At 41.1% G+C, this 56527-nt stretch overlaps 1 protein-coding gene across 1 annotated transcript; it reads right to left on the minus strand.

Annotated features, from left to right (window-relative positions):
* Positions 1–4035: 4035 nt before the first annotated feature.
* On the minus strand, positions 4036–34526 carry LOC148039931 (putative serine/threonine-protein kinase WNK3). The gene is made up of 8 exons (XM_087695338.1): positions 34280–34526; positions 33946–34163; positions 7510–7547; positions 7187–7414; positions 6879–7102; positions 6647–6804; positions 5979–6390; positions 4036–5830 (listed from the first exon to the last, which is right to left on the minus strand). Exons 2-8 carry the CDS (start codon positions 34060–34062, stop codon positions 4962–4964), a joined length of 2046 nt encoding a protein of 681 aa, XP_087551464.1. The 5' UTR covers positions 34063–34163; positions 34280–34526; the 3' UTR covers positions 4036–4961.
* Between the last annotated feature and the right edge of the window lie 22001 nt (positions 34527–56527).

The following is a 56527-nucleotide window of genomic DNA, read 5'->3' on the forward strand; positions in this document are numbered from 1 at the left end:
GCCTTTCAAAACCAATGAAAGACCTCTTCATTAGGTACCAAGTTCTATTGTCAACTTTACCCCATAACATATTAGGCCTAACTTTATCCTTGGAGCATACATTTGGTAGCCTCTACTAATACCCTATTCTTCCTCTTAGCTTCACCATAAGGTTTTCTAATGTAAGCTACTTGTCTCTTAGTTCTATTATCCAACAAAAAAGCACCAAACTTCTTAAAAAGCACACACCACCTCTATCAAACCTAAGAATTTTGATTCTTCTCCTTGTTTCATTCTCAACCATGAATTTGAGTTTCAAGAAAGTAGAGAAATTTTCATTACTTTGTTTGAGAAAGTATATCCTAGTATATTTTGAATAGTCATCAATGAAGGTAACAAAATGGATTGAACCATTCAATCAAGGGGTTTAAGAAGGACCCCATACATTATTATGAATGACATCTAAGACTATAGAGCCCTTGTGAAGATTCTATTGAATCTTTGTCTTGCTTGCTTGAATAGAAATAAGCTTCACATATACAAAGGTGACTGTGTAAAGTTGAATTCCTATTGCCATAGATCTCAAGGTCAACAAGATTTTGAAGTTCAAATGGCTATATCTTTTGTACAATAGCTCTATCAAGAAGAGCAAGTGCATATTTTGTATGGATATGATGGAATACTTGGGATATATTTTACCAAAGAAAATTTGGCTGAGCCTATGAAAGTGAAGGCATCCTAGATCAGATGGTACCAAGGACAATCAAAGAAATTGGAGGATTATTGGGACTAACAAGATGGCATCAAACCTTTATAAAAGACTATTCTCTTATAGAAGTATCCTTATCAAATCATTTAAAGAAAATCACTCCAATTATATGTGTAGTTAAGCACCAAGAAAGCTTTGATAAAATCAAGGAATGTATAACTACAATCATAGTGCCCTAACTTCACCTAAGAATTTGAAATGATCACCGATGCAAGTGAACTTGTGATTGTAGGAGTGTTGGTGCAAGAAGAAAAACCTATTGCTATGGCTTAGACTTCATGGAAGTTGAAACCTTGTGAATCCTTGTGAGGTCTACTACTATGTCTTGTCTCTCTCTCCATGATGAGGGTCTAAAGTACTACAATCAAGATGGTTCGTCACATTTTTTGCTTACTTCCTCTGAGGGTTCACTAGCTTATAGCCACTAAGCCATCCCTAATCTTTGGTGGAAATTCAGTGCATCATTTTGCAAATTGTTGACTACACTAGTCTCACATGACAATGCTATTGAGTAGGAAATTCTACTTGTCTTATTGAGCTTTTCTATGCTTGCATTATTCTCATAACACTCATCCAAGTTGTATCTCAACTTTGTGGACTATTATGACTCTCATTTTGACATCTACATTTTGAAAGTGTTCTAGTCACATATAATAGTAAAACAATGATGGAGGGGAGAGAGAGAGAGAGAGAGAGAGAGAGAGAGAGAGAGAGAGAGAGAGAGAGAGAGAGAGAGAGATGATATGGTAGCCACAATAAAGAAGAAGAACCAAAGAAATACTGCAACCTTTGTGTTCTTGTAGGACATGCATTGAACACTTCTTTGCCTTCCCTTGAAAATAAGAGTATTGTTGTTGTTGGAGATTACGTATCTATTAGGAGGGATTTTGTTAATGGTGTGGAGAATTCCCATGTATGTTGATACATGATTACATGATGAGGGTTAGGAGTGCTAAGAGGCAATATGCCAAGAAGGATATGGCAATGTTGTGGAATCAAAATTCATATTTTTGGACCTTCCTTTTGGTGGCATCCTTCATAAAGGCAATCCTTGTCCCCCATGTGATATAGATTGTCAGACGATCATGTGTGATATAGGATTGCCCTTGCTACCTCCACCTTGGCAGATTATGGTTGGTTATTGCCTTTTTGGTATTCAAAAAGTATTGTGTATTAGAATTAGAATATATTGAAATATGTGACAATTTCTCTTGTACCATCTGTCTTGCAAGATAGAGGGAGAGATACACACACATTTTTTATTTGGAGATATGCTGTTAAGTGGTGGTTGAGCATGTGCCCCCTTTTGGGTGTTTTGACATTGGTGGTGCTCAAGTCGAGGTTCATTGACTAGATTTCTTAAGTTTTTCCTTTTGTGTTTATATGATCTTTTATGTCTTGAATTCTTATGTTATCATGCCTTAGGGATTTATGCTCTCATACACCTTGTTTTGTTGTAGTGTGCTTTGTCAATGTTGTCCATGATATGATGCCACGGAATGGAATCTCATTTGTTTCTCTCAAAGAGCATTCCACTCTTCCAGATACTACACATGCATCCTAATGAATATGTTGCACACCACTATTTGCCCATTACCATGGCAAGGGCCAAGAAAAGATGGGATAAAATGGTGCATATGCATGGAGAGGAGCCATACCTTAATGGCATGCTTCTTGGAGCTATTGTGCCCTAAAGGAAGTATATGCCTCAAGATGGGTTGTGACACCACACCCATTGTGGATCCTTAGACGTGGATGATGACCTCATTTCCTCTTGGATGCAACCAATGTTAGCACAAGCCAGGCAAGGAGGGAATGTGGAGGTCACTTCTTCTAACACTAGTGATCAAGTGGATGAGAGAGGGGGTAAAAACCCATATGATTAGTGAGCCTCTAGTCCTCTTATTTCATGTGACAATTTCTATAATGTCTCTTTGGATTGCCATGCAACTTACTTAGTCATGTCATTGGGCCATAATTAAGGTAATAATATTGTATGTTTAACTTGATTAATACAGCCATTATGCTTAGCATGAAAGGGAGCATGATATACAAGTTATTGTAGGGCTTGTCATTATTTGTTAGAATTTTTTTTGGAAATTTAAGATTTTGAATTAGTGTCTTTAGTTTTAGAAATACAACTCTTTTCCTTAGTTTCTTTTTTTGAAAGAAATTCTCCTTAGGATTGATTTTGGTAGCTATGGAAATTGCTTATTATATGCTTTCTTTCTGCTTTTCCAGAAGTGTGCTACCTATATTTATGGAAGCAAAGGTAAGAATGGTGGACGAGCCATGTTTTGATCTAGACTACCCAAAGCCTCAAAGAAGGCATAGTATGTTTACCGATGATGAGTGCAAGTTTGCATGGACTAGATGAAGAGGTCATAATCAATGTCACATTCTTTGGTTTGGAGGTCATCTAGAAAATTTGAAGCAAATACATTTTATACTATTCTTGTAGCACTTACCAAAAATGAAGTTTGCTATGAAAGCACTTTGATACTTTTCTTTTGGAATATGCATTCACCAAATCCTTTGATAGTGTGTGTGCACTAAATACTTTGCATTGTGATGCTAGTTTTCTAATAAGAGTATCGACTTGCAAATTTTAAGTTGTGTTAAGATGTTTTCAATATTGAGCATAAAAAGCATATTATTATTATGGTGCAATATTGTTATTGTTATGTTATGGACAATGAATAATATTGTTATGGTATTTTAGACAATGTTAACCCAATGTTTAACATCTTGAAACAATAGCAACAATATTGTTGTGGTGCACTATTGTTATTGTTTGTTATGGACAAGCAGTAATATAGTTATGGTATTTTAAGTGATGTTATGCTATTGTTTTATGGTGACTTGAAGTTTGTGGTACATTGTTAAGCCTATGAGACATTCCTTGCCACGTGTCGCTCGGTTTTCTCATCTTGCTCAAAAAAGTTCTCATTGCTATTCATCTTGCTCAAAAAAGTTCTCATTGACCCTATAGCAGTTGCAATTGAGAGAGAGAGAGAGACACCCCCCATATAACTCAACGTTAACAAACACACAAAGATATGGCGATATGTGAAGTCTTAACGGTATTTTCATTTCAGTAATTTAATGCTATTTTCCTATTTTATGTGCTAAGGAAAATTGACGCCCAAACTGTTCACTACAGCATTGGGTAAGCCAAAAAATTTACACTCTCTCCCAATCTAGTACCTTCCAAAGTTAAACATTGCTCCTTGAGCAACACTAACAAACCTAAATACATGCTACAAGTTGCTAGTCCATGTCCTTGGCCATCAAATGGACAACAAACCTTGAGTTGTATCGTTCACACAAGATTCTAGGTGTGAGGTGCAACTTCTTAAAACAAGATTCTAGGTGTGAGATGTAACTTCTTAAAAAAATTTCATGTTGACATATAATCATGGTTGCAACTTGCTAGTGAAGTACAAAGATTTCCACGTTGAAGGTTGCAAAGGGGGCGCTGAGATACTGGATTCAAAAAGCAAAACGTGAGAAACAGTGCATTTTCCTCTTTGCTCCCTGGCGTACTAAAAACAAGGCCAGGACATCGGAGAGATGATGTTACAGAACTGCCAGAAGAGAAAAATACTATACCTAGTAGTCAGCACTAGAAAATCAGAACTGTCCTTGGCTGTCTCATTGATACAGGGCTTCTTACAAGGTCCACCATGTAAGACCTCAGCCTGATGCCATCGTGCGCTTCACCAGGCGGTCTGAACTGGTCGGCTTGAAGAGCACTCCAGTTCTGTCAGCTTGCACACTCAATAGTCCTATCTTCTGATCCATGCAAGTCTGGTTTGTAACACTTAGCATGTAGCTCAAGCTTGCACTGAAGAGCCATGGATCGAGCAAAACGAGACATGCTGGCTATCTTTTCTCAAAATACCAAACTCCATTTTTGCAGGTTGTATCTGCTGTGAAGTTCCCTTTGTAAAATACATCACTCACATGGTCAGAGACTCCATTGTGACATCAGAAATCTTGAAAAGGACAAGACTTGGTAAGTGCCCTCTCAGAACAGTGATCTACTCCATGACATAATGGCTTTCAGCAGCAGTGAATACCTCTACCAATGCTTTGCCAGCTGTTGAAACTGTCTTCTACAGACTGTTCATCACTCCTTAATTATACTGGTAGAATGTGGATAGGTGTTCAGAAAGTCCTTAATAGTGTCCTTCCCCTTCCATGGACCGCTCTATCGTTCGTCATACTGCTGGATTTCAAAATAAAGGACATCCCCCTTTTCTTGCCATCGTTTTCGCCATGCAAGAAAAGCAGTTTCATATTTGCATTGTAATTCTTTTAGCTCTTGTGCATACTGATGGGCTAATGTCCTCAGTTCCTGCTTCACAAGTTCATTCGAGCCATCTTTACTGACAGCCTTTCTGGAATAAGACATGCATCGAGCAGTTTGATGATTAAGCTCTCTCACAAAGCAATCTATTTGCCTTTTCCTATCCATAATTAGAGCACATAAGTCATCAGCAATCCATCTTTTACCCTTGCATCTTGTCAACCTTATACTCTCTACAGCTCTATTATATACAGAACCTAAAACACCTTGTCCTTGCTCAAGCAAGGCTGAATCCTTGAAGTCAAAACTATTTGTTGAACCAAAGGGGTTCAATTCATCACCTTGTTGCCACTCTCCGAGTCCTATGCCTTGCTCCTCATCTAGATGGATCCTGCACTCAGGTGTATGGGAATGATACATTACTTCTTCAAAACGACCGTGCATCATGTTGTCTGTCTGTGGATGGTAAGAATGATCTGTAAACATGCTTTCTGAGGACACTGTAGATAGATGATCGGAAGGCCATTGGCTGTTTTGAAACTGGTTATTGGTAACCGGTTCATCATTTAACTCTTTGCTTTCAACACCTTCATCAATGGCAACGCCCGGCTTCCATTCAGGCACCATGGCCAGGACTGCAGCATCTATCATTTCTGCAATTGTAGTGACATCCTGATCTGCAAGTTCTAGTTCTGCAACCATCTCACTAGCAACACACATTGCTGTGTCGCTCTCCACATCAAAAGGGAAATGGATGATTCGAACCTCACCTGAATACAGGAGAGCACTGTATCAAGTCCGAAAGCCTAAATAATGTAATTTTTTATGATGGGCCTTGGCCTTGCAATGCCAACATTTATTTCGCTGCATAGCTAACTTGCATTAAACAACTTTTTGTGGTGCTACACAAACTTTTACCTTCAGAATCTGCAATACGGAGGCGCAGGTGCACTTTGTCATTCTCTCTCTTTTTACCCTTCACCCTAAAATCCATGCTTCGGCTCTTCTTTTCCTTGAAATCAGCAACATCTGGCATGTTAAGAGATCTGGAATGCTGAGTTGCTAAGTCATTCGCTCCAACTAATAAGGGAGCACTATAATTTCTCTTTCCCATGAGAGCTTCAGCAACATTCATGTCACCCACAGTTACCATGCTTTTACTGAAACCAAGAAATGGCTCATGCAGATCTTGATCATTATTATACTGGAGGAATGGGTCCATGAGAAGTTCTCTAGCAGATAACCGCCGCGACGCAGAAGCAAGACATTTCTCCACAAATTGACGGAGATAAGGATCCTTAACCTTCTTCAATGCAGCGGGTTTTCCCCCCTATTAATTCCCAAAAACAAACCATGGAATAAAAACAAAAAAGGTGAAATGGCGCATTGTTTAATCATCCTAGTGTAAACTGACAATAGTCTGGAGGAAAAAGACTGACAAAGCCCTGACCCCTTGAGGCACACACCACCCTAGTGTAAACTGACACTAGTCTGTAGCAAAAAGACCGACAAAGCCCTGACCCCTCGAGGCACACACCATCCTATCCAAACTAGCTTGGAAAGTTTATTTGCAATAAGAACTTTACCGAAGTGACTTTCTTGTATATCTGAGCAGCATTGGTGCATTCACTATATGGATACTCAAATGTAGCCATCTCCAGCAAGCACATCCCAAAAGAATATATGTCAACTAACTCTGTATATTCTTCTTCATAAAATTCTGGAGCCATAAATTCAGGTGTACCTGCACAAAGTTACAAACTCGCTTTAACATTGTGTGATCATAACACGTTCATGGAGGTGCACCAGCAATCCTACCAATCACGCTATGAGCTGAATGCGCTTGATGAAGAATTGCTGCTAAACCAAGGTCCCCAATTTTCACTTCCCCTTGATTCCCATTTATGAAAATGTTATCACACTTCAAATCACGGTGTATAATAGGGGGATCATGACTATGCAGATATAAAAGGCCTCGCAAAATCTGACGTGACCAGTTCTTTACTGCCCTGATGTCCATGTGTTTGTGCCTTAGACGATATCTGGTGCAAAATTTAGTCAGACTCTAGAACTTTTCTTGACAGTTAGTAGAAGAGTGTAAAACAGAGAGTAAAACATGTACTTACTGCCTTAAAGTGCCTGATGTAAAAACTTCAGTAATGAAGTTGATGTTTTGAGCATCCATGTCAATCCATGAGTGATAAAACTTAATAATATTTTTGTGCTTCAATGTTTTCAATAAATGAACTTCAGATAGCAGTCGTTCCAGATCCTCTGAGCTGCGTACAACATTTTGCAGCTTGATTTGGTTCCAAGCTACTTCAATGCCATCAATCTCATCAAAAGCCCTGTATCTATTCAGGTTGTCAAGGTAAAACACTAGTTTTCTGTGAACTTTAAATATAAACACTTCATGGAAAATAACTGAGTACAAACACACGCAGGATACACAGTCTTGAATGCCCCCCTTCCAAGAACTTCCTTGTACTGTTGAAAAACAAAGAAAAGTTAGATATGCTTTCTCACTTTTTACACTATCTTTTCCAGTGCCAGAAAAAAGTTGTGTGCAAGTACAGTGTAGGTGCAGTCAGCCTCTGAAAGTATTTACCCTGATAAACGGCTCTTTTCAAACACAGAAAGACCTCAAGCTTCTTACACCCAATCTGCTTGCACTGACTAGGCAGAGACTTGTACATGATCTCATGGCTACATGGTCTCATATATACAGTTCAGCTATCAGGGAACAGAGTCCATACAGCTTCAAGCAAGGTAATTGGACTGTAGAATCCCTTTTTCTACATTAAAAAAGGTGTTGCTAACTATATTACTCAAAAGAAAATACAACAGAGTACATGCACTCAACAGGCTAGCTGGATCTGAAATCCACAGTGCATACAAATCATATCTGTAAAAAGCCTCTCAGTGCAAACTGGGGAGATCAGAGAAAGAAGCCATGGAGGAGTGTAACACCACCAGGGTTTGCATCCTGTAGAGTTAAAACACAGGCTAGGCAACCCTGGTCCCTGGGTTTGCACTGTGCGGGAATGGCTGCCAAAGCTCCCATCATGCCAAGAGTCTCTTTGACGCTGCTTGCAATGGCTCCTGAGGGAGTGAATGATGGATGACCAGAGCTTCATCAAGATAGCATATACCGAAAGGCTCTCTCCACTGACAATCAGCTGGCAGTGGGCCTTCTAAATGTGCCACCTTGTGAAGCTGCCAATTATCTCCCATACCTCTGTTTGCAATGGAGTAGGCTCCAATAACTGTTGGTTGGGCAAAGCCTCTGTGCCCACTACTGCACATGAACCAGTCTTGATAACGATTGTCATGCACCTCAGCCTCATTGAGTAAATAGTGTCCCTGACTGACTTGCTGCCAGCAGAAAGCACCCCAGGTGACACACCAGAGGCCAGGCTCTACTCGACAGAGGATTCTAGAAGTTCCTCTCTAGACCAATAATGCAGCCTCACAAGACCACATGCAATGGTTCTGAGGCTCTAGACCCTGCTATGGCCAATGGGCAAACCCCATCCTGCCACATTTGAGCCAAACAGCTGCCCACTGCTAGAACCCCCATAGGCCTCTAGCCATGAGAAGTATGAGACCATCCTCAGCCACCAGCTATCCCATAGGCACTTCCAAAAAGTTGTCTGAAGGGGTCCATAATACTATGCCCCACCTAGTGTCAGTTATATGTGGGAGCCCAATCCATATCATCCTGCAGTAAAATATGCATGTCAATCCATGTAGTGTAGGCAAAGAAACTCACTCCCGTCCATAACAGAAATGAGGCAGGCCAACTCCACTATCTTAAATCCCAATCCAACTCATCCAGCATTCGGCCCTCTCAAATCCATAGCTACCACTTCTGGATGCCTGACCATGCACTACATGTGTCAAGCTTTCTTCCCTCAGAGAACTGTGGCTGGAATCCCCCCCAAAGGAGGTGGGGAATAGCTAAGTTCTAATGTCAGTTGTCTAGTGCTAACCCACCACCCTCCTGTATGGTGAAGAATATGTCTGTGGGGCGCCTCCAATCCTACTTGCCACCAGCACAAGGGTGTTCAAGGGGCAAAGGCGAAAACTAGGCTGCCCAGCTATAAGGCTCTCCAAGAGGGGGGCAAGCCACTCCTATAGAATTGTTGCATCAATCTCTAGCCATCTAGCTCCTACTGCCCTCCTGCTCAGCACCTCTTGCTGAAGGCTCCCCTGGTCCACAACCCTATAGAAGCCTCTCCAAACTTTGAGAAAATGCAGGTCCAACCTCCCAAATAGCCCACCAGATGTGCATGCACTCACCAAGCCATAACCTATCTGTGTACCCGATCTATGGATTTCAAATGATCCGGCTGTCTGTCAATCTCCTCCTAGCAACATGGGGGCCTCTAGTAGAAAATTCACCTAGATGGTCTCCAAACTCCCCCTAGATGGGGATGACAGTCCTAGAAGCCCTCCTGAAGGAGAAGCTGCCAAGTTCGCCAACCTGGCATGAATCCTCAAACCACTAGCTTTCTCATGCACCTTTGGGGGAGGCTCAACCTCCACCTTACGCACCTTTGGGATATTCCCAGCATGGCATACCTTCCCCTGCTTATCCATGTGTGGACCGATTGATACCACAGTTTGCCACCATGGCAATTCCTAGTGGACCACCTGGTTATGCCATAGAGCGTGGACTGACAATTGCATAAAATTCCCCTACCATTCCCCTTATCCTTCTTTTCAGACACCTCACAGTTCTTCGTCCCTATCAACCAAGCATGCTTTTACTCATAAGACTCATTTTAACAGATCTAAATATACCACTTGGTCAAATCTGCTGAGACATGTTCTTAACTCTCAAAACTTGTGGGACCTTGTCCAGGGGCTGGAACCCCAACAAAACCCACATCTTGTTCCACCAGAGGTTGCCCACTCATGAAAGGCTAGAAATGCCTTCGTTATCGTCGAGCTAATGCAAGGTCTACTCCTTGAATTTCACTCATAACTATAGCATTTTGACCTAGTATCAGAGTGATGGAAACACTTGAATTCTCCACCATAGGGGCTCCTATGTAAGCGTTGGGAAGAATGTGAGAATGACAATATTTTGAATTTAACCAACTCAATCAATTATCACCATGAAATTAGAAGATAGAGAGAGAGAAAGAAAGAAAGATCTATTAATGTCTCTAAAAGGCCACGATGGCCTATGAGACCATAACCAATACAATTGGTATCATCATCTCTCATCAGAGAAGAAAAACAAAATTATGTCTAGATCTACATGATAATCTGAAATGGGAAATGAAAATAAGGAAAGAGTATAGAGTATCTCCCTCTCAGTCTATGGAATGATATAGACGAGTCTATGCGCAAGCTGAGCTGAGAGTGCAGATGCGGAGAGTTGAGAGCAATAGAGAGTGAGAGAGTGAGCACGACACAATTGGTATTTGGTACAATGACAATGTACCACATTTTAGGTTTTGAATATATATAAAGTACAAAGTGTAAGGGTGCGTTCACACCCGAACACAATAAAAGGCACAGTGACCCTTTATTCCCAACAACCTCCCACCTAAAGGCAACGTGCTTGAAGATAGAGGAAAGAATCAGTTAAGTGTATGTATGTACAAAGCTGAAAGACACATATACTATCCAACCCCCAACATCTGGCGGCAATGAGCAAACCGCTCGGTTGGGAGACCTTTCCTGAGAAGGTCTGCAGGATTCTCATCTGTATGTACCTTGACAAGTTCAATGTCTTTGCTATCAAGTACATCCCTGATGAAGTGATACTTCACCTGTATGTGCTTTGCCTTTGCATGAAAGACAAGATTCTGTGCTAGCATGATAGCATTCTAACTGTCACAGTGGAGGATAAGAACCTCTATAATCCCAAGCTCTCTCACCAGATGTGAAAGCCATAAAGCCTCTTTGCATGCCTTTGTGGCAGCCACATATTCTGCCTCTGTGTGGTAGATAGTGCGACACACTTTTGTAGCCTAGGTATCCAAGAGATTGCTCCTCCTGTGAACATAAACACATATCCTAAAGTAGACTTCCTGCAGTTAGGATGGCCAGCATAGTCTGCATCCGTGAAACCAACAATAGATGACTTCTGCTTACCAAAGTAGATACACAAATCATTTGTGCCCTTAAGGTATCTAATGATACCCTTCACTGCTTCCCAATGCTTTTTACCAGGATATGCCATGTATCTGCCAACTACTCCCACCGCAAATGCAATGTTAGGACGTGTAGCAACCATAGCATATATCAAGCTACCAATAGCTAAAGCATAAGGTATCTTGGCCATTTTAGTCTTACCATCATCTGATGTAGAGCTGTCGTCTGTACTAAGTTTCACATATGGAGACAATGGTACACTAATAGCTTTCCTCCCCTCCATATTGAAATGTTGCAAAACTTTCGTTATATACTCTTGCTGTTAAGACTTTTTGATCTGTCTCTGAATATATGCATGCCAAGAATGTGATTTGCCTCGCCAAGATCTTTCATATCAAAGCTATTGTGTAGGCTCTGTTTTAAGGAGTCCAAGGCATGAACATCCTTGCTTGCAATTAGCATGTCATCCACATACAATACCAAGAGAATAAGGCTGTCATCTACTGCCTTCTTGGTATATAAACAGTAATCAACTTGAGAACGATGAAATCCCTGAGATTGCATAAATGTATTAAATTTGTGATATCATTTAAGTGGTGCCTGCTTCAGCCCATATAGACTTTTGTTGAGTTTACATACCATGTGCTCTTTTCCTTTTGCAACAAAACCATCAGGCTGCTGCATATAGATTTCCTCATGCAGATCACCATGTAAGAAGGCGGTTTTTATATCCATCTGCATGAGTTCCATGTTCTCAGATGCAACCAAGCCCAAGATGGTTCGCAAAGTAGTCATTCTGACTATAGGAGAAAAGATTTCATCAAAATCAATTCCATGTTCTTGCTTGTAACCTTTAGCAACCAAGCGTGCCTTGTACTTGGGCAAAGAACCAGAAGTGACTTTCATTTTATAAACCCATTTGTAGGGTAGCACTTTTTGTCCTTTTGGCAAAAGTACCAAATCTCAAGTGCCATTCTTTATGAGAGATTCCATCTCTGATAACATTACTTTTTGCCATTTCTTACTATCTTGTCTGTCCATTGCTTTTTGGAAGCATGACGGTTCACACAATCTCTTAACATGACATAATCAGCCACATAGTTGACTCATTTACAGCATCATTCATTGCATTCTCAAGGACATTTTTAGCAGGTATTTGCTGTTGTCTAACAGGCATTCTTTGCTATCCTATTGGTACATCTTCCTGGAGTATAGCCCTTCAGACCTCCTCTCTTCTTTCGGGCTGTTTGTGCATGCGATCTTCCCGGAAGATGACATCATTGCTGCGTACTACTTTTCTTTTCTCGGGATCCCATAATCTATACCTCATTTCACCTTCATCACCAATATCCTAAGAAAATACATTTACAAGACTTTGGGTGCATACGAAGGTGGCTTGCCCGACCACACTTCTTGGAAAACTCCCCTCTCCCCCCCCCAAAAAAACTTGTTTGGTGTCTGATTAATCAAGTGTACGGTTGTCATAACAGCCTCTGTCCAAAAACCATGGGGTAAAGCAGCGTGTGACAGCGTTGTATGGACCTTGTCATCCATGGTATATACAGTCCTTCAGCTTCTAAGGCCACATCTCAGGCTGCTTCCAAAGTATCAGGCTTTGTTAGCTTGATAGCTCACTGTGCCGTCAGATGTAATCCATGGATAAATTTTCTTATCTCCATATTGGAAGGAACTTCATTAAGAGATGTAAAATTAAGAGAAATAGTTGCAAACCTATTGATATATATTTCAACATTGTCTCCATGGCGTTGCTTCAACTCATCCCATTCTTGTTGCATATCGGCTTTAAAGGATGAAGGCAAAAGCTTCTTGTTGAACATCTCCTTAAATTCTTTCCAAGACTTGGGTTCCTTTCCCTCTTGAACAACTCTGAGCCACCAATTCAAAGGGGCATCCTTTAGATGCATTTTATCCAGTTTAATTCTTTATTTTTCTGTCTAATCTTCACTACCAAAAGCAACATCAAAATCTCTACTAAAAGACACTTTCTAAGAATCTAACTTACCATAAAAAATGTTAAACTTGACGCTCTTCTCTCCACACTTGAAGTTTCTTTTAGCATTGTTTTTCTTTGCTAAAAAGCATCTTTGGAGATTCAACTACCATGAAAATGGCCAATTCTTTGACTTTTTTCTTGCCCTTCTATATGAAGGTATTCTTGGAACAAGAGGAAATAGCTTGTGTACGATGCGACTTTGAAGTCATTGCTTGGATGGATCCTTGAATGATAGGTGATGTCTTACATTTCATAGATTTAATTGCATCAATAACATTGATACCTTTTATTCTAAGATAGGCCTTCACAGCCGTAGTACCATTTATATCAAACGCCTTCTCAGTAAGAAAATCTTTAAAGACCTTCGCTTTAGCTCGTGCTTTAGCCCTTCCCTCCATCAAAGCTTGAATTTTTGGATCGGCTTCTAGCTCCTTATATCTTTGTATCTTCTCATAATCAAAGAAGCATACAAATATAGAGAATTAAGAGCTTTCCACTTGTTCACCAAGATTCTCCTTTTCGCCTCTTGACATGGTGAGAAAGTTAGGCCCAAAGATCGCCACCCAAGAAAAGTTCTTGCAAAGCACAAGTTTTTGCTCTGAAATCAATATAAGTGTGGAAAGATCGTGAGAATGACAATACTTTCGACTTAACTAACTCAATCAATTATCACCATGAAAATTTAAATTTAAAAAAAAAATAAAAAAATAAAAAATAAAAAATAAATATATATATATATATAGAGAGAGAGAGAGAGAGAGGGGTCGACACCACGTTGAGAGGATAAATGGCCCCTCCCCCTTTACAAGAATTTATTGAAACAAAACCACGAGCACGAAGTGCCTGAACCACATACAAAAGGACTAATTTGTTGCAATTCTGATAATTAGGATTTTGAAACACTAGTTTCTGCAAACTAGAGAGAGAGAGAGAGAGAGAGAGAGAGAGAGAGAGAGAGAGAGAGAGGAGTCGACACCACGTTGAGAGGGTAAATGGCCCCTCCCCCTTTACAAGAATTTATTGAAACAAAACCACAAGCACGAAGTGCCTGAACCACATACAAAAGGACTAATTTGTTGCAATTCTGATAATTAGGATTTTGAAACACTAGTTTCTGCAAACTCCGAATAGCAAGCGGATTTTCTTCTTTAGTGCTTGGATTAGATCAATCTAAGTAGAAAGTGCTTCTTGGATGAGAGATAGATAGGAGAGTACAAAGCATGTGGCTGAAATTTCAGCATTGGAGCTTATTCTAAATGAAGAAAGAGACCTCCAATATATAGATGTGGAGATTGAGTGCTCAAAAGTGAAAAGTAGAGGCTATAAATGACAACGTGTTTGCTTGGGTGCTCAAAAGTGAAAAGTAAAGGTTACAAGTGACAAAGTGTTTGCTGAAAATGACAAGTATAGGAACACTTGTGTCTTCAAAATGATACATATCCTATTTTAAATGCCACAGGTCACTTTTCTAAAGAAAGAAGCTTCCAAACCTTGTATTCTAAAAATCTCTCAAATGATTAAGAATTTGAGATAGTTGCTGAAGACAAAATTGTTTGAGATAGTTTCTTGAGTCTCCTTGAAACTCCTCAATTTCAACTACTGAAATTCAAGTCCTAGGCCCTCAATTTTGAGGATGCATCTTAAGGCGGTTGTCAAAACTCTAATTTCTGTTGTAAATTAGGGTTCACAATAGAGATTGACTAAAATCTTTTCCTTTGATAGCCCAAATTGTTGGAAAATGTTGAGATAACTTGAGAGATGGCTAGGAGATGAGAGAGAATGCTATAAAGAGAAATTTTAGAGTCTTATCGCAAGAAATACTAAAAAGCTACTGGTGCCCTACTCAAATAGTCATGAAAGCTATCATCTATAACTTAAGACCACCAAAAGGACTGCTAGCCCCCTCCTATATGCTATTATCTGCACACTACGACCTTGGATTGCTATTACCTGCTACCTGGAGGGCTCCAAACTACTATCACATGTTGTAAGACTGATCCTTGGTAGCTGCAAATCACATAAGCAACCTCTCCTTGCTCTCTAATAGCCACCTTCCTCATAATGGTTGGAATAGACTTTTACTAGCTCCTAAAAACGTTTTTTTCACTTACAAGGGCAAGTTTTGTCGAGTGATAGCCTTCTAATCCCATTTTTCAGCATTATCCAACTTATTAATTTAATTTTTTAAAATATTAATTCTAAAAATTTAATTTAATAATTATTATGGTACTCAAAAAATTAATTTCACCTACTAATAATTGAATTGGTTGGGCCAAATTATCTTCCAAGTATCCCTAGGCAGTTATTAGCCCTTAGACGGGCATTAATTAATTAATTTATGCCTTCTCTCTAACATTGCCACCAACATTATTGGCCAATAAATTGGTCTAGGCCCAAATCGGACACCACCGGGTACCACCTAGTACCTATCACCCATAACTTATTACAACTTTTGCCTTTGACATCAATTGATATTTTAAGGTCTTGGATCCCGATTTCATGAGGATATGTATTTTTGAAACCTCACTTAACATGTGGATTAACTTTTAATCACATGATTAAGTAAATGTTGTACATGTGAGGCGTAATTGGGATTAGAGTAAATTTACGAGCCGGGACTCGAGGAAATCACAGGATGTCAAAGGCAAAAGTTGCTATAAGTTATGCCGCATAAGTACTTAGTGGTATCTGGTGCCACTTGTTGGCCTAGGTCATTTAGTTGGCCATTAGTGTCAGTTTGTGACACTAGGAAAGTGGTGTTTAGTGGTATCTAACGCCAATGGTTAAAGATGACGCAGAGACACTTGGGAATGGAAGTTCCCTAGCCAATTTCATTATTGGTCAGTCAGATTATTTTTCAGGGCACTGAAATAATTATTAGATTAATTTTCAATATTTAAAGACTGAAAATTAATATTTAATTATAGATAATGCTAGAAAAAACATTTGGGAAGGCTGTCACTTGTTGAAAATGCCCATGCAATACCAAAAAACGTCTTTAGAAACTGGAGAGAGGCATTTTTAGTGTATTTAACCTACAAGAGAGAAAGGAGATGCTGTTGGTCTGATTTGCAGCCATTGGAGGATCTTCTGAGGCAGCCAGGGGCTAGAAAAGACCAATCAACAGCAGGTGACAACATCTACAGCCTGTTGAGACATGGCAACAGCAATAAATAACTGATTTTTTTCAGTTCTTTGCATCTACAAGCTGTTGAGATAAGGCAACAGCTGTAAATGACAGATTTTCTTCAGTTCTTCACGAAGAAACTCTAAATTTTCTCTCTCTACATCTTTCTCTCTCATCTCCCAACCATTTCACAGCCTTGCTCAAAGATCTCAGCATTTGGACCCTTGGAGACTGAAAATTTGCAAATTTCTCTGCTATAAACTCTAATTTACAACAGAAATTAGGATTTAGCAACAGCCTCGGGAAGCGTGCCAAAAATTGAAAGCTTCAAGACTTGGATTTTTTAGGATTGAAGATGAATTTCAGCTAAATTCAAGTGGAGGACTAGCCAGCCATTGAATTTGGCGCATTTCCATCGTCTATGAAGTGGATGAAGGCCAATTAAGTGCCCGAATAAAGGGGCAAATTAGAGTGAAGACTTGCTGGTCACTTTGGACAACAAGGGGAGTTTGGATTGTGAAGGGGATCGGGAGAATCCCATTGTAAATCAACTTTTTCTTCAATAAAGCTAAAGAAATACCGAAAGGGACGCCAATTTTGGGGCCAATTGGGTGTGCATTGTCTAAGATCAGTAGGTAAATTTGTATTTTCAGATTTGCATTTATTGTTTGCTGCTGTAATTAAGTTGTAATCAGGGATTTACCACCCTATCCGAGGAGGAAGACTGGTTACATGGTTTCATTGTCAGGATATCATCAAATCCTTTGAATTGGTGGGCCCGTGGTACCTGATTGCAACTTGGGACTATAGCATTATTGCTGAAATTGTTCTCAGCAGTGAATTACTGCAAGCATGTCTTCACATGGTGATACGGGATGAAGTGGAGAGGATACCTCACTCCTTGGTCAATCACGTGGTGAAGGGGGAAATGCAATGACTGATGTTGGGCATGGTTCTCAGCATGGACAGCATGCTGAAAATGTGGGAAATGACCCAAATGTTGGCACTTCAATGCATAAAGAGGCTGATGACCAACAAGGGGCTGAAGAATTTGATGATAGCTTCAAAGATCGAATGCGTACAGTGGTAAATCTTTTTGCTGAATTGGCAAAGGATCCCCAGTTCACTCGATTCTTGAATGCCCCAAAGAAGGACAACAAAGGCAAAGAGAAGAAGACACCTTCTACAGCTTCGGGACAACCACAAGAACCGAAGGAAATGCGTAAGTCTTCTTTAGAAGAGCCCAAAATGCCTGATGAGCACAAACAATTGGTATCCGTGGGACAGCAAGTGCAAATGCATGGCCAACTTGGTAGTGCCAATCCATGGGAACATGGGCAGCAAGGCAATTATGCAATGCAAGCATGGGACAGCAAGGATACTTTGGTGGTAGTACAATTTTTCATGCTATGGTTGGACAGGCATTGCATACAGGAATGTATGGCACAAATCCCTATGGTATACAGCAACCAATGCATGGCTCACAATGCCCAATGTATCCGGGTAATACAAGTGGAATGCCTAATCCCATGTATGGCAGCATAAGCATGATGCTTGAGGCATAAAGCGGGCCATATGGCACTTGGGTCCAGTTCAGGCAAATGTTTGCTTCAAATTGGTTGACAAGTACCTTTGAAGTAGACATTATGACAGCTTGGAATTAGTTGAATTCCAAAGATTGCAAGAACTTGGATCAGTATAATAAGAAGTTTTAGAATGCATTGCTGCCAGTTACTACTTATCGCACAGTACTTCTCCATGAGTAGGTGGAGAAGTATATTTGTGGTTTGCTAAAGAGTATTCGGGATTTTTGCATTAAGTCCACTATTTCCAGCATGTCTTAGCTTATAGAAACTACTACTACATTTGACACATTGTTGCGTGGAGAGGATGCAAGATTCCACGATGATGATGCCAAGTCACATGTCAAAGAGGCACAAGCTGAGAAAAAGGGTAAATCTGAAAATAAAGCTGAAAATCAAGGCAAATCTAAAAATAGGGCTGGAAAGAGGAACAGATCGCAGAGAAAGATGAAGGGCAAAGAGCAATTGTATCCAAAGCTGTCTATGAGATACTATGGGCCGTTTGTAAGTGTTGGAGAGGATCAGTGATGCATGCTATAGATTGAAATTGCCTCCACACTGGCAAATATACAATGTCTTTCATGTGAGCTTGCTTGGACCTTTTCATGGAGATGTGCCGGAGGATATATCTGCTGAAATTCAGCGGGAGGTTGAAGAGCTCGATGAAATACTGGTACCAAAGCAGATTTTGGCACACAAAGAGAGGAAGATCACGAGTAAGGGTTCCAGAAGGTACTTGGTGAAGTTTCAGAATTATTCACACCAATGGATGCCAAATGGATGGAGGAGGATGACTTGGCAAACCATCTTCAGTTGTTGCAGCTTTACCTTGATGCTTTCCAGCTAGAGCCGACTTTAGTTCAGGCTCAATCAGGTTCAACAGAGCAGAGGTCCAGAGTATTACCTGATGCTTGCGAGGAAGCTAGAACCTCCGCTCCTCAGTAATGGACAGCTCTTGTATGTAGTGGATCTCGGATGTATTCAGCATGCATCCAAGGTACTGCACTGACAGTATGTTTGCCATGAGGTCACTACTTAGTGTACTAGTCATGGTGAGATGTATAGAGATGAGTATGCGTTTCACCCGGGCACTAGAAGTATACTTTTGCATCAGCTTATGATCAATTTGGCATGAATTTTGCCTCAATTTTGAGCCAATTTCTGATCAGTTTCAGTTCAGTTTTTGATCAGCTTGAGAACCGTTTATGGTCACTTTTTGTGTCAATTTTTGCAATGAGTTTGTGATCAGTTTAGGGTCACATTTGCAGCAGTTTGTGATCAGTTCTCAAATCAGCAAAAGTGATCAATTTATGATTAGATTATGCTCAGTTTTCAATGGTTTGCATCTAGTTCCATGGACAAGAGTATATGTTAGGATGCCATTGATGTTTTAGCCATGGTTTATGCTTGGTTATGCTATGCTATGTTTTGGTTTTGCCAGATGAGTTGAGCTCATGAGAAATAGATATGTCACATGACAATCTGGCAATGTTTTTGAGATTCTTTGTGAGTCTTATGTTAAGTTATATTGGCTAGTAATTTTCAGCATATGTTGGGCATATGGAATGGTTGAACAACAGTGCGCAATGTTGTGTTGACTATGATGCCCTATGGAAATTCCAGTGTAGTACTTTGCTTTTGATGCATTTGGCAGTGCAATCGAGGACAATTGCAATGATTTCAAGGGGGAGGGTCGTGAGGACATGCATTTTTGAAACCTCACTTAACATGTGGACTAACTTTTAATCATATGATTAATTAAATGTTGCACATGTGAGGTGCAACTAGGGTTAGAGTAAATTTACGAGCCTGGGACCCGAGGAAATCACAGGATGCCAAAGGCAAAAGTTGCTATAGGTTTTGCCACATAGGTACTTGGTGGTATCTGGTACCAGTTGTTGGCCTAGGTCATTCATTTGGCCATTAGTGTTAGTTGTGACACTAGGAAAGTGGTGTTTAATGGTACCTAACACCAATCTAATGGTCAAAGATGGTGCTGAGACACTCGGGAATGGAAATTGCCTAGCCAATTTAATTATTGGCCAGTCAAATTATTTTTCAGGGCACTGAAATAATTATTAGATTAATTTTCAGTATTTAAAGACTGAAAATTAATATTTAATTATGGATAATGCTAGAAAAACCATTTGGGAAGACTGCTACTTGTCAAAAATGTCCATGCAAGACTGAAAAGCGTCTTTAGAGGTTGGAGAGAGGCATTTTTAGTGTATTTAACCTACAAGAGAGGAAGAAGATGCTGTTGGTCTGATTTGCAGCCATTGGAGGACCTTCTGAGGCAGCCACGGGCTAGAGAAGACCAATCAACAGCAGGTGACAGCATCTACAGCCTGTTGAGACAGGGCAACATCAATAAATGACTGATTTTCTTCAGTTCTTTGCATCTACAAGCTGTTGAGACAGGGCAGCAGCCATAAATCACAGATTTTCTTTAGTTCTTTACGAAGAAACTTTGAATTTTCTCTCTTTATAGCTTTCTCTCTCATCTCCTAGCCATTTTACAGCCTCGCTTCGAAGATCTCAGCATTTGGACCCTTGGAGGCTGAGAAATTGCAGATTTCTTTGCTGTAAACCCTAATTTACAGCAGAAATTAGGGTTTAGTAGCAGCCTCAAGAAGCGTGCCAAAAATTGGAAGCTCCAAGACTTGGATTTTTTAGGACTGAAGGTGAATTTCAGCTAAATTCAAGTGGAGGACTAGCCAGCCATTGAATTTGGGGCATTTCCATCGTCTATAAAGTGGGTGAAGGCCAATTAAGTGCCCGAATCAAGGGGCAAATTAGATTGAAGACTTGCTGGTCACTTTGGACAGCAAGGGGAGTTTGGATTGCGAAGGGGATCGAGAGAATCCCATTGTAAATCAACTTTTTCTTCAATAAAGCTAAAGAAATACCGAAAGGGGAGCCAATTTTGGGGCCAATTGGGTGTGCATTGTCTAAGATCAGTAGGTAAATTTGTATTTTCAGATTTGCATTTATTGATTGCTACTATAATTAAGTTGTAATCAAGGATTTACCACGTTGTCCGAGGAGGAAGACTGGTTTGATCCACACTGTGAAATAGTTGAATTGCACCTCACATATACAAGTCATATTAGTAAATTTGATTAACTTTTAATCAAATGCTAAGCAAAGCAATAAAATTATACATCCTCATGACAAACAATCTCCTTCAAATCACTACAATTGTCCTTGATTACATAGTATTGTGCTGCACTGGAGTTTCCATAAGGCATCACAGTCATCAACATTCGCCACTGTTGTCCAACCATGCTATATGTCCCAAATCTCATGAAAATTTCCAGCCACCATATACATAACATAAAACTGAAAACCGGTCTAGAACTATTGCTAGAAACCCATTGGATGCATCCATAACTCATGTTTCTCAATTGTTCTGAATTCATAACCATAGTAATGCATATTCTCAGCATAAACCATGGCTGAAACGATCAATGGCATTTACTAGCATGCTGCTGTCCACGGAACCAGCTGTAAACCATTGAAAACTGAGTATCAACTGACCATAAACTGATCACTTTTTGATCTGAGAACTAATCACAAATTGATTACAAAAACTGGTAAGTAACAAATGCAAAACTGATCCCAAAAGTGACCATAAATGGTTCTCAAATTGATCAAATACTAAGCTAAAACTTATCAGAATTTTAATCTCAAAATTGAGGCAAAAACTCAAGCCAAACTAATCATAAACTGATGCAAGAGTATAGTTTCAGTGCCTGAGTGAAACTCATACACACCTACGTCTCGCAGTGACTAGTATATTGGCAGACATATTGTCAGCACAGTACCTTGGATGCATACTGAATGCATCTAAGATCCACTACATACAAGAGCTGTCCACAATTAGCGGAGTGAAAGTGCTACCTCCTTCTTGAATACGAGGCAATACTTTGAACCCTTTGCTAAACCTAACTGAGCCTAAACTGTAGTCCACTGAAAGGCATCTCAATAAAGTTGCAATAAGTGAGGATGGACTGCCAAGTCATCCTCCTCCATCCACTTTGCATCTATTGGTGAAACAATACTAAAGCTTCACCAAGAAGCATATGGAAACTTTACCTCTAGCTTTACTTGCCTTAAGCCTCCACTAGATTGTAGCCCTTTCTTCCCCTTAAGCATTGCGATGCTTTTTACTTTCACACTACTGCAATTCCAACTTAACTAATATATAACATTGCATCTAGTTGACAAGTCCCTCGTGTGTACCTCACATACTAGAAGCACCAAATGCATTAGGAAACATTCTTGTTTGCATGCTTTGGACCATTGCAATGTGACTGTGCATGGGAATTTGCATACTACTAGCCATACCAAGATACATTTTCCTATACACTGCATGCATTAGTAGCTGCATTTTTCCTCATGACCAACACTATATGGAGCATTTGCATAATCAACATTAATACCATGATTCTGAAACACTGTGGTATTAGAGATATGGTCATCTGGTCATCCCCTGGATAGACATGTGGCCATGCATTTGAGAGCAGTTTATTAGAGTTTATGTACTGCAGTTTGTACAACCTATATAGTCATCACATTTATTGCTTGCGTGCCACATAGCAACATAGGACAATTTCGCACGTATGCCATGTCAGCAGTCGGACAGACCATCTCGACAATCGAATAGACTATTTGCACAATCGCACAATTTTCTTGCACAATCGGCTACATTTAATGCAGTCGTACAATCAACCTGTACCAGATTTTGGGCCTATATATACTTCCAGCATACATTCAGACACTTCTTATCGCATATTACATGTTGGGTTTGGGCAGAGATCATGCTAACTGCTACATACTTCAAGGTATATAGCAGGGTGACATCATCGAGTTGGGGATACACAAACATACAAACTGCACCCGTGTATATATCTGTTTTCCTTATTCAACGTTCTTCATATTGCAGTTCTACGTTATTTTGTCTCTCTCTCTCTCTCTCTCTCTCTCTCTCTCTCTCTCTCTCTCTCCCCTCTTTGTGTTCACTCTCTTTCTTAGTCTCGGTCATACACTTCCACACCGCTACACTCTGACATGGTATCAGAACAGTACAAAGATTGATTGATCGTGGGCAGACCTGAAGAGGAGTTTTCAGCGCGACACAAGGCTGTGTTTCAGCATTCGAGGGTGAGCAGGAGAGCTGCATGCCAAGACAAGGCTGAGACAAGCGTGGACATGCATGAAAGGAGCAAAGTTGCTGATTTTGTTGTGGATTTTTGTTGTTCGGGAAGGAGAAAGGCTGAGTTTTGAGTCTTCAATTACAAATTTTACATTTTCATCGCCTTCGGGGGGTGAAGAAGGTGCCGGACAAGTGGAGAAGAGCCCTAGCATGATGCATTTTATAGTCAAACGAGGTTGCTTTTGTGTTTTTGCAAGCATAGCATGTGAAGATGTCTCCTAAGGCCGACGTGGAGTTTCAAGCTATAATGGATCGGAAGGTGCCCCATCCTATTGGCTCTTGCATCAAATCAAAAGCTTGATGGTGAGAACTACCGCGTCTGGCACGTTATGATGCTTGCCCTCTTGGAGTCCTATGATTTGGTAGAGCTTGTTACGAAGTCCATTGACCGCTTGCATCAAGAGACAAGTCCAAACTTTCTGCAAATGTTCGTGCGGATTTGACAAAGGCTCATGTGCATTAGGACAAACTAAATTTTTGCATCCGCTCATTTCTCTTCCTTTCATGTACTACAGCCATGATTGTCCATATTGAGCACTTGACAGTGGCTAGGGACATATGGGTGGAGCTCGATTAGTTATACAACTAAATGACTGTTATGAAATGGGTATCTTTGGAGGTGCAGATGAGAACGTTGAACCCCAACAAGTCATCTTCTATACAGGAGCATGTGAACAAACTATGGCAACTTCAAATATAGTTCAGAATACAGGGAAGGTGATCACATCCAAAGACATCATGATAACTCTTCTTTCACAGTTATAGACTACGTCTGGTACTTTGTACTCCGCCTTGATTGCTTCAGGGTTAGAGTCAACTCTTCGGTGGAAGAAGTTGGTTCCTATGGTCTTGGACCAAGAGGAACGATTCAAAGGAAAGAATGCTTCCAATACGAAGGCATAGACAGGTCAGTCCTCTCAGAAAGGGGAAGGACAACAAGAAGAAGAAGGACAACAAATCAAAGAAGGACAAAGAGAAGAAATCTACTTGTCACATCTACACCAAGACAAGTCACTGGAAAAAGCATTGCCCTGACAAGGATAAGAAGGACACCAAGAAGGAGAAGGCTTCAAAGGATTCCAGAGTGATGACTGCTCCCTTATCAACTGCTTTCCTCCATTTGGAGGTGGTTCAAGCATCAACCCTGAAGGCTTCTGATACTGCGTTGGCAGCCCCACTCCCCTACAAATGGATTCTTGACAGTGGTGCCTCTTAGCACATGACCTCTTCTTCTATTGGTGTGGCCCATTTGCATCATTTGCATGGGCAAATTCTCATAGGAGATAGCTCTTCTCTTTCCATACAGGGTAGGGGTGACATGCAACTAATTCCAGATGGATAAGGTGGTACTCATACTTCCGAGGTGCTTTATCTGCTAGGCTTTGATTATCATTTGCTTCCATGCACAAGATTTGTGCTATTAGCTTGTTGGTTGAGTTTGATGGAAATTCTTTCAAGATTCTTGATCGTGAATCAAGAAAGGTGCTTTCTACAGGTTATGAGGAGAATGGAGTCTACAAGTTGAGGTCTCCTTCTACCTTGACTTCTCTTCTTCTTACTTCATAGGCACACTCCAAACTTTGGCATGCTCGGTTTGGCCACCTCAATTATGACTACCTTCGGAAGGCGTCTAGCAGCCAACTCATCTTCCTCGAACATAGCGGTGAGCCAGCATAAAAAACAGCATCATGATGCCATTTCCAACAAGGCTCAGAGGCAGTCTTCAGCTCCCTTGGAGATTGTTTATGTAGACCTTTGTGAACCTATGCGGACGGAGTCCCTTAAGGGGAGTTTGTATTTCATGCATATTGTTGACAATTTTAGCATGACGACATGGGCATACAACTTGATATTGAAGTCAAAGGCCTTCTCTAACTTCAAGGATAGTTGGACGCTAGAGAATGTTCCCTTGGAGCTTGTGCCTCTTAGGGATGCTTATTCTTTCAATGAAAATTCTACTTCACCACCAACCTCCCCACTTGAGCCACCGTTGGTGGATGTTCTAGGGACTTCAGCCAATGGAGAGCAATGTGGAGAGATCCAACCTTCTCCTCATTGGGCCTGTGATGCATGCCGTGATACAAGGATTGAGGGGGTCCCTAAGGAGTGGCAGCCGCAAGATGGCTCGCAACATTCTTGGAGGACTCCTTTCCTTCATCTTTTCTTCCTATCCTCTATGATGGCACCTCCCTGTTGTTTAACTAATGATAAGCTTGAAGGTGCTGATTACCTCACTTGGAGTGCCATGATGAAAGCATGGTTTGAGCAAAAGTACATGTGGTATTCTACATCCCCAGATGCTAGATCCTATTCCACCAAATTGGGAGTATGACAACTATGAGGAAGTAGTTCTTATCTTGGGAGAGAAATGATGCCCTCCCTTACTCTACTCTTCTTAGGTGCCTCTCTAAGGTCCTTCCAGTGGTTAACTCCTACGTGGCAGCTTCGAAAGTGTGGGAGAAGTTTTAAATGTTGTATGAAGCTCCATCAGCCATACAAGCTATGACCCTCTATGGTCAACTACAAGCTATGACCCTCTATGGTCAACTACAAACTATGAGGTTCGAGCCTAAGGATACGATTCCATCTTTTCTACTTTGGGTTACACATGTACAAGATTAGCTTCAACAAGTGCAGTTCGCCCTTCCAAAGGCTCATCTTGTAGGGATTGTGTTTTGTATCCCTCCAAAGTTTGATGGAGTAGCCAACACATTACCGGCTCAAACATCGATGGCCCCTGTTAGCTCTACTCATGGTTGTTTTCATACATCATACGGACAGGATCATACCATACCGTACCATATTATACAAATTTGTACCTATTCGTACTTTTGAAAACTGGTCTTTCTACCTCTTTCCTATGGTGACAGTTGCGGCACATTTTGTGGTTGTTTTCTTGATAGTTTTTACCTTTTTCATGTTGGCTCCCTATTTGATGATGATGATAATCTCATTAGTAAGGATGAGCTCAAGAGTATCTCATCATCCATCTCTAATAAGTCATCTTCAGACTCTCTTGATGAGTACTCCCTGATGTAGATGACATTGATGATAATGATGGTAATCTCATCAGTGAGAATGAGTCTGAGAGTCCCTCACCATCCATCTTCAAGGAGTCATCTTCAGACTCTCTTGACAAGCATTCTAATGCAGATGACATTGATGATGATGATGATAGTGATAACTCATCCTAGGCCTCTCTCTCCATCCAGCCTATACTTCTCTTTTTTTGTATGATCATTGATGTGTGATGTATCCACTCCCGTCTATCTAGTTGTTAGTTGTAGTGCATGTTTCGCATGCGACATATGCCATTTGCTACCCTCATGTATTCATTGTATATTCTCTAACGGCCTTGCTATTTTGGCTTTAAACACGTGTCTAACATCTATAGTCCAAAATGATGAAGTTAATTTTTTTCGTACTAATATCATACCGTACCTTATAAAATCTTAAGGTACCATTTAGTCCCGTATTTTAACATACCGTACGGTATCATACCATTTATACACAACAACTATGGCTTTACTCATAGGTCCTCCATGCTGTTTGAGCATTAGGCATCTTTCGCTTATGAGGTTTCCATCTCAATATGGTGGGTCACTGTGGTCAACAAAAAGCTTTTGCAACTTCAAAGAGAGGTGACAAGAAGAAGATGATGATGAAGTTCCATTGTTATCATTGTGGTAAGAAGGACCATCTTCGCAAGGATTGTAAGGAACTAGTGGCATTGCGAAAGAAGAAAAAGAAGAAAAAGCATAATACCAATTCCTCTGCAAGTCATCCTCTTCATCCAACTTTGACTGTGATTCAAACCCTTCAACAAAGTCAAAGAGCACGGTTCAGAAGGGCTCATCTTCTGCAACAAAGGGCCAAGCCATGTCAGCTCCCTCATCTACCTTTTAGTTTAGGTGATGCATTCATCCCTTATGACTCTCCAATGCCAAAGAGGGAGTGTAAGCGGGTGGTGGAAATGAGGTAGTTGAGCCTCATCTATGTGTTCCATACGCATGCAAAGGACCCAAAGAGAAGCTTATGAGAGTGCACAATGAAAGAGAAACATGAACACTGAGAGAAGCAAAGAGAGAGAGAAAGAAAGGAAGCAAAAGATGAAGGAAGAATGCTGCACTAACTCAAGAAGAATGCTAATATAATGGGGATGGACTGATCAGTCCCTGCATGCAGCCCCAAGTGTCAGTGAGGGCACCAAATCAGGCTGATGACAATCGTAGCACCAAGCACAGAGAATCAGAGTGTGAACCTACAAACGGAAGACTGAGGGCTGAAGAGAGTGTGTGTTTGCCAAATGGGGGGTTGCGGCTACTGGCCGACCTGCTCCTACAGGTGCCTCACTCTTGTACTTTAGAAAATAAGGCCACACATAACAACTGAAGTCGATATAATCAGCATCAAATACTTGGCCTTCCCAAGGGAGGCCGTGCCCATAGGTCTACAAAGGTTGGTATGAACCAACTCAAGCGGAGTAGAAGCCCTCCTAATGGCAACCTGGGAATGACGTTGCCTATGCTACTTGCCTCTCAAATAACTAAGGCACAAAGTATAAAGAGAAGGGAAATCAGGAAGTTGCTCCACCATCTTCTTCCAAGAAACCTGTCGAATAAAGTCAAAATTTAGATAACCATCACAAGCATGTCAAAGCAACCCAAGCTCATGGGAACACCTCACAACTAAGGCTATGAGTGTGTAAAGCCCACCCTTAGGAGATCTTGTCTAAAGAATGGCACCTATAGAAGCCTCCTCCATTGTCACCACATAATGTGTAAACACCATGCAGGTACCAAGCCGTGTAAGACCATGAACAAACAAAACATTAAAACCTAAATCTGGTACAAAGAGAACTCTTGCCGAAGAAGACTGCTTGTCCAGCAATAAAAGAATAATCCCCACTCCGCGAACGGGAACGGTAGAATTGTCACCAATGGTGACAGTGCCCCCTTTGGCACTCACGTCCTGAAGCAAATCCTATCTGTATGTCATGTGAGCAGAGGCCCCAATGTTAACGAGCCAAGGCTTCTCCTGAGTGGATGAAGCAAGAGTTGTATCCTCCTCAGCACAGACAAGCATAAAGCCAGACTCTGTCGTCATGGGGGCAGCCTTTGTATCCTTCGAATCCTTCTCCTTTGGCTTCAAATGAGGGGTACTTTTACCAACACTTTTCCTAAGGATGAGTGCCCTTTCCACAATGTGGACACTTGGGCTGCTTCTTCTTCTCATCCTTCTTGTCCTCCTGCTTCTTGTCCTTGGCTTGCATCTTATTCTTCCCTCCACCTATACCTGTAGTAAATGCCTTGGTGGAGCCAGAACCACTAGCCCTGACCTCTCTGAGTCACTCGTCCTTCTCCAAGACAAGCGGTGAAAGCTCCTCCCATAAGAGTGTCTTGCGGTCCTCCATGTGATAATCCTAGTGTAGACGATGAATTGAGGAGATGGCAACTAAATCAAAAGGATCATAGCCATGTCTTCAAAGGATATCATCCGACCAAGAGAGGCAAGCTCACCCCTCATGTCTTCCATCTTTGTGATATGCTCCTTCGTAGGGGAGGAGTCATCAAGACTGAGCATCCGCAACTTCTTCTCAAGGAAAATCTTACGGGAAAATGTCTTGTGCTAATACAAAGATGCAAGCTTCTTCCACACTTCCGCCACGGTCATCAACCTGCAAATATGCATAAGGACAAAATCTTGCAAACTCATAAAGAGAAAGGATCGGGCTCTAAAGTTGAGCCAGTCCCACAAGGCTACTCCATCCATAGAAGTCCCATTTTCTCAATCTTCCTTAGGATGGGATAGAATCGGAAACAAGAGCCCAAAGATCAAAGGTATCGAGTATGCTATCCACCTTGCACAACCACAACCAATAGTTGGAACCATTGAGTTTGTCTTCTTTGGGTAATGAAAGTAAGACAAGCACTTGCACCGAGGGTATCAAGGATGGCACTTGCACTAAGGACAGAGCCTTCTGTGAAAGATGAATAGAAGGGGGATGGGTGCGAATGGGGGACTCCTCTCACCAACTATAACCACGATAATCGCATCTCCACTCAGAAGAGTGTCTGGAAAGAAGCTCCTCCTCTAAGTCATTGAAGCTCGTGAAATGGTAAGATATCTTCGAACCTACAATCACTCAAAAAGCTGCATTTTGATGGACACAGCGCGGAAGATAGAAGGCAGTCAACTGCAGGGAGTGTAGATGCATCGTTTGTCAAGGAAAAGTTGTTGCCTGCTACCAAAAGGCTGTCATCTGCCAAAAAGCTCATGAAATGGTAAGACATCTTCAAACGTGCAATCACTCAAAAAACTGCATTTTGATGGACACACTGCAGGAGGCAATCAGCTATACACGGATTGTAGATGCATTGTTTGTCAAGGAAAAGTTGTCACCTGCCACCAAAAAGCTGACACCTAACTACCAAAAAGCTATTGTCTACCTGTTAGAAAGCAATCGCCTACTATAGGAAATTTTCGTTTTCAGCAAAACGCAAGAAAACAAGGGCCGGTCTAATGCCTGGATGTTGTCACCTAGCTCCTAAGGAAGTCGACTGGCTGCCAAAAGGTCAAACGGGGATTGAATAACCTGAATGAGCACTAAATGCAACAAATGTAGGCTAAAAATCTACGTTTTGAAGATCTCAGCTGCTCCTCCATGATGAAAACCTACTAGTTTGTAAAAAATCTCTAGACTGTCCTCACTTAGGCAATGATATCATGTGAGAGTGTGCAACGAAAAAGAAACACGAACATAGAGAAAAGCAAAGATAGAGAGAGATGTTGAGAAACCACTTCTTCAATTCACACACTTCATTTAGGATTTCGCACTGAAAACCCCAAAAAAAACTGGTGTCCACATTTTGGCCACTTTTTCAGTGGGCGCTCACATAGTGGTGCACCACCCTAGATAGCTTATGTCTATAAATAGGCACTCACTTCATTCATTCTTCACTCCTACCACCACTCTCTTCAATCATTCTTCACCCATGTTCCTCCGTCATCAGAGACCTTTCCCTTCTCTCACCAGCCCCTTCCATTGCTCTCACACCCCTTCAAGAGGACATTGTGGTTCATGGCTCGTGGCTGCCTTTACCCTTCCTCTTTTGCTTCATGCGCCCTGTTCCAACATTAGGCTTTGTGTTTGGAGCATCTTCCACTTGGCATCACTATCATCTACTTGGCATCAACACCCTTTTCCATCACGCTCCATCCTCACTTGTGTTTTTCAGTGTGAAGATCTTCTCCTTGCCTGCGTCATCATCTCCGGCTTGGTGTCAGCATCCAAGCCTCTAGCGATAGTCCCACATGTGCTACTGCCTAATTCAAATAGGACAATGCAATTATCTTTTGAGCTTCAACTCTGTTGTATCAACTTTTCTTCTTATAGTATGATTCGGTGCATCATCACTGTGTTCTTCTTGTGTTTCTGAGTCTCTCTTCTCTCTTAGTGTTTGCCATACACACTCTGTGTTACTCTCCGAAACCCTACTCTCTCTCTACAATGTCGCTTATTTGACATGGTATCAAAGCATACTTGTTATTTTTGACAAGAGAGAGACAGAAAGAGAGGAAGCAAAAGATGAAGGAAGAATACTACACTGATTGAAGAAGAATGCTGATACAATGGGGATGGATTGGTCAGTCCATGCACACAGCCCAAAGCGTTAGAGAGGGCACCAAATCAAGCTGATGAGGATGATGGCAGCACCAAGGATGGCGAGTCAGAGTGTTAGAGTGTGCACCTGCAAACGGAAGACTAAAGACTGAAGAGTGTGTATGTATGCCAAGTGGGGGATTGCCAGAGCTCCTATGTCTCCATCAGAGTCTAACAGGAGCTCACAACCAAAAGATGATAGATTGACATGACCAGCATAGGCAAGCTAACAAGGCTTCCCATATGCATCAACAAAGTCTAACAAGTTTTGAAATCATGGAGCTGAGATTGACTTCCAGGTGTATGTAGACCTATTTCAGTATAGAAAGCAGGTTTGGCTCCCGATTGGAGGTCACATGTGGGGACATTTTGCCGGTCTAGCCAAAGGCATGAAATCCATGGTCACGTATGCTACTACAAAGGCATTATTGATAGGCATAGAGAGCTACTATGACTACTTTCTATTTTAAGGCCGGTATGATCAAAATCAACATCAGGTTACATCCAAGGCATCTTGGTGGTGGCTTGATCACCCACTGCTTGAGTATCCATGGTTCTATCTAAGTATTATTGTTGTATGTATTATGATGGGTTATTATTATTGTATATTGTATTGTACCAAATTACCCATGATCTAAGAGACGGTATTAGAGGATTATTCAGTTCATGAGAGTGAGTTTGTGCACATCTTCGTGGGCAGTGTACTATATTTTCTAGTCATGATGTGGGCTGCCACTTATTTGCACATGTTTTATGCTGGCTGGCACTTCTTGTGCTAACTGACTGCATTTATGAGGCACCAAACTGTTGACCAACCTGATCACATCCTTGACCTATATTTAGGCAGTCACTCCCTCCTACAAATCATTATTTGAGCATACACCATATGTGTAGATCTTGTTGGACAGCAGGAGCTAGTGTCCACAACTGGTGACTCAGTATTGGTTCTTTATTGTATTGTGTTGGTATATGGATTCCAATTCCCAAGCATCTATCTTCTGAGTTCTTTTGCAATGTGCTTTCCTCGCAGTGTTTCTCTTCTATCTTGTCTTTGTGCAATCTATTACAATAGATTCTCACGCTTCCATCACTGCACCCTCTTCTAACATGTCATAGGTTGTGAGGAAGAATGCTTTGATGGTGATAAAATAGACATCTCAAGAGGTGTCCTTGCGTTCTTGAAAGTCAAACTTCATTATTCATGAAGGGAGAGGATCTTTAGCTCTTAGAGCACCTTTGCTTTGATTCCATGTAAAGAAATGGAATGGCAAACATAAGAACGCAAAGTGTACAATAATACATAGAACACAAATCTAGTATGCTGTTAATGAATATTTGTAGATGATACGATTAGAGGGTCTCAAACCTCAGTGTGATCCCCAAATGCAGCAGCACCAGTGTCAATGATGACTGAGTGATCTAGCAGCGATGTAGGCAGCAGATCAGTTGAAACTGCAGATGCTGATGGAGCGATGATGGCGTCAGCAGCTGGATGTCTCTGTCCTGAGTGAAAACACAGCAGCGACAGCTTGGAAGACCTCAAAAACAGCAAAACACAGGGTTGCTGATGCAGGCAACAGCTGTAGGAGTGTCTAGAGCAGCTGGTTGGCCTGCTGTGGCAGTAAATGTAGATCTGGCTGATGCAGAAACAGGTCTCTAGGCAGCTGATCATGTCTAGGAAACAAAGAAAAGGGCCAAATCAGCAGGGCAGGAGCTGAAATCTGAAAGTGCAGCAGACAAATGGCTGGAAATCAGGGTGTCCGCCAGCTGTGGAGGTTCAACAAACTAGCAATGTCCTCACAAAGGGGTGTGGGCAGCAATGGGCAATGAGAGGGCTGAAGGTATGACTAGCTGGAGTGAGGGAAATTAAGGATGCACAAATGCAAAACTTCTATTTATAGAGGATTGGGGTGCATTTGTCCTGCTTTCAAACAATAAGTCATTTATTTTGTATAATTTAGCATTAATCATTGTTAGGAGCTCTTTTAAGGAGACTAAATTGGTAGTGGTTAATGCGCCATGATTATTACTATGTGCAAACCCTAATATTACTGACTTAACAGTCCTTACGTTCACAAAGGGATGCACAGCCTACCACCATAAGCCCTAGACTTGCAACCATGCTTTGTCTAGTCCTTGTTTTTTATCATCTATGTTGTGGGGAAAATAACCTAGTAAATATCATGCAGCCTTCTCTCACATCCTACCTAGACATACCAGCGATGACCATTTCACTGCAATTCATCATCAGAATTTCATATTTTTGGTAAGAAGGTTCAGACAACCCTAATGCGGCATTAAGTCTTCACACAGTGAACTGGCAGTCCTAATAGGCAGTTCACCAGCCTAGTTCCCAATCTGTCCATATCAGGCTATAAGCTGTATAATTTTGTAGAAGGTCAATTGATACAATTTAGGAATCCATACTCTCTACCAGAATAAGCATGGAAAAGAAAACCGAACACAAAGCCAGCAAATGAAAGTGAAGGCAAGAGATGCAAACACAGACACCCACTTGTGCCTTTACCTTGCAGAATGCAGATCTGGAGTCCATACTCTAAAGCCATACAGCCACTCTAGAGACTAGGCATTCAATATTTTGAGAAGCAACAGAGAGAAGAACTTTGAGGGGTGGGAAATTTCTACTGATCTGATTTCCTCTAAGTTGTCTCTTTGATTTGTCGGAATTTTTTTGAGCACAATTAAACAAACCACAACTAGGTAAGCCTGCACGAATTTACATTCTACAGGACAGCCACTCAGTGAGCGCTAAACTGTAAGAGCAGCTCCTCAACCAAATACTATGGGATAGAAGCTCAGTGAGTGAGAAATTGAAAGAACGGCCTCTTATATACCACAGAGGTGGGCTCCTCTGATTACCATCAAAACAACAGCAATTGAGTCGCAGAAAAAGCATTTAGAGATCTCAAACTTTGAGCCTCCTCGTGGATAAAAGTGCCAGCAATCGCCCATCATTACTGGACTCGTAATTGATGCAGGAAGCATTGTATCTTACTCATTAAACATCGACAATGCTGCCAAAAGATAGTCAAGGTACAAGGGCACAATACATTTGACAAACCAGCTTTTCTAATTAACTATCTCCAGCTGGAGAGAACTATCCTGTACATATAGTTTCGGAGAACAGCCTCAAGGGCTTGAAGCTTACACGAACATAGCGGCCTGAGGGATCCGATTCCTCGCATTCGAAATCGTCACCATTGTCCGAGTCCCTGGCTAAGTCATGCAGACAAGTGGCACCTTTGCTGCATCTAGGGGTAGGCATAACTGTTGGAGTTGCTACAATGCAAGTACAGAAGAGCGATTGAATGAAGGTTTCATACAATCCAATGCCAATGGTGTTTTAAGGAGCTTGATGTGCCACTCCTGCATAATCAAAGGAAGCTCAAGTGTAGTCAGTCCCTCCGTCCGGGAGAGTCACAATCAGTGCAAGACTGGACTTGCAATGATAGTGAAATTGCGCACGCCCTCAGATGCTTCACCTGCGAAGACGCGTCTATCCCCGTCTCTCTATGTTGTCTGTTTACTCGAAATTCGGTCGCAGACGGCTGAGAAAGAAACGGAGAGACACGAATCACACGATATGAGAGAGAGAGAGAGAGAGAGAGAGAGAGAGAGAGAAAAGGGGCGAATATTTTTTTTTAAATATATGTTAACAGTTACAGTAATCTTATAGTTTCTCCAAAAAGAAAAACAACGAGACGAAATTAGAATATCATGCTAGCCTAGAGAGAGGGTGTGCCTCGCAAAGAAGAGACGAGGAGAGTGTCAACTTTCAAGTGACCCACAGGCCCGAGGCCAGATTATCAGCAGGCCATGTTGACCTGGTCTACCCTACAGCACCGAGCAGACTGCAGGGATAAATTATGGTAGGAAACGAATTTGCAAATTGCGAACCCTTTTCTAAAACCATGCACGCTTGCAACTTCGCGACTTGCAATACCTTTTGTCCCTCAACGTGCCTTTTCGCCCTTAGGCTTAGAGCCCTTCTGGTCTTAGAGCGGAGTCCCACCAGGGACAAGGGCAACATTAGGATTTGATGGACATCCACCTGTCCAAGGGTCTCCAACCCATCCTATGAATGGCAAAATAATATGGAACTTTCCACTGAACTCGCAACTTAGAAAATTGCCAATCCATACGAAAGTGTAAAGATTTTAGGTAAATGTCTATGGATGGGCAATACCGAGGAATGCCCATCCAAAACTGAAAGCAATTTAGAGCATATAATATCATGTCATGAGAATATGGTACACTACTTATGGTTGCACATGATGTGTTTGTCATGTAATTTGCTTCATATAGTATGTCATAAAGTAGTAGAAACATCAATATAAGACCTATATGCATAAGCAAAAACTTTCAATGATTATCAATGGATTGACAAGGTTTGAATTTGTCATGCCAATGGAAATGGCAAGGTCCAAAATTGAGTATCCTATGAAAAATAGGGTTGCATGAATGCATTGATGGCATGCAATCAGTGAGCGATGAAAGCAAGACTTCGGTGTTATGCCTTCACAAAAAGCAAACTCTATGTCACCCTTCCACTCTATGTTCTTAAAGGCTCCCAAAAATCAATGACTCAAAAAGTGTGTTCACACTCCAGGTCCTACAAATTAGTCTAAGCCACTTGTGGCATTAGATTAATCTATTGTAAAATCATAGAGTGTGTTCTTTTTCTAGAGCACATATACACAAATGCTTTTTCATGGCTCTATCATTAGATGCCCCATTTTTAATTTTTGCGTTTTCCCATGTATGAGATGTTCAAATTAAATTATATTGGCTACACTAGCTAACATTTTATTTTTCTTTAATAGGAACATGAATTTAAAAATGCTTGCACTTTAAATTGAATTGGAATCATTGCCACTTTATTATAGCAAGGGTACTAACTTACCACACAAAGAGAAGCACTGCGTGAACCAACACCATCAAACATGACTAATAAAATGATGGTAGTAGAGAGAGAGAGAGAGAGAGAGAGAGAGAGAGAGAGAGAGAGAGAGAGATGGAACTGTGGTAGCCAATGATCTTAGTGATGATGGTGGGGACTATGCCAAAGGTTGTGATTGATACAATAAACTTGAAGGTGCACTACCAACAACTTCAATGGCCCTCTCAAGCCTATGCAACACTATGGCATGCCTCTAACAAGCCTCAACTACTCACCATTTCATTAGAGCTCTAGAAGTGGGGGACTTTTCACCCAACATCACATCCCTCTCCATCCTCCAATGTTAGGTCTTACAATTTGGGATCAAAGGGGAAAGCCTAGACATCACCTTCATTGCTGCTACAATGGTCCACATGATGATGATGATGATGGAGGGGTCTACTTGATGATGTTGATGTTACTTCTCTAGAGTTGTAAAATTAATAAAAGAGCCAACCTCTAAACCTTCTCATAGAATTCATACAATAGCATCTTGGGGGAGTCTAAGGGGGTGATGAGGATGAGGTTACCATATGGGCACTGCAGTGGAAGGTGTGATGGCTAGACATGCACATGAACTCCATATAAAGAGCTTGGGACATACACTTCAACTCCACCTAGTTGCTCCCACCCTCATATAATCCTATGTTGCTCTTGCAAGCCCCACACACTTGGGGACGTTGAGCTTGTTCTTCTCCATTGCTGCTAGTTCCAGCATTCCACCAAGTTGGGTGTGCATAAGAACTAGTGCATGGGTGCCTAGATCTTACTACACACCCTACACTCAATCTCATATGCTAACATGTTATAGAGACTATAGTTCATGTAGTAGAAGTAGTTGTTGGTGTACATGGCCTTGCCAGTAGGTGCAGTCTGGCTATGGCTGCCACAAGGTGACTGTGAGATTCAAGTGAATAATGGGGGTCATACACTCAAACTGAGCTGGGCTGAGATGAAGAGGAGCTAAGAGGAGTGAAAAGAGAGTTGAGCCATGCTCAACAGAGCTCTGATACCATGTCAAAAACATGGATCTAGAGCATGGCAGAAGCTATGGAGGATAGAAGATGAATATACAACTCATGATGACATAGGCTTAAACTCGACTTAAATAGACTAATTGTTACACAAGTGAATTAGGTTCCAAGATAGATTAGCTCGGACTCATTAACACATTCTTGTGTAAGATGGACAATGACACTGATAGTGACTCGAACTAATAGTTCCATTACCTTGTTATGAGTGTTAACCAAGTACATGCCTTTATAGCTTTTTGGATAGTACCACTCTCCTCACTGTGCAAATGGGATTCTGAACATCTCTTCTTAGAGCACACATCATTTGTCTATCTTTATGGGCAAGCATCCTTTTCTTTTCTCAACAGTCTCCTCTCCTCCCCCATCTCTCAATATTTCCTATTTTTTTAATCCAATTTGGCTCTCATTTTCATGTTACATTAAACTTTAAGCCTCTTCACACTCTACAAGCTCCCTCCCACTTACTTTACTCACTCGTCCTATGTGCGATCTTCAAAAGCCCATTAACACGAATAAACAAGTCCATTTCAATGTCAAAAAAGTTCAAACATGTTTATGAAGACCTGACAATGGCCGAATGGCATTTGAACACGATACTCTTACCCATGTAAAAGATGTAACCAAAGACTTGTTTCCACAACCTCAAAGTGTTGTAGAGATAACATGAAAGAAGTCATCAATGTCAAACTTGTGGGGCTAAAATTGTAATCAAAGACTAGTTTCCATGGCTAACCAAAGACTAGTTTCCATGGCTCCAAAGTGTTGTAGAGATAGCATGCAAGAAGTCGTCAATGGTGAGCTCATGGGGCTGATGTTGTGGCAGTTTCTTAATGGCATCATGGTTTAGGGCACATATCACTTACCGGAATATTGAAAGCTTTGTGCCATTGGAATTATCTTTCATTTTTTATATTTGCTAATCTTTTCGTTTTTTTGTGAGCATTGGTCTTTTGGTAAAATAAATTGTCAGATAAGAGAGATGATGGTACTACAAGATTAGAGTGCTTAGATTTAGTTCATAGTGATTTGTGTGGACCCATGCCCATGATCTCATTTGGTATAGCTTCACACTTTCTCAATTTCATAAATGATGCCCCTAGAAAGTTTAAGGCTTATCCTCTTCGTCAAACGAGTGATGTGTGGATGCATTCCAAAAGTTCTTGTCATCTCTAGAGAGTTAGTCAAAACAAAAGTTTGTATTAAGAATTAACAATTAACAATGGTAGTGATTGTGATTTTGATTCTCTATTCGGATGATTAGAATTAGATCATGGATGTGAATGCACTAAAGAAAATGTACCTTTAATATTATGCATGGTGAATTGCAAGAAGAAGTGTATATGGAGTAGCCACAAGGTTATGAGAGTATGGTTCACCTTGATTATATGTGTAGGCTATGCAAATCCTTGTATGGGGGGCTGAAATAGGCACCAAGAGCATGGCATGACAAGATAGCATAGTATCTTGTCTCTATTGGTTTTCATGTTGAAAATGTAGATCACTCACTTTATGGGTGTCAACGTGATAGGGGCATTGTTGTGGTTACTTTGTATATGGATGATTTGATTGTTGGGGGTGATAATGTGCAAGAGGTGGAGCATGTGAAGAGTCTCTTCGAGTAGAAATTTGACATGAAAGATTTGGAGAGTTGAAGTACTTTCTTGGCATTGAGGTATTAACAACATCTAAGGAGATATGGCTCTCACAAAGTCAATATATCTTGGATATGTTGACAAAGTATGGTATGACTAATTATAAGCCAATCTCAATGCCATTGGATCAAAATATTGAGCTATGTACTGATGTGGGTGACATATATGTATCAAAAGATGGTGGGAAGTTTGATTTTTGCCGCTATCACCAAGCCAGATTGTAACTATAGAGATAGTGATGTGTATGAGATGTCATCAATCGACTCTTAATCCCTTTGCTCTTGCAAAAGTCTTCAAACTTCTTTGAGTTGAACTCACCACCACCAATTCAAACTTCTTTGAGTTGAACTCACCACCACCATGTATTCCAAACTTCTTCACACTTTGCCATATTTCATTCTCAATAAGTTTTAGCCATTCTTTAAACTTATCAAAAACCTTGAACCTTATCACAAAGGAAGTACACCCACATCTTTCTACTATAGTCATCAACAATTGACATAAAATAGTATTCTCCCAAGGCTTGTATAGGCATTTTATAGCACAAGTCACCATGCACCAACTCTAGAGGAGCCTTTGCTCTGTTCTTACTTTCTTGTGGAAATGGCTTTCTTTATTGCTTACCCATCATACAAGCTTCACATGGTTCCTTCATTTCAATTAGTATAAGTAGGTGAGCAACCATACCTTGTTTATGCATCTCCTTTGACACTGCAAAACCAATGTGACCAAATCTTTCATCCCAAACCTGTCTTAGTGAACCTCACCTCATGGCCAAGATTAGTTATAGAAGCAACTTATATTAGATTTCTCTTAATCTTTGGAACATACAACACATTTAAAAGATTTTTGAGTTCACCATTTGCAGCAACAAAGGAAATAATACCTATACTCTTAGTAGGGCATTTTACATCATTTCCAACCATCACAGTGATGGATTCTTGTGGAGGCTTTATAGAACTATATAGACCTTTCTTATTGGTCATGTGATGGGAGGTGCCACTATCCAATACCCATGAGTTAGTGGTAGATATTTCTTGCATCGAGGAACACACTTTGTCATTCCATGGTCGCCATGAATAGCTCCAACTTTGCTTTGGCTATATTGACTATCTCCTTCCCTATAGTTTTCATGGTGCCATTCTTTTCATCTGCCTTCTTGACACATCAATGTGCAATTGCATGTCCTTTATTCTTACAGTAGAAGCACTCTCCTTGAAACTTTTTCTTACCACCCTTCTTCTTCTCGTCACCATTGGTAGAGAAACCATCTTTTGCCTTTCACATTGGCGTAGAGAATGCAACATCTCCACTATTGCTACCTTCTCAAGCTCTAAGCAAAAACTTCTCCTCCATTAGTAAAGCACAAAATTCCTCAAACCTCAAAGCTTGGGGTCTCACTTGAGTATTTAGGGCCTATCAAAATTTGTTGGAAAAATCTGAAGATACCTCTGAGCTAGCTCCTCATTAGTCTTTTGTATCCTAGCACCATCCATTTGGTCATGTAGATTCTTGATCTGACTGATGAATGCTTCAACCGTCTCTTCTTCAACAAACTTCTCTATTGCCAGTTGATTCTCCAAGTTCTAAATCCCTATTTGATTTCGCATTTCTAATAACTCCTCAATATATTCCAAGCCTCTCATGTTGTATGTTGAATTAAGGTTAAAACAATAGCTTGTAAGGTACACAATGCATCTGCATTTCTTCATTTCCAAGCTCATAGAAGATCTGCATTTGAAGGAATCATAATATTCAAATTTAATGTGTTGGGGTTGGATTGTGGTTTTGGGTCAGTCCCTAGCACAGTCTCTAGAAGCTCATAAGAATCAATAGTTGTAATTTTAAACTTCCACGCAAGTGTAGTTTATACTATCTAACTTGCCTTTGCTAAAGGTTGGTGGATGAGTCCTAAGTATTTGAATTGTAACTACAATAGCAACATCACTGAGAATTCACCACATCCTAGAGGGTCCCTTGGGGAATCTAGGTCTCTTTGTGGGCCAACTAGATATGGAAAAAACCTCTATATATAGAGGATCCTGATCGCATTTGTCACTTTTTTAGCTTTAGGGTAAGTCTCTTAGGAAGTGCATCCTTGTTAGGTGAATAACTCTCTTATGGGGCAAAGCCTCAAGAGTACTTATTACATGGAGTGGATGGTTTTGAAAATCTTTCGGTGAGCCAAGTTTCACTCTTTGCATAGTGATACTTAAAGCCAAGGAACCAAAGTGTGTGGTAGACAAGACTAGGTTGCTTGCTCCAACAAGAGCAAAAGGTAATCCTTGATTTTTTGTTAGGCTTGGGTCTTGTTTTTAATAAAACATTGGGGATTACAAAGTGTTGTATATCTTAGATATTTGGTCCTCTTATGGATTGCAGGTATATTAGAGATGATACATTTTGTTAGACAAAAGCAATTAACTGTATGTGATCTTTTTTTGATGGACTGACATCTTAGCTTGGGTAATGTTAGTTCATGGTATGGATTATGTTGTCCTTGATTGGGCAAATTTAGTTCATTAGCTTTTGTTTATTAATAGTTTAAAGACTTGCTTTACTGTTATGCTTATTGCTTGCAAGTACTACTTAATTTCATCATTTTGTTTGTAGAACGCTAGGCCTTGAATTACATTATGTTCAATGCATGTAAATATAATTACTTATGTAAATTGCAATATAAGTATGTATACACAATACATATGCATATGTGTGTGCACATTTGTAAGATATAATAGCTACCAATCTTTATATTATAATTACATGTTTACCTCTGTATTTGATAAGTCTTTCATGTGATATGCATTAAGTATTCGTTAAAATTGGATAAAATATTCAAAAGTAAATCATTATACATTTACAAAAATTGATTGATTACAAATTCTCACTTTAACATAAAAATGAGTTGTGCGTCCATATAGCTGCGGAGATTATATATAGTAATAGCATTCACAAATGAGTATATGTTTATTATTTTTAATTGCACTTAATTTTATATGTTTAGGGCTATAAGTTTAAATGATAGATCGTTCCATGTATTGCTTGTTGGTTTGTTTTATACTATTCTAAGCATTCAATATAGCTCAGTGATCATTGATCACTTGTTATCCATGTGCATTGTAATATTTGAGAATATGAGAGCCTCAATTCCCAAGTTTTCATAAACAACCAATGTATCTTCCTCTAACGAGCATGATGCAAAAAAGAAAATCATTGGTAAGAGTAGAAATTTACCAAAAACTTATTGGGTGGATATATGAATTGGGAATGTAATTTTTATTGCATCATAAAGTTCAATGGTGCATGTCACATTAGGGGAATGCCCATCACGTACGCCATTTGTGGGAGCTCATACTCGGCTGCCAAGACCCACAGGCTGCTTACATTGTTTCAAGCATTTCAAGCCAAGTCCAATGGCTACCTCTCACATAGCCGGCACGTCTTTTGATTTTCTTTCGCTTTCTTTTTTTCACTTTCTTTGTGGTTAACATTACCCCCCTCCTAGCCGAGTGCCAGTCCCATGGTACTTGTTGGTCAGGGCTTGGTGGTGGATGGTTTGCCATGTGGGTCGATGATAGGAGCTCATGCTCGACTGCCAAGACCCACAGGCCGCTTACATTGTTTCAAGCATTTCAAGCCAAGTCCAATGGCTACCTCTCACATAGCCGGCACGTCTTTTGATTTTCTTTCACTTTCTTTTTTTCACTTTCTTTGTGGTTAACATTATCCCCCTCCTAGCGGAGTGCCAGTCCCATGGTACTTGTTAGTCAGGGCTTGGTGGTGGATGGTTTGCCATGTGGATCGATGATGGGGCTTTAGGGAGATTGGCCATGAAAAAGAAGCATAACAAAATGGATGTGAGGTTGTGGAGGCCGAGAAGAGATTGAGTGGGTGACGGGGGGTCTCCGAGGTTGGTGGTTGGTTGTGGGTTATCGAATTTACTTGAAAAGAGGATGTGCACTATCTGGAGATGTGTCTACCTCACCGTGCAGTGTATGATGTCTGTGCCAGTGGAACTATGAGTTGGGTTAAAAGCCTATAGTGTTGTCCCACACTTGAGGATCTAGATCGTGCAAGGGAAGGTGATGTGGGTGTGACTTAGGGAGAGAGGTCTCTAACCATAGATGAGTGTAAACTCCCTAGGCATGTCCTACCCTTGATGTGCCCTAAGTGTGAATTGGGGGAAGGGACTAGGGATATCATTGTCCCTAGATGCAATGTCTATGGCACTTTGATGGTACATGAGAATTCAATTTCATTATTTTCTCATGCTTCATCTTTGTCTTTTCTTTGCTTTTTTTCTTTCTCTTTCCCTCTTTTTTTTAAATAAATATATAATACATTAAGAGGGAGCACGCTAGATATCATCCCAATGCTCTTCAAGAGCTACATTGCGAGGAGGCCTAAGAGACTTGGTAAGAAAGGATCTGCTCTATAAGTAGCCTTTTATGTTAATACGCACGTTTAGGGGTGCCATTGAAAGAAGGGGTGATTGTACTTGGTGAATGGCTGTCATTCATATCTTCAAGGACCACCATACAAAAGAAACGTAGGAGCTTGGCCCTCATCATGAGGTGGGCCATTGTGCAGCTATCGATTCTTGCATTGAGATTAAAAAAAGAGTGGTGGCAATCAATCCTCTTCCACTACGGGCTCTTGCTTGAGTAAAATCTTGAGTACCTTGAGATAATTATAGGTAGTGATGAATTTAGAGTCAGGGTAGGATGAAAACCTGTCAAGGAAGTGCATGATGGATGGGTGGATGTCCCACTCAATGAAGCACATCTGGGTTATAGTCTATCCCTATTCTCCATGGACATGACATGTAGGTGGCATCATTACGCTCCTCCAATATGGTGTTATAGAAGGCCATCCAAGTATCAAGATTAGAGTCCTAGACATATCACCTCCATTTTGGTTGGGCTTCATATCCGCTGACGGTCTTTGGGAACTCCCAAACCTTGTCTTACCAATAGTCTACATGCTCTTTCTGCCACCTTGTATGGTATTTTCCTCTTTCATCTATCCATCAGTTCCCTAGATGTTGTGCGAGCCTGATTACTTCCTCCACCACTCTTAGAGACAGGACCATGTCTAAGGAGCAAGGGTAGTGAAAGGAGAATTCAAAAGGTTGGCATTTGTTCTCCCACTGCTCCTAGACAGCTAGTGCATGGGCTCAGTTTACAGGATAACATTCTTCTCTTTGCAGGATATGGACTTCAAGAACTTGTTGCAATTGGGACTCGAAGCCTCCTCTTCTATGCTTGCTCCACCATCTCTCTTCTCTTCTTTCTTGCTTTCACCATCCTTTCTAGAACTACGCTTCCCTCGAGATCTTTAGGTTGCGTCTCCTGTTGTGGTGGGCTAGGTTCATGTGGTTGATTTTCCTCATCTTTGAAAGGTGAGAAGGATTGTTCTGCACCCTAGACATCCAAGAAACAGCACCTCTAGCATAGGTGAATACATAGCCGGAAGTGGACTTCCTACTATCTTGCCAAGTGTAGCCATATAGCGTGCCACAACACCAACTGCAAAGGCAATATCTGGACGAGTGGTTATCATGGCATACATAAGACTACCCACTGCGGATGCATAGGGAATCTTGGCCATCTCGGCCCTCTGCTCATCTGTCTTTGCGAGCAATCATCTTGTGATACCTTCACATAATAAGGCAATGGACAGCCAATAGGCTTTACGTCCTACATGCGGAAGCGCTCAAGGACTTTATGAATGTACTCCCTCTATGACAAGTAGAGGAGTCCATGATACCTATCGCGTCTAATGCGCATACCAAGTATGTGAGCGGCATGTCCCAGATCTTTCATCTCAAAGCTCTTCTTGAGCTGAGCCTTAAGAGCATCTAGCTCATCATGAGCTTTCCCTGCTATCAGCATATCATCCATATAGAGGACCAAAATCAATAAAGAACCATCACGGGCTTTCTTCATGTAAAGATACGAATCCATAGCACTCCTGATGTAGCCTTGTGACTGCATAAAGACATCAAACTTATGATACCACTCCCTAGGTGCCTGCTTCAAGCCATAAAGACTTTTCTTCAATTTACACATTAGGTGCTTCTTGCCAGGTTTTGCAAAGCCCTTAGGCTGCTCCATATAAATCTCATCATGCAAGTTTCCATGTAAGAAAGCCATCTTGACATCCATGTGGTATAAATCCAAGTCAAGCTGAGCAACCAAAGCCAAGACTAAGCGCAAGGTGGTTATCTTAACCACAAGAGAAAAGACCTCATCAAAGTCCACACCATGCTCCTGCTTAAAACCCTTTGCTACCAATCTAGTCTTGTATGCTGGCTCGGGGTGTCTAGGGGTACTTTTCAGCTTGTACACCCACTTGCATAGCAAAGCCTTCTTGCCCATCGGCAAGGAAACCAAATCCCAAGTGTCATTCTTATGCAAGGAGTTTATCTCAGACTGCATAGCCCTCTCCCAGGAGTGACTGTCACCCCTGCGCATAGCCTCATCATAAGTGAAAGGCTCTCCTGCATTTGTAACCAAGACATAATGCATCGAGGGCTGAAATCTATCAGGTGGACGTTTGTCTCTAGTAAACCGTCTCACAACAGGCTTTGATGTCTGATGTCTGCCCAGCTGCCTGTCCAACACCCTGACCATGAGCATCTGGTGCAGCTGTAGGCTATCCAACTAGCTGTGCGGGAGCTCTCGACTCCTCCTAAAATATGACCCTGCGAATCTCAACAACTCTCTCAGGCTGCCGATGCATCTTGTCTTCATGGAAAACTACATCATGACTGGGATGACTTTTCGCACCTGCGGATCCCAGAGACGGTAGCCCATCTCGTCTGCATCCCTATAACTAAGGAAAATGCATTTGACACTTTTAGGATCGAGCTTACTTCTCTTGTCCCTGGACACATTGCAAAATGCCTCACATCCAAAGACACGGAGATGCACATAAGAGGGAGGTTTTCCAGTCCATACCTCCTCTGCAACCTGGAAATCCAAACCACTAGAAGGTGATCTGTTTATGACATGCACATCTGTACTAACTGCCTCAGCCCAAAAGCTCTCTGGTAGGCCTACATGGCTAAGCATACTGCGTACAAGCTCCTAGATGGTTCTATTCATCCGCTCAGCCAAACCATTTTGGAGGGGGGTGTCAAGAGCGGTCAACTAATGCTTAATACTCCTCTCATCACATAACTGCTCAAAAGCACGTAAGACATACTCACCCCCATTATCTGTCTTTAGGCATTTTAGCCTATACCCAAACTAGTTCTCAACCAATGTAAGCCATCTCTGAAACACAGCCAAGACATCGGATTTCAGCTTAATGGAATAAGCCCAAACTTTTCGTGAAAAATCATCTATGAAAGTAACAAAATACTTGGCACCACCCATAGACTGACAAAGCATGGACCCACAAACATCCGAATGTAACAATGCCAAGGGCTCACTCATGCGTGGCCTACCAGACTTCTTATGCATAGACCTAGTCTGCCTACCATAAAGACAATGCTCACATGAATCAAAACATGCATAATCAAGGGGCGATAAGTACTGCAAATTAGAAAGCATTTTCATTCCCTTCAAAGACATATGGCCCAAACGGGCATGCCAAAGAGATACATGTGGGATAGAACCCAGAGACAAAACATGATCAAGGGAAGAAGCTGATACAATCAAGGGATAGAGGTTGTCAGCCTTAGCACCTCTCGCAATCACAAGTCTGCCACGAGTGATCTTCCATGCAGAGTCTCCAAAACATACATGATATCCTGTGTCATCAAGCTATCCAGCTGACATGAAACTACGTGTCGAAGCAGGTACATGACGTACATCCTGCATAACAAAATTGCTGCCAGAAGGAAACTACAGCCTAACAGCACCAATGCCCACAATATCAAGAGAGCTATCATCACCCAAACGCACAGAGCCCGAAACAGTACGGTATGAATGAAACCACTCTCGGCAAGGTGTCACATGAAAGAACCCAACTGAGTCCAAGAGCCAACACTGTGCATACATAGAGTGGATCTCTGTCCTCTATGAAGCACTAGAAGAAGCTGCAAGGATATAATCATTATCATCAACATTCTCAGGCTGCATAACATTGATCTCTTTAATTTTAACACTGGACTTTGCAAGCACTATGCTGCGATCAAAAGACTTATCCTGCACTTTATCTTTTCCCTTATCTTTGCACCTTTCATTGTGCAGTTCATGGCATTGTGGCCTAATATGGCCCTTTTTTCCACAATGGTGACAAGTAACATCTGCACTCCTGCCACGAGATTTGCTACGTGACTTCCCACGAGACTTGGATCGAAATTTCTGAGAATTCCGTCCACGGCCACTGCCACTGCCATGCTTTTCATATTCATCATTCCTGCCTCTAACTATCATAGCATGCGACACAGGAGATGCATCCAAATTCTTACGATTAACCTCTTCTTGCAGAAGAGCACTCTCAACATCAGATAATTTCAAGGTAGCAGTAGAGGCACATAATGCAATGCGGAATACATCCCATGACTCATTAAGAGTACCAAGCAAGAAAAGAGGAGTGACATCCTCTGCAAAAGTGATGTCCTACGAAGTCAAGTTCTTGAGTATAGTATGGAACTGGCTCAAGTGAGCAGACATGGTCACATTCTCCTTCATGCGCAGATCCATAAGCTGCTTCAACCAATACATTTGGCTCGCTGGACTTTTCTTATCATAGAGATTCTTGCCAATACAATAGTGAACTTGCATAACTCATCAAGCTCAAGCCATTCCTCATCTGGCATAGTTGCAAGCGGATGCCCGCTCAATCTCAAAGGTTTGATATGCAATTTCTTCACCAACACCTGCCAAATCTGGCTCTTCCAATAAGAGTAATTCGTACCATCAAGCTTAGTGATGTTGAAAATAGCATGATCAATGGACGGACTCGCCATAATGCAGATTGAAAGACTGTAGACAGTTTAAAACTGCTCGTTGTTTACTGCAGAAAATGATAAAAAAATCACCAAAATCGAGAGAAAATGGCGAGAAAAGTGTAACCAAAGCTACTACCCACCAAGTACTAGTGAAAGTACATCATTTTAGAATATTTCAACATGAAAAATCCATGCTAGTCCAGAGTTATATGCTTGCTGTAATAAATAACAACAGGATACTGTGAGAGTCAACTCTTTGACCAAATCACTGCACTAAGTCAATAAATGACAGCAAAGACATGACCAGCTATAAATGACCCCCTGTACAATAGGGCAAAGTATACATAACACTGGTAAGACCTGACACTAGTAGGTGTATGCTCACAAGAGTGGAAAGCCCAAGCTCAAGTCAAAAGCAAGTCCAAGACATCAGTGCATGAACCATGCAGTATCCAAGTGTAAGAGATCCCAAAGTCTCAAGTATCTGCAAAATGCTTAAATAGCATAAACTTCCTGCTCAATGTCGATCAACCATACAAGATGCTCCCACTGGCACAAAAGGCGGATAAATGAGCTCAACAGCTCAACCAAACCAAGTCAAAATGCCAAAGACAGGTGACCAAGACAATGCCTCAATAGCATCCCAAGAGCATGGCGACTACAAAGCAAATGTAGGTAGTATCCATGAGTAAAACATACATCCCAATAAACTCTCCGATGTCGGCCCAAAGCATGAAGGAGACATGATTAACCATGGAGTATAAAGCGGAAGCATAGACCACATAAGCATCTTCAAGCTCATAACAACCTGTAATAGCATTTAATCACAGCTAATGTCATAAATGCCAAGCTCGATTTCAGTCCCAAAGTATCCCCAAAGGCATAGTCGAGTACATTCCATTCATGGGAAGCATCAATACATCATGCATAGTATCCAAAGCATAGCCGATAAGCCATAGGCATATGAAATACCTTGAAAATACCTTCAGCCCTGTTGATTCCAATATGTAAAATTTTGTGCAAACTGAGCAAGCAGTGGCTCAATCCAGCCGCAAAATCATAACCAAAAAATGGTGCATCATCCCGAAAGTATCCGAGCACCAAACGAGACCATTCAGGCATCAAATGCCAATGCCACTAAGCCCAAGCAACAAATGCCAATGTTACACTACTGTGTAATGTCTGTGAGCTACTGTAAACAGACTTGGGACTGCAAATCAGACCCAAAACATCACCCAAGTCAAATGCAAGTGTCAATGCTCAATGCCAAGTGTCCGAGGGCTCCAAATGAGTCAAAATCAAGTGTCAAAGGAGGGGCAGAGCTGTTGTTGTGACTGTCAATGCTGAAGATACATATGGGAGGGCTGCGTGATCGCACCAACTCTGCAAAAAATGGTGGCCAAGTTTTGGAGGGGTCCGGTTAAAGCCAAGGAAGGCCTCAAACAAGCTCCAGCAAGGGGAGAGCAGCCCACATATGAAATGAGAGCTGGGAGTGTAATGCCTGCCCTATGTTCTTCCAGATCTGAACTGCCTTTGTGACTGAGCTGAAATGTAGCTCAAGACCAAGCTCAAGAGAGCTCACTGAAGTGAGGGAGTAAAGGACAAAGGGCGGGGAGGAGGGGAACAAGAGTACATACCATTCAAAGATTGAGTTATGGCTGCCATGAAAATCTCTGCTGTAGGTATTCGAAGTAGAGCTGAAGCAAATGTGAGTCGGGTCGAGCTCCACAGATCCAAGAGCTGAGCTCTGATACCAGTTGAAAGGTGAGAAGGATCGAAGCTTGCACTCGAGAGCTATGGCGGGAGAGCAAGAGCAATAAAGAGAGACAATAAATGGGAACTCCAACAGTCACAATGTGTGACCGGACCTTCCTTTATTCAAACTGTCACTAAAAGAATAAAGAATAAAGTGACGGTGACGGACGCCCGCCACCTGCAGTGTGCAGTGGCAGTGACTATCAATGTAGTAATACACAGGCGGCTAGACGGAGACGCCTTTACCCCTAACAATCTTGGTCTTGCTCAAAATTTGGCCCCTTTTCCTGCACTGGCTCTTTTGGATTTTCAGTAGGGCATTGCATCTGTTGTTCCTACTTTCCAAACCATAACTCTAGCTCCTTTTTTGAGAGCCCAACCCACCTCAAGTACTATTGAGACCGTACCCTATGGCTCTTCTTGTAATTTTCAACTTTCTTTTTAGCCCTTCTATTGTGTCCTCACCTTTAGCCTGGGTCACATGCAACATGGTATTAAAAAAGGCTTGCGTTGGGCTTTTATACCTATCTCCAGTGCTTTCACCCTTGCTAGTGCCGTGATTCATTTACTTTCTGCCAAGGAAAGGCATTCAGCAAGGTCCTTGAGCCTTCCAGCACTCTTTTCTTCCCAAGTCTGGGGCTCCTTTCCTTGTCACAAAAGGAGTACATCCAAAAGGTCCTTGAGCGGTTTCATATGCATGATGTTAAGCCTATTGGCTATCCTTTACCTTCTCGTGTGAATATTAGTTAGGTCAATTATCCGCAATTTGATGAGCAAAAGGTTGAGATGGATAAGATACCTTAGGTATCCATAGTTGATAGTTTGATGTATACCATTTGTAGTGGGAGTTGTGGCATGCTATATGGATACACTTGATACGTGGCATTAGGATGTCGTAAAATGTATCATGAGGTACCTTAAGGATACTATAGATATGCACATATGTTATGGTGGCTAGGATACTGGAGTCATAGAGAGAGTACATGTAGACAATAAGAAATCCACCTTTGGCTATGGCTTCAGCTTTGCTGAAGGTGCTATTTTTTGGACATGTAGACAATAAGAAGCCTTCTCCTCCATCTTTTCTATGCCATGAGTCTAGCATTGAGACAATACCATTACCATCGATTCCTACTCCTGCCAGATCTTGAGCATTGTAAATGCCCCGAACAACGTAGTATGCTTAACAATTATGATATTCGCTTGTTTTCAAGATTTAATATAAAAGAGAATGAACACTTAAAGCTGAAAATGAAAATTACTCACAAAAGTATAGCCATGAAAATGTAAAAGTAATGAAGACAAGATTGAGGGTTGAAGATGGGCAACCCCCCTCGAAGGAATGTATTTCTGCTCAACCCAAGTCCCTTAGGGAAGAGCTCAGTTACAATCAACCTGAGAGTGAGAAAAAGGTAATTCTCACTCTCACAAGATCATGCAAAGATGTACAAACACACATGCATTATCTATTATGCAATGATAAGAACTGATTTCTTTACAGTATGAGAGAAGAAAAAGGGGAAATCAGCCTTTCTCCATCGTTGATCAGCAGTACATGGATAGGGCTTGCTTCTTGTTGCTAAAATGGAAGAAAAAGCTCGAGAAGGAGGTGCTGTGATGAATTTACAGGCTTGCTGTCCTGTAAACAGCAGTGATAGAAGAGGGCATATGGAGGAATTTGATAATGGAGAAGTGGGGGATGATGATGGGGATGGATGGGGCCAGTTTCTAGCTATCTGTGGGTGTTGTACATGAGTTTACAGCAAAGAAAAATGATGATCAATGAAGAAAAACGAGCTCTTATTTATAGGAGAGGGGAGAGCTAGTACAAAAGGGGAAAGTGGAGTAGCACAAGACAAGTGTCCAGCCACATGTCATGAGATGTGACAAGTGGTGGGACACTTGGAAACTTGTGTGACAAGTGTCTTGACACTTGTCTCTTCTCTATGGCCTTCCTTTTTGGGTTGAATACTGTCAAGAATAGAAACAACCAAATTTAGTAAGCACAGTCAGAGTACAGAACTTACTATTTTGAGAATGACATCCCTATTTTTTTAGGACTAGCATTTTTAGGCTAATTCGAGGCTCCTAAAATTTAGGGACCTCCTAAAATTTAGGGACCCCCCCAATATGGGTATCATATGAAATCTTTTTCCGTGTACATCGCAAAAATGGTATCCGAATCTTCATGTGACTTTCCTATGCAAAGAAATGTGCATTTCAAGCTTTCAGCCCACACATGCACATTATACAAGCATTTCATGATCATGCCATCTTGTTGATTGTAACTGTCTGTTCTGGTGGATCTAGCCCACACTTCAAGGCATCAATCCTTTCTATGTGCGAGTCTAACCCTGATATGCGTGAGTTCTAGTCACAGGCGCCCAATCGGGTCATATAGGTGGAAGTGTGAACTATCTTTTCTCTAACCCACCGCGTGGGTCCACCATAACCTGTGACCACTCATCAGTGGCCAGCTCCAATGCACTTTTCTTTATATCTAATTAGTGCAAAGGAAATAAATTTAATAAATCATTACATAGACAAATTAATGAAAAAGGATACAAATTCTGTTTCTATAGAGTTGTGACAGCCCTCTGGCTTTTATTCAGCTGTCCTCAGCTGAAAAGCTTCTTAATATTGCTGTAGAATATTTGGGTAATCCTTCATGAATTTTTCATCTACCCACTGTGCATCTGTTGTGGGTAGATTTTTGAATTTTAGTAAGAATTTTCGTGTCACAAGGCCACTTCTCGTGGTTCGATCCTTGAGAAACAAAATCTTTTCAGGTTCCAAGAGTTGCTCTGTTTCTTCAACTTCTGGGGGATCTTCAGTAATGGGTTCCTTTGGTTCTGGTCCTATGTAAGGTTTTAGCAAACTTACATGAAAAGCATTGTGTATTTTCCAATGAGCAGGAAGCTCAAGTCGATAAGAAACTTCATTTATTTTCTCAATCACTTTGAAGGGTCCAAAGTATCTACTGGAGAGCTTTGGAAAAGATGAATTTTGACCAGAACCTTGTTTGAGCCTGCTTTTATCAAACTTTAGCAAGACATATTGACCTTTTTCAAAAGCCAAAGGTCTTCTTCGTTTATCTGCTTGCTTCTTTTGTCGCTCTTGGGAAACTTTGATAGTGGCTCGAACTTGATCCATTGTGGTTTTTAAACCTAAAGCAAACTCATCAGCAGCAAAAATCTTATCTTTAGTGCGAATAATTGGAGGAGGAATCACTTTACCCTGTATTATTTCATTTGGAGCTTTCCCTGTGGATGAGTGCACTGTATTGTTGTAAGCAAACTCCAATAATGGAAGATATTTCTCCCATTGTGACTTATGTTCACTAACATAAGCTTTCAACATATCCAAAAGAGTGAGATTCATCACCTCTGTTTGGCCGTCAGTTTGAGGATGAAAAGCTGAGGAGAACTTTAAAGTGGTTCCCAAATTCTCAAATAAAGCACGCCAAAAGTTACTTGTGAATTTGGAGTCTCTATCTGAAATGATCTCAGAAGGCATACCATGTAATCTGAAGATATGTTGAATGAAAAGTCTTGCAGCTTGTGCGGATTTCAATGTTTTATGACATGGAATAAAATGTGATTGTTTGCTGAATCTATCAATTATAACCCAAATCATATCATGACCTTGAGGTGTTCTTGGAATACCTGAGATGAAATCCATTGTGATAGATTCCCATAGATCTTTGGGCACTGGAAGAGGTTGCAACAATCCTGGAATCTTCTGCCTATCATATTTGGATTTTTGGCATACCAAACAAGCCTCAATGAAGTTATGTGTATCTCTTCGTAACGTTGGCCAATAAAAGTAGCGCTCAATTGCACTTAGAGTGGCTGCCCTCCCTCTATGCCCTGCATAAGGGGGTTCATGACTTTCTTTAAGCACCTTTTGTCGAACAGGAAGAGTGACACAAAGGCGATTGTTCATGAGAAGGTAACTGTCTTTGATGGAATAATCTGGATGAGAATCTCCTTGCTGTAAATTTGACCAAATTGCTGCAAAATCAGTATCTTCATCATAAGTATTCTTCATCGTTTGAAAATCTTCATGATGAGCCACTGTAATAGTTGCAATGCGAGGCACTCTAGAAAGTGCATCAGCAACTACATTTTGTTTCCCTGGAGTGTACATAATTTGAAAATGAAACATAGACAAGAAATTTTTCCATCTTGCATGTTTCTCCTGCAAATGCTTTTGAGTCTTGAAATACTTCAAGCTTTGATGATCAGTTTTAATAAGGAATTCATTGCCTAAAAGATAATGTTTCCATATCTTTAAAGCATGAACCACTGCTAAGAGCTCCTTTTCATAAATGTCATACCTTTTCTCCACATCATTTAGACGGCGGCTTTCAAAGGCTACGGCATGGCCTTCTTGATTTAGCACTGCACCAATACAATCACCGCAAGCATCTGCTTCCACCACAAATGGTTTTACCAGATCTGGAATGATAAGAACAGGTCCAAAAGTAAGAGCTATTTTTAGCCTTGTAAAGGCTGCCTTCTCTTTTTCCTTCCATTGGAAAGAGATCTTCTTCTTTGTAAGGTCATGAAGTGGAGAAGCCATATGTGCAAAATGCTTGATGAAGCGGCGGTAATAAGAACATAAGCCAAGAAACGATCGCACCTCATGTACATCACGAAGATGAGGCCATTCTTGGATTATCCTAATCTTTTCAGGATCCATCTGAATCCCTTCAGAAGAGATGACATGCCCAAGATAATTTATTTTATGCATGAAAAATTCACTCTTTTTACCATTTACCAAGAGTTGATTTTGTTGTAGTAATTGTAGAACAATTTCCAAGTGTTGATGATGCTCCTCTTCATTCTTGCTAAAGACAAGAATATCATCAAAGAAAGTACCGACATATTGTCGATGCTCTCTAAAGATGCGCTCCATCATTCGATTAAAGGTGGCTGGTGCATTGGTTAATCCGAAAGGAACCACCAAGAATTCATAAAGACCGTATGAAGTGCGGAAAGCAGTTTTGTGTACATCTTGTGGTATTACCCTAATTTGATGATAACCACTCTTTAGATCAATGCGGCTGAAAACCTTTGAGCCTCCTAGACGATCCAAAATGTCGTCAATTCTGGGAATAGGAAACCGATTCTTCACAGTGATTTTGTTGAGGGCTCGATAATCAATGCACATCCTAAATGTGCCATCTTTCTTTTGAACAAGAAGAACCGGTGAACAAAATGGTGAGCTACTTGGCCTAATTAGCCCACGGTTGAGTAGGTCTTCGACTTGCTTTCTGATTTCTTCTTGTTGAGAACGGCTCACACGGTATGGTGCTATATTAGGAGGAGAACTGCCCGGGATAATATCAATATGATGGTCTTCTGGCCTTTCTGGGGGAAGCTGATAAGGAAGATCTTCCGAAAAACAATCTTTATACTTTTCCAAGAGCTGAAGTTGCTCTTGGTTTTCAGCATTCATATTATCTTTTACATCAGTGACATAAAGCAGACAACATTGAACACAATCCTTAATTGCTCTAGAGACTTGCATATGGCTTACCATAGGTATGGTGTCTCCAGAAACTCCAGCTTGGATCTCGTACTTCTTGCCTTTGTTGGTGAGTTCTACCTTCTTTTTCTGAGAGAAGATGGTTGAATCTACTCTATGATTCCAGGGCATGCCAAGAATCACATCGCAACCATCAAGGTCTCCGATACAAAAGGTATCTTCATCACTGTAGCCTTGAATTTGAAACTTGAGCTTGCCAATGTAGGGTATCACAGTCTTCACTGTGTCACCTTCATCAGCATTTAAAGCTTGGCGAACTTCTGCCGGAGTGTCCATCTCTTCGTTCTTTAATCCAAGCTCTTTAGCTAATTGCAAGGAAATGATATTTTCATTCGCCCCAAGATCTATCAAGAATAGTGCTTACTTACCTTGCAACTGTCCCCAAGCTTTTAATAATTTGCGCGTCTCTGGAGTGTGAGTTGTGTTTGCAACTACATCACTGATAGCATTGATTTTCACTGGCGACTTAGGCTTGTTGTCAGAAACCTTGCTTTGTCCCTTGTTTGGACATTGCTTCGCTATGTGGCCTGTTTGTCCACATTTAAAGCACTTCCCTTCTTTCATGAAGCGTTGCTTTTCTTCTTCGGAAAGTTGCTTTGCTTGTGGGTATAGATTGGAGCGAAATTGAGGAGCATTAGCAGGTGCATAGGGCTTCATCTTCTTTTGATTTGATGGCTGCTTTTGCCACTGTTTTTATCCTTCATTTGGGACTGAATACTCCTCATCATCAGCTACTCTCTTCTTATCATTCTTTTGGAATGATTTGTTGCCATTGTGCTCCATTTCCCATGTCTCAGCATGGTCAATGAGTTCCCTGAGACTAGAACAATGATAATGATTAAGAGCAGTACGAAGTTTAAAATGCAAACCTCCTTGAAACTTCCTAAGCTTTTCCGAACTGCTGATCTTCTTGAAATGTTGGACCTTCAAAAGTAGCTCCCAAAATCTCTTGGTATAGTCACCAAGTGACTCATTTTTCCTTTGCCAAAGCCGATCCCATTCCATTTTTACATCTCTTTTGAAATGAACAGGAAGAAATTGGCTTTGTATCAGGCGAACAAAGAACCGCCATGATTTTGGGACAGCATGATCATATTCCAACCCTGTCCACCAAGTATGGGCTAAGTCGATTAAATGTAAAGCTGCAAACTTAATCTTTTCTTTTTCTTTATACTTGTCACGACCATACAAAATTTGAAATTGACGAATAAACTTCAGAAGAAGATCAGGATTTCGGGAACCATCATACATACTGAACTTGATCTTCTTTTCAAGTTGAGATAGTGACTTAGTCTTCTTCTTCTTCTTATGCCTTCGTCCATGCTCGGATCTTGAGGTTGAAGATGATGAAGTGCTTGATGGGGATGAAGATGGAGACGAGGGTGAAGAATGTCGATGTCTTTGACGATGATGAGGTCTTCCACGAGAAGGGTGTGACTCTTCATTACTAGAAGAGGATCCATCAGAATAGGCGCCAGATGACTTTGAAGAAGAGGATGAGCTTCGACACGATCTCTTTCTTTGTCTTGAAGTAGAATGGGACTGCCTCTTAGAAGTAGTTGGACTTCTTGATCGACTCCTTTCATTGGTATGGCTTTGTCTCCTTGAAGTAGATGGGCTTCTTTCCTTGAATTCTTTGGGATTCTCAACTTTTTCTAGTTTGAGAAGTTGCTCACGAATTTGCTGATTCTCCTCTCTAAGACTTTGAATTGCTTGAAGGATAGCACTCGATTGATCCATTGAGACTAAAGAAAAAAAATATATGCTCAAGCACTCAATGCAAGGGCTGAAAACAAACAAACTTATAGTTGTAAGCACTACCAGTGTTGGGGGTGAGGACCGAGCCAAAGCTCTGATACCACTGTAAACGCCCCGAACAACGTAGTATGCTT

The sequence above is a fragment of the Lygodium microphyllum genome, chromosome 2, assembly GCF_053477565.2.
Source record: "Lygodium microphyllum isolate KBCC chromosome 2, Lygodium_microphyllum_v1.1.10, whole genome shotgun sequence".
NCBI lineage: Eukaryota > Viridiplantae > Streptophyta > Polypodiopsida > Schizaeales > Lygodiaceae > Lygodium > Lygodium microphyllum.

What these genes read in the sequence shown, in the direction of transcription:
- LOC148039931 (XM_087695338.1), bottom strand. Translation starts at nt 34,062, where the DNA reads ATGCCTACCCCTAGATGCAGCAAAGGTGCCACTTGTCTGCATGACTTA. An exon ending in CCTCAGGCCGCTATGTTCGT is followed by an intron (nt 7,548 to 33,945) that starts GTAAGCTTCAAG and finishes GTTTTTCAACAG; the next exon opens with TACAAGGAAGTTCTTGGAAG. An exon ending in TTCAGCTCATAGCGTGATTG is followed by an intron (nt 6,805 to 6,878) that starts GTAGGATTGCTG and finishes AACTTTGTGCAG; the next exon opens with GTACACCTGAATTTATGGCT.